The following is a 72,089-nucleotide window of genomic DNA, read 5'->3' as shown; positions in this document are numbered from 1 at the left end:
GAACATGCTGCTGCAGAAAACTCATCCAATAAATCCACAAAAGTCTGACTGGTGTGTGAGTGACCAACCCACAAGTTCCAGTCAATATCTGGGAAGTTAAAATCCCCCATTATAAGACATTCAGATTTACTGGCCCACTCTATTTCTCTGTACAATTGTTCATTGTACTCATTCAAGTCATTAGGCCTATAACACACTCCTACCCTTATTTTTCCTTTCGCAGTGCTTATCTCGCACCAAACTGACTCAACAGAGCACTGTTCATCTATATTAACTGGGTGCACTTCCTTTGATTTTATGTTTTTCTTAATTAACAGCATAACACCCCCTCCCTTTCTGTCCTGTCTATCCTTTCTGTACACATTGTACTCCCCAAATTCCAGTTCTGCATTCCTTATATCTTTGTGACACCACGTCTCTGCTATCCCAACAATATCCGCCTTTGATGTCTTGACCAACACTTCAAATTCATCAAATTTATTTACTATACTTCTAGCATTGGTATACATGCAAGCATACATGCTCCTATGCCTATTCCTGGTTACCCTAACACATCCCATATACCCAACTATTCCATGATGACTGCCATCCGTCCCTGAAACCCCCAACACCCCTCGCTCCAGGTCGCTTCTTATTCTAATAGAAGTTGTGCAAGAATCGCCTTCACCTCTGCCTGCGGTTACTGTTAAACTATTAGTCTTTGTATCCCCCCAAACTAGCAGTTTTCCGACCCACCTAACACTGCCTCGATAGCATCAGCAAATATTCTTGCACCCTTTCTATTTAAGTGTATCCCATCCCTGTAGAAGCAATCTCTCCTGTTAACAAGTACAGTCCAGGCTGAAAAAAATTCTACCCCTTGAGCCTTGCACAATCTTTCCAGGGCCGAATTGATCGACAAGGCTCTCATCATATACTCCCTCCTATCGTGTCTGGGCAGAATTGCAGACACTTTCAAATTCAACCCTATTTCACGGCTTTTTTTCAACAGTGACCTGTACTTGTTGAGTAATTCTGCCGGTCTCCTACTCTTAATATCATTAGTGCCAACGTGTACAACTATATCACCTTTTGTGCCCTTGAAAGATGATATCCGCTCTACAACGTCATCAACCTTTGCCCCTGGCAGACATACCCTGGTCCTGTTCCACCTATCCTTTTTACAAAGGATGTTCCCCGTTTCCCTGACAATAGAGTCACCAACAACAACTAGTTCCTGTGGGACCAGCGCATTCTGCCTTAGGGGTTGCCGCTGTGTTGCGTGATGACCAAGTGCAAGCTCTGGCGTTGATGTGGGCAGCTGAGAGCCTGATGGGCCCCTCAATTTAGTTCCTTCGAGGGCATCCACCCTGTCCTTCAAGCTCTCATATAGGCCCATAAGAACGCTGAGTTGTTGCCTGATTTCGATACACTCCTTGCATCGCGCACACACAAAGACATCCCCCATGGCAATATCGTGTTCCGTTCCAGAGAGTTCGGCAAACATTTCACAAGTTGCACATTTCTTTAGGCTGTGATGCGTTGGAGAATTGCCCCCCTCAGTTCTCCCCCGAGTCACAGCACTCCTGCCACTTTGTGCCCGTTGCTTTGCTGCTCTAGTTTGGGGCATGGTAGTTTAAATTAATAAAATCAATAAATTAAATATCAATAGTATTTGAATAGAAACTATTAAATAGAAACAGTGAAGCGTATTACTATATAATTATGCGTTAGAGCTACCTCAATTAAAAAATTTGAATTCCCTACCACTATATCCAAAAACAATGGCTACAGAAATGGAACGAAATAACGGTTTTACCTATCGTAAGTAAAATCCACAAAAACTCTTTATCTAAATTAAAAATAAAAAATAACCAGCGTAACTATAACTATATGACTACGTATTATATGGTTTTAAGCAGGGCAATTCTACGGAGGATGCCATGCACCACCTACTGACAACAGTTAAAAACACAGAGGGGAAATATATGCTGGCAATCTCCATTGACTTTGCTGGGGCATTTGACTCACTGTGGTGGCCTAGTGTCCTTAGGAGACTCTGCCAGGCAAATGCCCCACAAAACCTCTATAAGGTAATAAACAGCTACCTTACAGACAGAAGTGTCTCAGTACGCACAAGGTTCCAGGAATTGACACGCCCTGTGAATAAAGGCTGCCCGCAGGGATCAATCCTTGGCCCTTTCTTTTGGAACATTGTTCTGGATGAATTTCTGGCCTTGGATCTGGGCCCTGTGGAAAGCCTGGCCTTTGCAGACGACATGATTTTCCTTGTAAAAGGCAACTCACGAGTGGTTGTAGAGCAAAGATCAAATGCCGCTCTCTTGCAGCTGCAGGAGTTGGCACAAATGCACATGCTCAAAATATCGCCTGAAAAAACCAAACAAATACTTCTAAAAGGTAATTTGGACATAAGAAGACGTCCACAAATCAAAATTAACACAATCACTATAAAAATGGTAACAGAACTAAAATATCTTGGAGTGGTCTTTGATTCAAAATTAACTTTTTACCCCCATTTGATCTACTTGGCGAAGAAAGTGAGGAATTATGCAGGTATGATTGCCAGGATCAGTCGAGCAGACTGGGGACTCAAAAGAAAGACCCTGGCAATCATATACCGTGCAATGTTCCTACCTGTTATCACCTATGGAGCCGGTGCGTGGTTCATCCGCTCGGCCATAGTAAGAAATAGGAATAAATTAGAATCGATACAAAGGACAATACTACTCAATATTACCAGAGCATGTCGCACAGTAAGCACACCTGCACTACAGTTGCTGGCCGGAATTCTCCCACTTTACCTGGAAGTAGCCAAAAGAGGCTTATATTATAGATTTAAAAAGGGCATACCCACAGAATTTCTGGGGATAGCCCTTGATACAACCAATACCTTCAATGATGAAAGAAAAAGAATAGCCACAAAGCTCCACGAGCTATGGCAAACAAAGTGGGAGCAGGAAACCAGAGGTTTGGTCACCAAACGGTTTCTGCCACTGGTGTCAATGGTCAGCCCAAAGCCACCTAAGTGGTATGCCCCTGGACTTTTTTACATCATTTATATTGACAGGGCACGGCTCCTTAAAGGCGAAACTAACCTCCTTAGGTCTGACCGATGACCCAAACTGCACCTGTGGCGAAAGTGAAGACTGGGCACACATTCTCTATGAATGTATAATATATGACATCCCCAGAACAGAGCTAATAGCACAGATTGGTCCCCTTCCCAGGGGAGAAGAACATCTCTTCATCATAGAAGAGCAAAATTATAAAGCTTTTACATCTTTCACACAGAAAGTTTTCGAAATGCGCAGAGCAATGCAAAGAATGGCAATTCAGCCCCCCAGCAATTAAACAATAATCAATAGTAAAATTGCCCAAGTTTCCCACCACGCCCAGATGATGACTTAAAAACTGTTAGGACAGCAGTATTCTGCACCCTGACAGAAACCTGACACAACAAAACTCCCCATGACTACCATGCCATGTGTAGGAACCTGGAGCCCCAAACCAATGTAGGGGAGGGGGATGGGAATGCATGCAGAGAAAGTGAATGGGAATGAGCAGAAGAGCAAATGTAATTGGCCGAAAGAATACAAAGTTAAAAATAACTTACATTACTTTATATATACTGTACCAACAAACATTTACAAACCACATAAACACTATCACTGCATTCTCCCCTGGCCTGCAAAAAAAAAAAAAAAAAAAAAAAACCTTGCAGCTAGGCCTGCACCACAACTGAAGAATAACAGTAAGTTGCGGTGCCCAGAGAGTGCAGTGCAGAAAAAAAAGAGTCTAATAAATGAGATGAGAGCTAAAAGAATGAATAAAAGTGCAAGCGTGAGAGAAAAGAACACAAACCACAAATGCTAAGTTAAGTACACACTAACCCTGGTTTTAATTAGTATTTAAATTTACGCTACCCATCATTGCATCCCCTCCTGGTGTGTGAGAAAAAGATGAATGAGTCGAGTGAAAAAAAAAAAAATAATAATAATAAAATAAAAAAAAATATATAAAAAAAATAAGAAAAAAGTATAAAAAAAATAAGATAAAAGTATAAAAAAATAAAATAAAATAAGAAAAAAGTATAAAAAAAATAATAAAGAAAGAAAAATAAAAGAAAAAAAGAATGCAAGTAGAGTGAGAATGCACATTACAAATGAAGTAAATGTGCATGTTCCCCCCCCCCTCACCTGGTAGGTTCCCCACTGCCAGCTAACATATCCCACCCCCAGAGCGGGATGGGCAGCTGGACCTTTATACCGGATTCGACACTCCTTGGACATGACACCGACGAAGACATTCTGCGGCTTTGCTGCCAACACGCCATTGGCGATCCGAACTGGGTACTCTAACCTGGTTCCCTTTAAAACCCCATCCCCAGGCAGGGAATGGAGGAGACGGATCTCTGTCTCCTCTCCTCCCTGCCTACCCCCCATATTTCGCCTGGTGGGGCTCGTCTCCACTGACCTCTTTGGGGATGCCTACTCTATCCGTCCCTATTCTTCTATCTGTTTCCTCCCCAGTCTTCAATCTCCCCCCCCCCCTCTCTCTTTCACTAAATCGACCGAGTACACCCCTTAACAATGCCGCCAAATTATAACCAACGTCTAAATTCTACCGGTTTTGTGCAAATCTCTAAGATATCTAACACTATCAGCTTTTATCTAGCGTTACATGTCTAAATTTAATAACATCAAAATTTTGCCCGACCTATTTGGCCTTTAACACATCTCTTTAGTGTTCAACCCTAACCAGCGATTTCCTAACAGCAATCCCATTAAGCATTAATGTCAAATGCATAAACTTTTTTTTTTTTTTTTTTTTAATAGGCCCTAGCCACTGAAATCCCAGGAAACTAGGTGGCAGGACCTGCCAGAGCAAATTGTTGTGATACTGGATACACCCGGCTAGCCTCCACGTGGCAGGGTATGGGCAACGTCGGGCCCCACTAGGGGCTTGGCGGCCAATTAGCCGGATAAACAATAGGCACAACATATCACACTGCACAGACATGACCCACACACTTTCAAGTCTCTGGCTTGACAGTGTACTGTCCTCGATACAGCGAAACACACGCGGAGATGGGAGAAATCCCAGGTGCCGTCTGACACGAACATACCTTATACCTTATACCTTATGTAGATGAAGGCCTATTGTCACCGTCCTGCCCACACCGGGTGGAAAAGGCCCGGGTTCGAATCCCGTCGATGACGCGAGGAACTTTAATGGGCTTTTTTCACTCCGTGGCTGAGTTAGTCGGTCTCAGGCGTAGATAGCAAAGTTTTTTCCCCAGAATCTGGGGTTTTTCGTTCAGCAAAACAGACAAACCGATCATAGAACACACGCAATTAACAGACATAAGACACACAGCATGGAGATGAATTTAATTATTCAGTGGCCTAAATATAATAGTTTTTTTGTAGATGAAGGCATTCACTAGTTATCAGCGGACATAGTGTGCATAGTGTGCATAGTGTTAGGGTCAGGCGCCACCTGTGATTTCTCACATCTGCGCCATATGTACACTGTGAAGAATACAGAACTACTGTAAATGCCAGAAAAGTGTTGTCTGTTGTATATGACATATTGCGTTAGGTTCTGTTGGGTGTCCTGGCATTTGGCCGCAGGGCCCCTGGTGGGACCTCACGTTGCCCGCACACACCGCTAGGAGGTAGCCAGGCTGCCCATTATTCTCTGGCTAGTCTCCGCCAGGGTCGCCTGAGCGTCCTGGACGAAGACCAAGTTAAAAAAAAAAAAAAAAAAAAAAAGAGAGAAAGAGAAGAGAAGAGAAGGCCTGGGGAACAAGAGGAACGGGGTCTGAATGTGAGGAACAAGCTAAAGTGGACAGATAGAGAAGGCAGTCCACCCGAGTAAGGAGAAATAGGGGATGGGTAGAGGGATCAAAAGTCACAGGGGCAGGCGCCACTGTGCGAGTGCCAAAGGCCAAGCACTCTCTGGGAGTCAGCTTTTCAAGTAGTGCCAACCATGATGATGCCAGCATAGTATTTTAATCTTCAGTCTTACTCTTTTATCAGTTGGGAAAATGCTATCTGACCCCAGTTTGTGTTTGTACATGAGGGTCGTTGTTCTGAGCAGCTCTAAGTTCAGCAAACTTTGCCCGTCTGATGGTAAAGACAGCTTGTGCGTAACTCGTTAAGGCTTTGTATGTTGTTTCATTCTGAAGCAGGTATGTTTCATGGTTACGAGGGTTCTCCTGGATTTCAGTAAAAAATTTGAGCCTACAATCATCGTAAGCAGGGCACTCATACATGAGATGCCCCCATGACTCCTCTTCGCCACAGTGGCAGAATGGATTGCTTTCAATTCCCATTGCTGTCAATTTTTGTTGAAAGGGCCCATGTCCTGTGATCAGGAATGTAACTTGCAGTCCAGGTGAAAACCAGGAAGGAGACTTCGGGAAAGTCATGTCAATGGATGGGAGGAATCTTCTGGTAATTTCTCCTTTGGGCGTGGTTTCCCATGAATGCTGCCAAATTCCTTGAAGGTGTGTGAAGATACGTTTTCTTTCTTGTTTCAGGTCATTGGTAAGCTGCAGTTGAAGATTTAACAACTGTGTCGGAATTCCCTTCTTTAATCGATGGTAAAGTCCCCTTTTAATCACCTCAAGATAGAGTGGCAAGCATCCAGTAATAACCTGTAGGGCAGGGGTGCTGACAGTGCGACATGCCCTGCAGATAGATAACATCATGAATCTTTGTATTGAGTCAAGTTTACGCTTGTTCTTTTCCAGGATAGCCTTTGTACACCAAACTGAGGCTCCATAACACACAATTGGGAGAAACGCCACTTTATAGATGAGAGACAAAGCTTTATGCTTCAAACCCCAGTCCGCTCTGCTGACTCTTCTTATCATAGCCGTATACTTTCGGATTTTTGTGGATAAGTACTTCAGATGAGAGTGAAAGGTAAGACCGGTGTCAATGTAGATTCCCAGGTATTTGACTTCTGTGTAGAGACGTATAGGGATGTTATTTAACTTCATTGTTGGAGGCCTGCGTATTTGTAGCTTTCCTTTGAGGAGAATCGATTTTGTTTTCTCACCAGAAATTGAGAGGTTGTGGAGTGCTGCCCAGTTTTGGAGCTTTTCTAGAGCTGTATTTGCTTTTGCTTCCAGTGCCGCTCTTGTGTCACCTTGCACCACCAGAACAAGATCATCAGCGAAGGCTAAGGGTCTGGCTCCACCCAGGTCAAACCCCAGGAACTCGTCCAGAACAATGGACCAGAGGAATGGCCCAAGCACAGAGCCCTGGGGGCAACCCCGGTGAACGCATCTTGTCATAGTCTGGTATTTGTTTACAACTTGTAATTTTCTATTGCTGAGATAGGATTTTAGACTATTGTATAGGTTTTTGGACGTGTTTGCCTGCCGAAGCCTCCGAAGGACACTGGGCCACCACAGTCGATCGAAGGCACCAGCAAAGTCCACCATGATGGCTAGAGTATACTTTGAAGTTGTATGTGTGGCCTGGGTAATCAAGTTATGTATAGCGTCTTCAGTGCTGGAGCCTGTCTTGAATCCAAACTGACATGGTGAGGTGAGTTGCTTATCGGTATAGCAGATGGAAAGGCGATACAGCAGAAGTCGTTCTAGAAGCTTGGCCAAAACGGAGAGCAGTGCAATTGGTCGGTAGGAAGCAGGAAGTTGGGGCGGTTTATCTGGATTTTTCAGGATCAGCTTGAGAGTAGCAGTCTTCCAGGGTACAGGGAAAGTTCCTTCAGCAAGGCACCTGTTGAGGAGGCTCAAGAGTGTGGTGGGATAGACTTCAGCGAATTTCTTAACTACGTCGACTTCGAGTAAGTCAGCACCTGGCGTTTTGCCATCTTTCATTTTAGCCAGAGCCATATTCATCTCTAACATAGTGAAGGGCGGTTCCGTAGCCACTGGCTGATAAGCTTGATTACTGTCGATGAACTGCTGTTGCTCCAGTGACATCGCTGTAAATTCAGTAGGGTAAATGGAATCAAGAATATTGTTTATTGAGTCAGACCAGGTAAAGGTTGAAGAGCCATCCGGTTTGAGAGTTGTACTAAGAACCTCACCTCTAGGCAGCCTATTGGTGACGATACGGAACACGATGCCCCATGGGTCTTCATTGCCAATAGTAGAGACCAGGGTGTGCCATGATTCCTTCTTACACTTACGAATTTCCTTGGTGTACATGTTTCTAACTACCCGATATGCCTCCCGGGCAGCTTCAACCTCATGTGGGGGAAGATGGGCACGTGCACGTTGGTAAGTTTTCCTGGCTTGTTGTGCCCTCTTTCTTAAGTCCCGAAGGTCTGTATTCCACCAGGGGACAGCATAGCGGTATGGCCTCCTACGCGGAATGGACAGATCACAGGCACTTTTGATGATGGCAGTAATATTGCGTACACAGTGATCTGGGGAGAGTGAAGCCGGTAGAGGAACATCATCCGGTAGCCTTCTGGACAGTTCCACAAAGAAGCGTTGCCAATCTGCTTTTTTGGTGTTATAACGCACAATGTCCTTTGGAATCGATGCGACGCGTTCCACCGAGCGAACAAGGGAGAATGTGATCGCTCTGTGGTCTGAAGTGGTCCAGGACTCCTGGACCGTCCAGCCGGAAAGTTTGTTGGCTAAGTCAGGCGTAGCCATTGTGATATCAATTTCGCTCTCCCAGAGTGGGCCACTGTAAGTGGGTAGATGTCCTGGGCGGTTTAAGATTTGTAAGCCTGATGTGAGGATAAGGTCCTCCAGTCTTGAGCCATTTCCTAGGGCATTCCTATCTGGTGCCTGACTGTGCCAGAGTGGCGAGCGACAGTTTGAGTCCATGCCTATCAGTAGATGCCCACCCGGGAGGAGCTGGAGTGCCATTTCAATCAGAGAGATAGCAGCAGTGATGTCTTCACCTGGATGGCTGTAGAGAGAGAGGATGAACAGTGATCCAAGAGATGTCATGATTTGGGCACAGGCACTGATAGAAGTGCATAGTGGTGTGATCTTGGTTGCTGTGATATCAGGGTTTCTGATGACAATCGCAGCCCATGGTTGGTCATTTGTACAGTGGATAATTTTATATGATGAGGGGTAGCCCATAACCACCCCAGAGCCAACATAGGGCTCCTGGAGCAGGATTAGATCTATTTGTTTTTCCTCAGCCTTTATCTTCAGCTGGTCTGCAACAACTCTTGCTCTCTGTGCATTTAATTGTACAATTCTTATCTCTAGTTGGTAATTGGGAGAAAGAATTCTATCCATAATTTATTCGCATTTGGTAAAGACTCTTTACTTTTAGATAGACAGGGCAGTTGGTATCTCGGATGGAATGTTGGTGTGGAGCCTTTGCAGCCTTGCAATTTGCGCAGCTTGGCGGCTGATCTCTGACAGGACAATCCTTATAGCCGTGTCCCTTTTGGGCACAGTGGCCACATGTGGATTCACGCTGATTGCAAGTATGTGAGGTATGGCCAAAGCGGAGACACCTGTAACATCTGCGGACAGGAATATATTCTTTGAATCTATGGCTGCCCCATCCAATGAATATTCTGTTTTGAGCTCCCAGAATTTGCCATGCTCTGGTTGATAGTTCGATTACCCAGTTTACGTTTGTAGGTGACTTGGTCTTCGTTTTGTATTTCGGAATAATATCATCCACGCTAGCCTCATCTTGCAGGTATATACTCAGATTTTTATTAAAGATCTCGGCTTTGAGCTCCTCTGGTGTTAAGCTCTCGTCCACATCAAAGATCACAACTGAAGGCCCTTTTTTCTTTGGGGCTTCTGCCCTAAGCCCGAAATTTGTCATGTCGGCATTATTCAGGATGGTTTGTGCCTCCTCCCTGGTGTCTGTTTCTATTAAGACTCCTGGATGCCTGGTCTTTCTAATACTCTTTATTTTTACAGTTTTCATCTGCTCCTTGAAGTTTTTTGTGAGTGCTTCCTTGACCGCTTCACTGGTATCTAAATGTGCGTCTTCCACTGGTTTAACCAAAATAACATGTGATTCAGGCTTTCTTACCGCCTTTCGGTTTTGTACTTTTCCTGGTTGGTTAGGCACATATTGAGCTGCATTCCTCAACGCCTCTGAAAAGGAGTGGGGGCGTTGTTGCATTTGTTTTTCCCCCTCCTGTGTGCGGACAGTTGACCCCCACCAGGTGAAAAGGGTGGTGGTGTAAACCCAGGTAGACGGAAGAAAAGCTACCAAAGGAGAGTGCTGGGTGTGGTCGCCTATTGGCATAGGAGTGATTTAAGACCACCCAGTCCTACCAGATCCGAGGACTGAGTTAGCAGCATCCTACCCAGGTTGGACCTAGATTAGTTTGGTCAGGTGAAATCTTAACCAGCCGTGTAGTTGGGTTAGCAAGGGAATACTACCCTGGATGTTCCAGGGTTAGCAGCCCATGTACAACAGGTGGACATAGAAGTGGGTTAAGTCCGGTATGAAGGTCTGTCCAGGGAAATACTTCAACACAAACAAAATGAAAATTCTTCCGGAATATTCCCGGGTTGGCATTGGTTTTGGGAATCCTAACCAGCCATAAGGCTGGTTAGGTTATCAAGTTGAACAAAAGTCGTAGCATATTATCCTATCATGTGCTAGCAGGATATGCATACCCTACCAACAGTTATCAAAGCATGCCCTCCCACTCTGGAATGATGGTCAGCAGGTTCAGTTTCTATTGGGAACAGAACTTCCAAGGTTAGAAGATGTCATTGGAGAATCCTGCCCAGTTGATTTGTTGAGCTTCTGTTTTTTGCCCGGTAATAATAGCAGAGATGCTGTAAGTCCTATTTAGGGATAATAGTAGAGCCACAATCGGTAGAGTCATGTCCAGGTTCAGTTGGAAAGAGTTTTTGGTGAGGATGCCAAGTTTGATCCTCAGGTTGAGAGAAAGGTGCAGAGGGAGACATTATTCACGGTCAGGAGGATTGTGGTTTGCTATGGCCACCATTGTTTTTCTGCGGTCCAAAGCTGCTGTGCGAAGTTGGTAAAAAAGTGGTAGTACGTTATGGAAAGGTGCTCTATATCTTGTGGAAAGTTGTGAATATGTGTGATTAATTGGCTATGAGGGTAATCGAATCGGGGCAGATGTAGACTAGATGATGCCAGTCTTCTATCTGGCAGCAGTGGCTGTAGCGATCTGCAGTAATTCCCAGAGATATTAGTTTTTGATTGATGGGACCATGTCCTGTCAATAGGAAGGTGGTGTATGGTCCTGGGAAGAACCATATTTCGGGCTTAGGGTAGACAGTTGCTTTTTCTGGAATAAACTTTTTGTGATGGGTAGAAAGTTCTGAGTAGATTCTCCATGTAGCTGTGTTCTAGTTTCATTTAGTACATGCGCCGTACATTAGTACATTCTAATGTACACACTAGGATGGTATACATACGTCAACACCGATATTTTATAGATGGAATATATCAACGTTTACTTGAAAGGGAGAGAGAGAAGATGCCAACCCATTATGAAATATTGCAAAAACTAAATCCTTAAAAAAAATAAATAAACAAAATTAACAGCATGACTTTAAACTTAAAAGCAACTGTGAATGTTTATTTATCTATTTTTTTAACAAAATGTTGAGGTTACTCCTCAATTAAAATCAGTCTTTGATATATATATTTATAATTTTGGTATAATGCTCCAATCTTACAACTTTTAGTTAAGGCTAAATATACGTACACTCACTGGCCAAAAAATTATTAACATTTTTCATTGCAGTCAACAGATAATAAACGTACGGTCTGCAAATTGGTCCTTGAAGTTGTCAGAGACATTCTCTCAGATATGCCAGACAAGCTGTACTTGCTATCTGGGAATCTAAAACGCTGATGGAACTGATATTCGGGTGACACTCAAGTCAAGTGGACCCAATTTCGGCGAAGTCCGGACGGTCTGTGACAGCCAAATCCTCTGCTTGCACCTTCACGATGGTGGGACTGTTAGTAATCCTGGGTATAACCCCCAAGCACAAGGTGGTGGGTGACCACCCAGGTGTGAACCAACGTAAGCAGGGGTCGAGGTGTGGCGCCCACAACACATGGAGGAACGACGCCCCTCTATGTTACCAGGCAGTACTAGGTGGTAGATGACTCTCATCAACCGGCGAAATACCACCACTTTGCTTATTGGAGGTTTGAAGAGGTGGAATCCATGTTTAGTCTCTAGAGCTAAGTTACGGTCAATCCTTCCTCATCTCTTCCATCATGCAGTATGATTGATGACTTTTGAGGTTATGATGAGCGTCGTGGCGAGATCCAATCTTCCTTACACTTCGAGGGTACAGCTCTAAAACGGTGTTCGCAGGCCGGCCGCTAGTTAGTACACTGGACCGAACCCATTGTTAACTCTCTAGGAGGCTTCCGGATCAGCTAGTGTATAATCTTGCTACCTCTACTCTGCCAGATAATGACTGGAGGGAGTCCGAGTAGTGTGTATGCGGGGAGCATTGTCGAGGCCACGTTATGTCAAGGATCTGGGTGTATTCTTACCACGTGTACTACGCCATATCCAAAAATTTCATTACTTAATACAGCATGTCCCACCCACTTTTTCTTACTATTGAATACGCCATGAATTGTCAAACTAATAGCTTATCTGCGAAAAGATCTAAACCTCCCAAGCACTTCCTAATTCATTTCACAAATATACGTATTCTCAGTTGTAATCTGAAAGATTATATTTCCACTTGCAGTCTGCCAAACCCCATGTACTTTTCTGACAGAATCTCAGTTATCGGTTGATTCAACTATTGCTCATCTCAGATGCCCAAATTATTCGCTGTATAATTCCTTTCGCCTCAAAAGTGGTACTTGTGCATATGTCCGTTCTGATATTCCCTGTCAGACTTGGCAATTTGGAATCTCCTCTCTTTGATCTTCTCTGGTTTAAAATCTCTCTACCTCATTGTGTCAAATTCACCTGTTGTCTCTACCGTTCTCCCAACTCCACTAATCACTTGGAGCTCTTTGACGTCCTCTCTTTGCAACTTGACTTTCTCCAGTCCAACTTTGCTAACAGTGAAGTAATTTTCCTTGGTGATTTTAATGTTCACAACTCCAGCTGGCTTCCGTTTTCTAGTCACACCGACCCAGCTGGTTGAGATGCTGAGGCTTTTGCAATTACTAATAACCTAGCACAGATTGTTCATTTACCTTCAAGAATTTTGGACAATCCTAACCATACAGCCAACACCCTTGATCGTTTTCTCACAAACAACCCTTCTAAGTACACGGTCGAAGTGAGAGGTCCTTTAGGCACTACAGATCACAACTTGGTGATTGTCTCTTCCCCAATGGAACCTTTATCTCGTGGCTATTCCCAACCTCGTGTTGTTTGGCATTACAAGAATGCAAAATGGGATGACCTGCGAGACTTCTTTTCTTCTTTTCCTTGATCGGATTACTGTTTCAAAACTTCTGATGTCAACGTTTGTTCAGATCGTGTCAGTGAAATTATTCTTGCAGGAATGGAATCCTTTATCCCACGCTCCACTTTAAAAGGTTGTCCTTTATCTAAACCTTGGTTTTCCAATAAATGTGCTAAGGCTGTTCAAGAGAAGAATGTTGGATATCGTAATTGGCTTGTTTCTAATTCATCAGTTTCATTTTCTGCCTACACCAAAGCTCGCAACAATTGTAAAGCAGTTATTAATCAGTCCAAACTAGAGTTTGAACAGGCTAAGAGTAGAAAATTTGCTTCATGCCCTAATGGTAGCCGAGCATTCTGGTCTCTTGCCAAAGCTATTGGCCGCAACTTTTGCCCATCTCTGCTCCCACCTCTGTTCAAACCAGATGGTTCTGTTGTCACTTCAGCCAAGGAGAAAGCTGACCTGCTAGCATCCCATTTTTCTTCCAGCTCATGTATTGATGATCTTGGTAAAATAAAACACCTCCCACGATTCCCAACACATTCCATTCAATGCCTCCTGTGGTCTTCCGTCAAAAGGATATCAGAAGGATTTTGATGAATCTCGATGCTAAGAAAGCTCCAGGTCCTGATGGTCTTTCTCCACTTGTTCTCAAAACCTGTGCTCCTGAACTTACTCCTATTCTTTGCCGCCTTTTTTCACTTTCTTATTCCAAAGGTGTTTTTCCTTCTGCTTGGAAATTTGCTCATATCCAGCCAGTTCCTAAAAAGGGTGACAAATCCCTCCCATCCAATTATCGTCCCATTGCAATTACTTCTACTCTTTCTAAAGTAATGGAGAAATCAATTAACCGCCAACTCTTAAACTACCTAGAAACCTTCCATCTGATCAAGGATCGCCAGTATGGATTCCGTCAATGTCGATCCACTGGTAATATTCTGGCTTATGTTACCCATTTATGGACTAATTCAATGGAAAGGTTGGGTGAAACACAGGTAGTTGCTCTTGACTTCTCAAAGGCTTTTGATCGTGTTTGGCATAAAGGTCTTCTAAACAAGCTTCCATCTTATGGTTTGCCAACTGTTTTTAGTAATTGGTTATCCAGTTTTCTCTCTGATCGCTCACTGAGGGTGATGGTAGATGGCTCTCTGTCTTCTAACTTCTCCACTAATGCCGGTGTGCCCCAAGGTTCAGTTCTTTTTCCCACTCTTTTCCTCTTGTATATTAATGACCTTCTTTCATTGATCAGAAATCCTATCCATAGTTTTGCCGATGATAGCACATTGCATTCCACTTTCCATTTTTAGAAACCTTGTCCTGCTCATTCAGCTTCAACTTCTCGAAACTCTGCTACCTATTCCTTAAATACCGATCTTCAGGTAATTCTCCAGTGGGGCAAAGACAACTTAGTTGATTTCAACCCTTCTAAAACTCAGTCTTGTCTTATATCTCGCAAAAAGGATTCTTCTGCTCCTATGCTTATCTTTAGTGACACTCCGATTTCTAGGCAAGATGATATATCTCTTTTGAGGATTACCCTGACTTCTAATCTCTCTTGGCAAAAGCACATTACAAATATTGCTTGCTCTCGCATCTAAAAAACTTGGTTTTCTCTTTCGCTCTCGGCGTTACTTTTCTTCCAAACAGCTGTTCACTCTATATAAATCTCAAATTCGCCCTGCCATGGAATATTGTTCCCACAACTGGGGTGGTGCCCCCAAAACCTCTCTCAGGCTTCTTGATTCCATTCAGAAGAGGGCAGTTAGGTTAATTAATGACTCCTCTCTAATTTCCGCTCTCTCTTTCAAAACAGTCCAAACACCTGTAGCCACCAGCCAACATCCATTTACTGTCCAACTTCAAACCCACAGAACCAACTTTTCATCTTCCTCCTTTATTCATTCAACTGCTGTTTTCTGGAACAACCTTCCTTCATACGTATTTCCTGAAAATTACAATCTACAGAAGTTCAAGTCCAGTGTCAACAAATATCTTCTTTCGTCTTCTCAACCTCCAACCCAAGCACGGTACTAAGTACTATAGGTTCTAATACCTCTCGTGTTTGGGGTTCACATAAAAAAAAAAAAAAAAAATACAAGCTGTCAAAAGTTCCTTGGTATCAGGTAAATACTTTATGCTCTACTGGGGTTCTTAGTCAATCCAATAATGAGGAGGACATCTTATAGTCTGAGGAGTTCCGAATGCACCAATGGTTGGGTGAAATGTGGTATGAACCGTTATGAATCCGCTCATTCACACTCTCGCTCATACCAACCAAATTGCTGGCAGTGGTATCAGGTACAAATATAATCAATACTTAATAACAATTAAATAATTTTAGATAATGGCGGTGAAGGCGGTGAAAAAGTGGCAAAAAAGTTGAGAAAAAGTCATCACTGAAAAAGTCCAGACTTTGGTACATTCTCATGGTACGGAGAGGGTCCCCTCATACTGTTCGAAGGTCCTGTTATCTCCAATTGACTATCTTTCTAGGGTAGCAGACTAACTTCCTTCTACACTGCTTTATTTTTACCAAGATTACAATGGATTCTTCCAAGACAACAACCCAATCCGCCGTGAAAAAATTATATCCGAATGGTTCGAGAAACATTCCCAATATTTTAAACAACTGCCCTGGCTGTCTGATTCTCGAGACTGAATCCAATCGACAATGTCTGAGATATGTTGGAAAGTGCAGTTTGGCATCGCAGTTCTCTACCGACCACAATACAGCAACTGACAAATATTGTTATGGAAGAATGGTCAAATCTGGAGCTACACTCCTCCACACACCTAGTGGAATCAATGCCACCACGTGAAGGGGTGTAATTCTTACAAACATTGGCCCTACTAGATATTGAATAAAGGTTTCTAATATTTTGGCTAGCGAGTATAAATGCGTTTATAAATGAGACACTCATTCTTTTGAAGATCTTGTTTGGCTCTCAGGCCTTTGAAAGTTAGTTATTTGCGCTCAGCTTTATTAAGTTGGGCCACTTCTGCTATTAAAACTTTACTTAGATTCTCTCTAATAAAAAAGTCATTACTTTGGGACGGGTAACCAAGATTAAAGAATTTTCTTTACGCGCCTCTAAACAAAATCATTAGATATTTTATTGGGAAGATTTAAATAATTAAATGGAATCGCCAGAGATGATGATTTCCTCGTACGTCTTCTACGCAGGAATTCTCTTATAAAACCTTTGTTTCATAAAACAAGAGGCGTGTTTACAACTTCTAATCTTCTCACTGCATTTCCAAATGCACTCCCTCTTCTGTTTAATAGTTACACCAAACATAACGTCAGGAAACTCCAACTCTTTGGAGTATCTCCTAAGTGTCGGATTATTGCAAATAACAGTTGCATCACCGTATAAAACTCATTTCCTTAGTTCTGTTAGCTTCAAACGAAAACACCGATTTGAAAAACAGCTGCAGTATTTCAAAATAAACCGTCTTTGTGATTCTTCGCTGGACCACAGACTGCTGTACAAATCTAGCAGTCAGCAACGTCAGAGACTGTACGATATTGAGAAGAAGGAGGGTCCCAGAAAGGGAAAAAAAAAACATTTTCTGAACTGCACGAAAATCTGGATGTACGTGACAATAGGTCGCATGTTTTGCGATTGTAGTTGCTCAAACACCAAATGCAATTTCAAAGACGAATGCTGAACATAATCTAGGCATGCGCGATTTGAAACACAACACAATGGAGCACATTGTATATATTGGACCATTTTCTTCAGACACACATCACTTCTCTTCTAGGAACTTTGAAGACATCTTGAGCCATGAAAACCTGGGTGGTTGCAGCGTTTCTCGCTACGTGCTTGGTGATCGCAACGGTGGTTGCTGGTAAGAAAATATTCTTTAATATTCTTAAATAACTAAACTTTTTTTATTAAGGTTTGATAAAGAGAATCAACCAGATGGTTTGCGTGCAAGGTTTTTCATCCAAAGAATCAAATAAAATTATTCCTTCTGGCTGGACTGTACGATCAGATTTAAAAAGTTCTTTCTATCTCTGTACAATATTGTATTCGATTCTTGTATTTCTCTGTTTTAAAGATGCTCGAAAGGAGATATTTATATTTGTCGAGTCAAAACTGAAAAATGTAAAATTAGTCTTTGTTAGAAATGAGACTAGAAGGAAATACTTTACAATAAAGAAAAACAGTGTAAGACAGTCTATCTCTTAAAACATTAAATGACAGTACGTGAACAGTACTTTTAATATACTCTATATGTACAGTATTTTATTCCACCAGAAGTCCAACTATCTTAAAAATCAACTTCTTAAAAACTGAGCTCGAATTCATGAACTAAAAATTGAATAATTTCGTCCACAACAACGATTTTTAAAACCGAATCCATTTTTGTATCACAATTTTAATCTTTATCTGCTCGCTTTTCTCTTGAAAAGACCGAAAAGTAACGTAAACTCTGCTACTTTCTTCTAGCATTGGTTAATTGAGTGTTAGAAGGAAAATTATTCCTTCAAGCTATGAGGAGATTCTTCCCCAAGAACGTTTCCATTATTAATTAAACCACGGAGTCTTTTACATTAAGTAGATAACCGTTGTGTAAATTTTTCACTTCTAATCTTTTATTTTGTTTTTTTTTTAACAGCAGAACAAGATGACGATTCCTGGGACCTCATGAGTGCCTTTATGGAGGGGGATAACGATGGACTGGAGTCAGCTGTACGCTTAAGAAGAGCGGATGGAGAGAAAGAGGAAGATGATGGCAAAACAAAAGAGAAAGGCAAAGAAAAGAAGGGAAAGAAAGAAAAAGATGGAAAGAAAAAAGATAAAGAAGAGAAAAGTGCTGGAGAATCATGAGAAATTTGACAAAGGCAAATAGTAAATCATTTCTAAATGCAATGTAATATTTATAAAATATCAAATTGCGATTTGTATCAATGATTCAGTAATAGAATCAATAAAATTATTTAAAGCATCAATCTCCATTCACTCTTTGAAGTATTTGTACCCCTGAGTAAATTGTCCATCACTGTTAAATCCGTTTTTTTTTTTTAAATCTAGTTAATAAATGGAATTAGAAAAAGTCAAAGTCCAATCAACTACACTATTTCCTTTTTTTTCATAAAAACACAAAAATTTTGTTCATAATTTCAACTTTCTTTTTTTTTTTCCACGTTGCTTAATCCTTAATCTACAGAAACGGCAAGATGTTTTATAAAATGTATCTGATCACCAACAGTTTTGAAAGAAAAGATGTTTCTTCATTTATGTTTCGTTAAAATTCCTGTTCCATTTTATACACTGCATGTCAGGAAATTGTGCCACCCAGAAATAATAAGCAGTTTTAAGAGAAAATTTAAGTGCATGTGACCTACATGGACGTAAACGATTAATACGACAAGCTGGTCGGTGCCATGAAGCGTCCAATAATGTGTCTGTTACCATGTCGACGTAAGAAGAAGGTAATTTAAAAAGCATGTGAATGTCACGGGTTAAACGGTGGATACCTGTGTCAGGGAGAACGGTTATCAGTGGACTACGAGAAACCAATCCAATGTCCACCCAATAGGCTCTCACATCCTGACAGTGACTACTTGATGTGGGCATGCTGCCATGACCTGCACATACACTAGATCTGCCACCCATCAAACGCAGTTTGATTATGATGTCACGTGTTGAAGTCACATGGATCAATGTTTATCAAGTTGGTGTTCACTACCTTCTTGATTCCCGAAGACGATGTTAGCATTAGCATTAGTAGAGGCATTTGATGCAAGAAAGCAAGCTTATGCAGCATCAGCCAAAAAAAAAAAAAAAAAAAACCCCACTTCCACTTCACCCCTCTGTTCGTTCAAAATACCTGTCCAGCTGAGCCTTAAACTTATTTAGGCTATCAACTTCCACGACAAGGGATGGAAGTCTGTTCCACCTACCAACCACCCGCTGGCTAAAGGCAAATTTCCGCACATCTATCCTACATCTGTCTTTCCTCAATTTGAATTTATGCTCTCTCAGGTGATTATTCTGAGCGAGAGGACGAATTTCATCAGCATTGAGCATGCTCAAACCATTCAATGCTTTATACACCTCTATCAGATCACCTCGCTGGTGCCTAGTCTCCAGACACTGTAATTTGCAAAACTTAAGCCTTTCTTCGTAAGAGCACCCCTTTGTTCCATTCACTAATCTTGTTGCCCTTCTCTGTACTCGTTCCAGCAGCTCTACATCCTTCTTGAAATGAGGCCTCCAGACCTGTATACAGTACTCTAGGTGTGGCCTGACCATTGCCTTATACAAGGAAATAATCACCTCCTTATCCCTGCTAGAAAAATTCCTATATATCATTGACAATACACCATGAGCTACTCTTGCAGCCCGTCTGCACTGCTCAGAAAACTTCTTATCTGCCTGCACAACCACCCCCAGGTCCCTTTCATTCTCTACCACTGTCAGTGTAGTACCACAGAGTTGATTCGTTGCTCTGGGGTTGCTGTTTCCCATGTGTAGTACTTTACATTTGTCAATGTTAAACTTCATTTGCCGCCTCTCAGCCCATCTGCTCAACCTTTCCAGATCCTGTTGCAGCAGCATAATGTCAGTAGTGTCCTTGACAACCCTGCCTACCTTTGTATCGTCTGCAAACTTCGACATTAAGCTTGATATACCATCATCAATATCATTTATGAATACAGAAAACAATAATGGACCGAACACTGAGCCCTGAGGGACTCCACTAATAACATTAGTCCACGACGAGCAGTGTCCATTGATTACCATTCTCTGTCTTCTCCCCCTCAGCCACCCCTTTATCCACAGCAGCAATTTGCCTCCAATGTCACACTGCTCCAATTTGTGCAGCAGTCTTCCATGTGCAACAGTATCAAAAGCCTTTCTAAGATCCAAGTATATAATATCAAAGTTATTCCCTGCATCCAGTTCTTTTGTGACTGCATCATAGTATCCAATCAAATTGGCCAGGCAAGACTTCCCCTTAACAAAACCATGCTGTGTCCTAGCTTTAACTGAAGTCTTGTCTAAATGATCCTGCAGTGCTTCTTTAACCAGTGCCTCCATTAATTTTCCTGGAACAGAAGTTAAGCTCACAGGTCTATAATTACTTGTGTCAGCCTTTGATCCTCCTTTGTGAATTGGGGTCACATTTGCACATCTCCAGTCCATGGGTACCTCCCCTGAGTCCAAGGAAGCTCTCATAATTATGGCTAGGGGTTTGCATACTTCCTTTGCTGCCTCTTTTAATATAACTGGATAGATCCCATCCACCCCGAGTGCCTATCTTGTGTTTATCTTCAACAGTTTCTCCTCCACTTTACTCCCAGTTATTTCAAGATTCTGTAGCTTACTGCCAGAGTTTAACTCACTTCTGGCATTCTCCTTGCTGAATAACTCCTCATGTGTGAATGTCGATGCAAAATATTCATTTAGTTTGTTAGCTACCTGAGCAGGATCATCAACAGTTGACCCATCGATCTCAAGTGGACCAATCTGATTCATCCCCTTCCTTCTAGAGTTTACATAAGTAAAGAACTCTTTGCTGTTTTTCTTCGCATCCCTTGCCAAGGATCTCTCGTAATCTGCCTTCGCCTGCCTAACCTCCTTTGTAACTTGGTTACAGATCAACTTGTATCTATCATAGGCTTCTGTGTCACGTGTTAATTTATATGTATCCCATGCATTTTTCTTCTCTGCCATATGCCTCATTAGTTCATCTGACATCCATTTAGACCTTGAACAATATTTCTTAGTTTGTATGTAAAGCCTAGTAGCTTCCAAGATAAGTTCTTTGAATGCAACCCATTTTGAGTTTGCTGTTTGTTGGTCCCACTGTATAGAATTTAAATACTGTCTCAGTCCATCGTAGTCGCCTTTACGAAAGCAATAACCCTTCCCTTTACCCCTAATGGTAGTTACCTCTTTGAGTAAATCCCACTTCAGCACACTGTGATCACTGCCACCTAGTGGTTCCTCTATCTGCAGATTCTTAATGCATGAAGAATCACTGCTGATAATCAGATCAAGAGTATTGCTCCCTCTTGTTGCCTCCCAAACATGCTGATGTAGAAAACAATCATCCAATAAATCCACAAAAGTCCTGCTAGTGACTCCTCAAATAGGCCTCTGAGGTTGGGTATATTCATACTACGTTCTTAGCGTTTTTTCACCAACCTTTCATGAAGTAAAATAAAATTAAAATAAAATAAAACAAAACAAATCTTGATAACTATATTTACAATAACCTGTATTTACAAAATTAATATACGTATTACAATATTAAAAGTATTAAAACACAAGATTAAAATGCATTAAAATATACTAAGTTAAAAGCGATAAAATCCCGTAGCTTTCAAAGGCTCCAGCCTTCTTCTTCAGCAGTACTCTCTATTATTCAGTACACCTTTAAATATCAGCAGGGTAATGGTAGGCATCACATGTTTCCATTCTCACGTGTTCCGCTCTCTTGCATTGTGGAACCGGAAGTGGCTCGAACGGAAGTCGTACGGAACCGCTCATCCTTTTTTAGGATAATAGTCTCTAAAAGGGGGTGAATCCGTACACCCCTATCCCTATTAATGTTGGTTGTAGAGCTGATCCGCAAACTCTCGAGCCACTTACGGTCCCAGAACCTATGCGCCCGATCGGTGATAGTGGCATCGTCTGGGGAGATCTGGTGCTGCGTCTCCCAAAAATGTTCGGCCACGGCGGACTTGTCATATTCCGCATTTCTTATTGCTTTTTTGTGTTCCCCCAGACGATCTTTGAGACGACGTTTTGTCTCCCCTACATAACATTCCCCACATTTAGTAAGATCCGCCGTGACACGTTCATACTCTGCTTTCCTATCATCGGAGTTACTGCAATGTGATTTCGCTCTATTAATTAGCGTTCTTATCACACTGTTCCTGTGATGGCTGGTCAGGGCTGAATTATAATGCGTATATTGCCCTTTACACATCGTTTTTCTAAAGACTTTTGTCTTTAACTGCTGGTCTTCCCTACAGACCAACACATCCAGGAACGGCAGAACTCCTCCATCTTCAACTTCCGATGTAAATTGTATGAATTGGGAGAAGCCATTTAAGAAGAACAATATTGGACACTACATGCTACAGGTAGCCAAATGCCAAGGTTTTATGGCTTACCCAAAATCCACAAAGTAGACGTGCCACTCAGATCCATAGTCTCATTTATAGGTAGTCCGACGTATGCACTTTCGGGTTTCCTAGCCAAACTATTGTCTCCACAAGTAGGACTCTCTGAATATAGTATCAAGGATAGTAAAGAATTTGTGCACTTTATTAGGAGCCAGCGTATAGAAGAGGATGAAATTATGATATCATTTGATGTAAAATTGTTATTCACTTGTATTCCTATTGACCATGGAGTGTGGTGTGCAAACATAGTTTTACAGAGGGATACTACCCTAAATACTAGGACGCAACTTAATCCAGAAGATATTAGGAAGGGTATAGAATTGTGCCTCTCAAGTAACACTATGGTTTTTGATAACATTATATATAAGCAGGTTAATGGTACAGCTATGGGCTCCCCCATTAGCGCAATTATAGCAAATCTAGCTATGGAGGAGCTCGAGACCAGAATATTTAATGCTAGTGTTCTCCCTATGCACCCCTGAAAAAGGTATGTGAATGATACGTTTACATTTGTTCGGAAGGGGAGTGAAGATCACGTGTTGAATATCTTAAATGGCTTCTCCCAATTCATACAATTTACATCGGAAGTTGAAGATGGAGGAGTTCTGCCGTTCCTGGATGTGTTGGTCTGTAGGGAAGACCAGCAGTTAAAGACAAAAGTCTTTAGAAAAACGATGTGTAAAGGGCAATATACGCATTATAATTCAGCCCTGACCAGCCATCACAGGAACAGTGTGATAAGAACGCTAATTAATAGAGCGAAATCACATTGCAGTAACTCCGATGATAGGAAAGCAGAGTATGAACGTGTCACGGCGGATCTTACTAAATGTGGGGAATGTTATGTAGGGGAGACAAAACGTCGTCTCAAAGATCGTCTGGGGGAACACAAAAAAGCAATAAGAAATGCGGAATATGACAAGTCCGCCGTGGCCGAACATTTTTGGGAGACGCAGCACCAGATCTCCCCAGACGATGCCACTATCACCGATCGGGCGCATAGGTTCTGGGACCGTAAGTGGCTCGAGAGTTTGCGGATCAGCTCTACAACCAACATTAATAGGGATAGGGGTGTACGGATTCACCCCCTTTTAGAGACTATTATCCTAAAAAAGGATGAACGGTTCCGTACGACTTCCGTTCGAGCCACTTCCGGTTCCACAATGCAAGAGAGCGGAACACGTGAGAATGGAAACATGTGATGCCTACCATTACCCTGCTGATATTTAAAGGTGTACTGAATAATAGAGAGTACTGCTGAAGAAGAAGGCTGGAGCCTTTGAAAGCTACGGGATTTTATCGCTTTTAACTTAGTATATTTTAATGCATTTTAATCTTGTGTTTTAATACTTTTAATATTGTAATACGTATATTAATTTTGTAAATACAGGTTATTGTAAATATAGTTATCAAGATTTGTTTTGTTTTATTTTATTTTAATTTTATTTTACTCCATGAAAGGTTGGTGAAAAAACGCTAAGAACGTAATATGTCCTGCTAGTGTGTGAGTAACCAGCCCCCAAATTCCAGTCAATATCTGGGAAATTAAAATCCCCCATTATAAGACTCTCTGATTTACTGGCCCACTCTATTTCCCTGTACAGTTCCTTATTATACTCATCAGAGTCGTTAGGCCTATAGCACACTCCTACTCTCAATTTTGATCTCCCAATGCTTATGTCACACCAAACTGACTCGATACTGCACTGTCCAGCGATGTTGACTGGCTTCACTTCCTTGGATTTTGTGTTTCTTAACTAATAGCATAACCCCTCCTCCCTTCCTATCCTGTCTATCCTTTCTGTAGACGTTGTACTCCCCAAATTGCAGTTCCGCATCCCTTATATCTGTGTGACACCACGTCTCTGATATCCCAACAATATCTGCCTTCGATGTTTTGAGCAAAACCTCAAATTCATCAAATTTATTTACTAAACTCCTAGCATTGGTGTACACGCAAGTATACCTGCAGCTGTTTCTATTCTTAGCTACCCTAACACAACCCATGTGTTTACTTGTACCGCAATGGCTCCCAGCAGTCTCTGAAATACCATGCATCTTGTTTTTCAGGCTTCTGCTCATTCTAATAGAAGCAGTGCAAGAATCTCTTTCACCTCTGCCAGTGGCTACTGTCAATCTATTGGTCTTTGTCTCCCCCCAAGCTAGCAGTTTTCCGACCCACCTAACACTGCCTCGATAGCATCAGCAAACATTCTTGCACCCTTTCTATTTAAGTGTATCCCATCCCTGTAGAAGCAGTCTCTCCTGTTAACAAGCACAGACCAGGCTGAGAAAAATTCTACCCCTTGAGCCTTGCACAATCTTTCCAGGGCTGAATTGATCGACTAGGCTCTCATCATATACTCCCTCCTATCGTGTCTGGGCAGAATTGCAGACACTTTCAAATTAAATGTTTTCCCCTTGTGTCGCTATTCGGATCATAATTTGTACTGATGTACACTGCATTGTCACAAGTAAACGTAGCTGAACATAGTTATCGATTTTTTTAGACAATTATACATTTCGATGATGGCAACCATGTAAATTTACACTGAGTCTTCATTGAATTATGACCACTTCATCCATAATGCACTATGCCGCGTACAGAACAAAAACCCAAAAAGTTTGGTACACAAGAGCAGTGGAAATTTGCATCCGTCGTGCAAGTAAAAGTGATAAAGTAGCAGTTATGGGATGTAGAAAAGGTATTACGGAATTTCAAAAGGGTATGACCGTGGGAGCTCGTGCATCGGGTGCTTCCATACCGGAAACGGCACGTCTTGTCGGTTGCTCACCGTCCACTGTGGTTAAACTATACAAAGAATGGCATGGTATAACGGGCCAAACCATCTCCCACCGACAGAACTCTAAAAGATTACGCAAGGTGGATATTTGTGGTGAGCGAATGGTGCAGCGTGTTGTACTGGCTCAACGGTCGGTCACTGTGCAACAGCTGGCATCGCAATACAATATGAATAATGCAAGCACAACATCCCAAATGACAACGCCTGGTAGGACACTGGAGGATTGTGAACGGCTGTGCTAGTCAGATGCGTCCAAATATCTGATGGAACGTGCCAAGGGATGTTTTCGTTTGTGGCGCAAGCAACACGAGTTCATGTTGACAGGTGTCGGTGGTTGCGTAATATGGGGCACGTTTTGCCGACAAGAACTAGGACAATTGATGCATATGAACGTTTCATTGGTGAGATCCAATGGCAGCTCCTAGGAGACCATGTGCACCTTGCCATGTTGCATTTTTTTTTCCTAGACAGAAACAGGATCTTCTAAGGTGATAATGCGCCGTGTCATCGGGTCCTCACTGTGCACGATGGTTCGAGAAACACAATGAAGATATCACTCACCTTGATTGACTTCCAACTTAGTCGAGTCAATGCCTAGGTGAACAGAGACTATTATCCGTGCGAACGGTGACCCAACACAGTATTAGGTAGGTGTTCATAATTCAGTGATCACTGAGTGTATGCAATGATAATCTGAAGACCTTGTGACGTAAGCATGCATTTCTGGGAGGTATGATTTAAGATGGTATTTTTTTTTCTCTCATTTATGAAAGGAATCCTCACATTTTAGAACATTTTTCCTTGCAGTACTGTAAAATGGTGCTGCGTATGTCAGTCTGTGGTGTACCATAGTCCAACATGAACTCAGAAAAATAATTTTGCACCAAATATCATACGGAAAATACTACCCCAAAAGATGCTTAAAGCCTTTAGGAAGGTGGCCCAGTTATTAAAAAACAAACAAACAAACAAATAAACAAAAAACTGCCATATTAGGGCACCCTAGAGTTACCTCACCTACCCGTATTTATTATGTCTGTAAATTGAACGTGTTTTGTGATCGATTTGCCTGTTTTGCTAGACTAAAAACCTAGTTCCCAGGTGGAAAAATCGTCTCCTGGCATCGACTAACTCAGCCACGTAGCGAAATTTCCAGTTATTAAGTCTCAGTAGAGTGTTCCATGATTTTTCCAGCAGAAACTCTGGTTTTTTATCCCTAACAACAAAGAAACTGACCTTAGGATACCGGCAATTTATAGACGCAGTATATTGACAAATCTCCTTGACAAATCTAAAATAACCAAACCGAAAAATATGGAAACTGCTCAAGAAGACCATGATCAACTGTCCTGATTTTTGGTTCATATTGTACACGTATTCAGAGTTAGAGCTGTTAGAAATCACAGTTTTTCCTACAGGCACCAGTTCCAACTAGTGAGTCACAGTCCTAAGAGAATTTCGAAAACTTTAGAAAATAACAGTTTTTGGGTTTAATCGTTTTTATCGAGGGGATGATGAAGCCAGGCAGCTGTACCCCTCCCTTCTAATTAGGTGACACTTATCTAATTATTTTTTTTCACTTATAGTTCCGAATAGTCAGTTTTTGTCACGGTGCTCGATCACGAGGAGGATATCCGTGTTTTGGACACGTACCTTCGTTTTTCTTTCTTTCAAAAGACAGCTGCATAAATTGACGTCATCGGTTTGCAGGTTTTGAGAAGAAAGAACCTTGAAAAAAGTTATTATTATTATTATTTTATCCAACGGTTTCGAAAGCACTGAGGGAATCGTTGATTCAACTCTGGATGCAGGTGAATTCACAAATGGTAAAATCGTGTCAAAACAGCTAAGGCTATGAGGTGTTAGTGTATTGTCATCCAAATTGCGCGTGTTGTGCCATGTTGTGAAAAAAAGGAAAGACAGAAAACCCATAAATTCCTCCTGTCACTGACCTCTTATACATTATATCGCTAAAAGTGTCAAAAGTGGCTTTGCTTGAAAGCGTGGACGTGCGAAAGCTTCACTGGTCTGCCCACAGGTTCCATCTTAACCTTACTAAACGCGATTCTTTAAAATATTCTGCTGTCCGGTTACTTTTGGCAAATAGTGTGGTCATTTTAATGCATGTGAAGGAAGTTTAACAGTAAAATCGCCAATAAACATTTTGTTAACATTATGAAATATGGTATGGGATGACGCATGAATTTTATGCACAGTTCTCAGAAGCCGGCGTGTTGCCTTCGTGGGTAGCACAGTTGGTAGGATCGCTGTCCTCCCCACACCAGGTGGAAAAGACCTCATTTCGAGTTCTGTCCATAATGGGAAGAATTTTTATGGGTCTTTTTAACAACGTGGCCAAGTTAGTCGGTCTCTCGAGAGAGTAGATAGTCTTTCTCCCAAAAACTGGGGATTTTCGTCCAGCAAACAGAAAATCGGCCACAGAACACATGCAATTTAAGACAGTATACACGGAACAATACGGCCTTAGTTGCTGATGCTCCTAAATCCCTACACCAACAACTATTGTAATACAGAAAAGTTAGCTAAAGTAGAAAGTAAAGGTTTATGCATTTCCAGTTCTTTAACTTACCTTAATTTTTTGGTTGTCTTTGTTTTGTTTTCCTCCTAAGGTAACTAAGACTATGAGGTGTCCAGTGTATTATGTAAATTGTGCGTGTTGCATGCTTGGCTGTTTTGCTAGATGAAAACTTGTGTTCCTAAAGGAAGAAAAACAATGGATTTTCACGATACCGACTAACTGGGCCACTGTAAAAAAATCAGTCAAAATCTCTATCTGCCCTGATGGGATTCGAACCCCCGGTCAGCTTGCAGTAAATGAGATCTGGTTAGCGTTAAATGTACTGTGTGTTCGTAATCTCAATGAGCAGTCCTGATGTTTAAAATGATTTTATTTCTGTTTTTACACTATGACCGGCGGACATCATTTGACGTTTAGAATAAATCTGAATTCCAAATGACATTTACAATCCATCACCTACTTTGTAGGTTAGTCCTCTTCCGAAATTTCTTCGCTCGACTCTTCCCAGTGTTTTTTTGAACCCTTTACACCTTTCGTATTCCAGGTTCCGCGATACCGACCTTTACCACCACTCATTTCGCGTTTTTTTCCGATCCCTTTCCCTGTGCCTTTCTTTGTCGCTTTCTGCCCTTGACCTTCGTCTTCTCTTCTTATCCGCACCAGAGAATCTAAGCCATCAACATCTGTATTCAGAGACACACTTACGAGGTCCAAAGAAGAATCTCGATCGTCTGGTAAAAATAAACAGCAAGAAATTAATCGTCCGTTGTGGTGTCTGACAAACGCCACTTTTTTAATTTGTAAATAAAATCAAATCTTCCCGACTACCAATATTCTCTAAACTGATTATACAGAATTTTCTGTTTTCATTTAGACAGTACAGTACTATGAATTATGAGACATTTAATTTCTATTTGGCGTTTAATAGATGCCAGATGAGCAACAGCGTCTGCCTGTCTTCTAGGCAACTGCCATTCTCACGTGGTGTCTATGAGACGCAGAAAACAATTGTCTAATCGGCTGCAGTACTTTGATCAGGCGGCTAAACGTTGTTGTTGTTGAGTTTTAGAAGCATTGGAGTCTAAGACCATGTTGCAACGTGTATATTGTCTGTAAATTGCGTGTGGTCTGAGGCCGATTTTCTGTTTGCTGGATGAAAAACCAAGATTCCGGGAGAGAAAAAACCATCCTGCCCTCGCCTGAGACTAACTCAGCCACGTTATGAAAAAGGCCCATAAAAATTCCTCCTAGACGTAAATTCATTTGGAGACAACGAGTAATGTGGTACAATCCCTCCAACATCAGAGAAAGGGACACGGTGGAGGGGGTGTTCTATCATTAGTTGGATAATGATCAACGTCGCATCCTTCTTCATGTTTTTGATAGGGTACAGTAACTGCGCAGAGATACCAAGAACAGATCCTGGAACCCTATGTGCGACTTTTTAGGGGTGCGGTTGACCCAGATTTTCTTTTCATGCAGCACAACGCCACTGCACATCGAGCTCAAGTGGTGGAGGAATATCTTGAAACTGAAGATATCCAAAGACTGCTGTGGCCAGCACCATCACTAGACTTAACTCCAATAGAACGTGCGTGTCCTTGCGCATTGCATTGCCCGTCGACTGCCAAATCCTTGGTCACTTGTGAGTTAAGGTCTGCGCTGGTGGAAGAATGGGATTTGTTGCCAAAATCTTATAGACACCCTTATATCGAGCATAGTACACTGCTGTCAGGCCTGTTTATTCGTTGGAGGGGATCATAAGTTTACAACACGTTTTCTAGGTGTTCTGTTACTTTTGTTGAGCAGTGTATTTATATTGTGATATTGCTTTCACATAGTTCAATTATTAGAGAATATAAAATAAATTTCTAGTACCTGTACTGCTTTTCTTGTAAAATAAAGCTTTCACTTGTATTCTTCACATTAACGTTTTTTAAAAAAAATCATCTTTTTCTTTACGCATTCTTGCCTAAATATATGCAATCATTTTTAATTTTCCTTTAATTTTCAAAGTTTTTATTAAAATAGAACCAATTTTCTTACTAATTTTCATTTAAAATGTTTTATATTATGAATAAAAATCAAAAAAAGTTAAATAATACTTAAGAAAAATTCTAGAATATTCCAAAAAGGTGTAGAAGGGTTCTAAATGTGGTAGAACATTGTGGATGATTCCTGAACGTTGCAGATGATTCTAGAAAGTGGGAGTATTGTTCCACTATTATAGAAGATTGTAGATGATTCTTCTAGAGTGTTTTGCAATAATATAAATTGAGGAGTAGGAGCTTAAACTTATAAATTCAAACACCTATCACTCAGAAAGAGGGTTGGTGTAACTTTTGTGAGTATCTGATAAACATGGCAAGAAATAAGGAACTGAGTGTTGAACCAAGAAGTGTTATTATAACTCTGTATAAAGAAATTTATTCCATGAGAATTATTGGCAAAAAAACAGGTGCTTCAATTTAAGGAGTACAAACTACCATTCCAAGATTCAAGGAGACTGTCAGTTTAAAGGACAAACCACGATCAGGATGACCTTGCGTAACAATGGAAGCACAAGAGAAGACCATAACACTGATTTCTAAATGCAATCCACGACTTACTGCACCTGAAATCCGAGCTCAGTTCAATAGGAACAGAGAAACTCCCGTGTCAACGTCCATTGTAAAACTTCGTCTTAAGCAATCAGGACCTCGTGGATTTGTTGCAATCTGAAAACCCTTATTAAAACCGGAATATCAAAGTAGACGGTAGATTTGGGCTAAGAGCTATCGATATTGGACCACTTGAAAGGAGGAAAACATACTGTGGATGGATGAATCCATCCACAGTATGTTTTTGAAATTTGAAATTTTTTGATTGAGGTGTAGAGTTTATGTGAGACGATCAATCAAGGTGGTGGTTCCATCATGAACTGGGGTTGCTTCTGCTTTTCTGGAGTGGGTGACATCGTCAAAATTGAAGGAATTTTAAGAAAATAAGTCTATAAAACATTCTTGAACATAATGTAATATCCTCTGGACTTCGACTTTGTGGAAGAAATCTTATATTACAACAAGATGGCGATCAGAAGCACAGCTCTAAGCTGTCTGGAACTTTCTAGCAACTAAACAACAGGATGGGGTATTGCAAATTACGGCATAGCCATCCGAATGGCCCCAATTAAACCCGATAGAGCTTTGATGGGATCATCTAGACCGTCTGTGTTTTGTGCAATGTAAAGATGAAATCTCGTGGAGGATATTTTGATGAAAAATCAGGCACACTTCTTAATAATAATCATTTCAATATTTTTTGCTGTCAATTAAAAAATCTTAAAACAATACGTGGAACTGTTTATCTTATCGCTCCCCTTAAAATTAATTTTCAATTCAAAGAATTCAAAAAGCTGTTTTCTTACCAGCAGCGACCAACAAGCAAACTGTAAGACACGCTGCTACCAACGGTGTTTTCATCGCAATACGTCAAGTGTTCTAAAGGAAAAGACAGAATGGGGGTTCTCTAAAAAGGGGGCCTTATTTATAATCCTCGTGATGGATTGTGTTTCGTTTTGCGTGATTAGAAATTGAAATTAGTGTTTGAGCAGCTACGAGTGAATGTGTCACTTAACACCACGTAAGACTTCGAAAACAGAAAAAACAGAAGGTGTTTATCACATCTGTGGGTTCACCTGCATCCGGAATGTACCAATTCTTATTCTTCGATTTGTTACTCCACTCGGGACAAAAGATCTATTCTATTTTGTTTTTCAATTACAAACCTAAAAGGTGACTTTGAATTATGTTTTTTTTTTCTTGTTTTGTGGCACAAAAATTGCATTATTAGCGAAGAGAAGGCATACCAGCATTATTGCATCAGTGTACGCCATTTATTTTTATTCTCACTGCTCTTCAACAATACATGTATCGCCCTCTACCGGTGTTTTTAGGAATTTCTACGCTGATCAGACACCGAGAATGTTTTTATTCTCTCTATTTTAGTAAATGGGTTGGAACGAAGGCATTATAGTAAATTGATTTATTATAAAACTATAAATGTACACTGGTTCTCAAAAATTAGGGAACACTCACGTTAATAAATTCCGAAATAACTTTTGAACACTTTTTGGGAAAATCTTCAGAACTTAACTACCTGGTGGTGTAATGAACTGGCCCGTTGCCAGAGCAACACTACACGTCACGTTTCTTCTCCTGAGATTACTTTCACATAACGGGTGTGTTCATCACACATTTATTACGTTATCATATGACAACAACAAGAAGGATAAGTTGTAAAGGATAAGTTCTTGTTTTCAACCTCAAACTCTTTCGAATTGTTCAGTAAGTTCAGTATGAATTTCAAACAGTTTTGAACCTCAAATTTAAACTTTCTTAAATTCTTTTGAGCTTCAAATTCTTTTCAGTTGTCTTAACATATAATTTTTAGTATTTTTAAAATTGCTGGTGAAATCTGGAGAGTTCACGATAAGATATTATTTCTTCAGTTCTTCTGAAACGTTTTTCTAGCATGATGTACTTTATGTCTTGAGTTCTGACCACCATGGGGTAATTTAGCAGTCAGGAAGTTCTTCTTCTCTCTGGAGAGGAGTTTCTCAATTGTTTTTTGAATAAAAAGAGCGAATTCCACACGATTATAGTGAGACACAGGTCTGGTGTCAGCTGAATTATGGACGATGGATTTTTCGGCGTTGTCCCAATTCTTCTAGAGTGTTAAGAAGCGAATACCTTCTCAAAATCCCTTGATGGCTGCAAAGAAACTTTAGATGTTTCTAAAAGGAAAGAGCCGAACTTATCATCAGATGTGTTGGGGCTTATCTCTCAATTATGAATAAATGACAGAAGGTTCGTTTGATTGATCTAAGGAGTTCCAAAAGGCTGGAGGGTTCGTGTTATTAAGTTGACGAGTTAAATTGAAATCTAAAAGGCGACCTATTCGATCCGTAGGTTTTCTGGACCATAGAGAAGATTTTGAATTTGCATCCATTAAGTCAATAAAGATTCTGGATTAATAACACGAAGAGCTGATTCTGGTTGGTTGTAGGGTTTTAGGCGAATCACAACTAAAGCCATATTGCGCCATATGTCTGTAATTTACGTGTGTTCCATGGTCGGTTTGCTGTTTGCTGGACGAAAAACCCGAATTTCCGGGAGAAAACAGCGTGCTACCCTCTCCTGAAACTGAATAACTCAATCACGTTGTAAAAAAATACCCATAAAAATTCCTCGCAACACAGAAGGGATTCGAACTCAGGTCTTTTCTACCCGTTGTAGGGAGGACAGTGATTATACCAACTGTGCTACCCACGAGCGTTAAGTGGGATGACAGAGTCCTACACATAACGACCGAAGCCAAAGAGCCCTAAAGAATGCCCTGTAACTGACCAAGGTCCTATTTTTATCTGAGGAGATATTGTCCCCTATTTCCTTCGTGTCCGTCTGATTCAGAGAAGCTTCAGCAACAGTGGTGAGCTCTGTTTCCGAATCATTGTCCCAAGAAATGTCTAGGTGCTGTCAAGAAAGAACTAAACTCCGACTTTAGAGAAAATCATTGTCTGTTGCTCAGCCTGGCATAATATCTTTAATAGTCACCAGATGGAGCCACATCCCAGGTTAATCAGCTCTGCGCAAATCAAGGTCAGTGACCAGAAATCGGTGTTCCAAGAAAATATTCCATCAATATAGTACGATAAGTTTGATGAATCAAGTGATTATTTTTGAACAAAACTATCGATATGACAAGTTGAAGTTTGGACTAATAGAGACCGGAAGTGGTTTAATGATCAGGAGAATTTGTTGCAGGGCGATCAGAGGGGAATCAAGGGCATGGAAAACATGTTTAGCGAGGAAAATCCTAACGAGAACAACAGGCCCTTCTTTCGTCGAATGGTTTCCCCATCATACACTCCGTCCAAAAAAATATACGAACATCCTTGTTTTCATAGTTCATTGGATCCTTCCAGATAAAAAGCTACTCAGACCTGTTTATAAGGAAGGCATATGAGCTGTGGGCATTATAATTAAAGATAGAGACCTCCTTTCATTACTTCCCTCATCTTATTGTCTGACTAAGAGCCTTAAAGTCCTCAATATTCGATCAGATCCAGCTAGCCTAGTTCTGTAACCAGACATTAGAAGTATTTCCTCGAACGTGCTCTTTTCCAGGTCTCACCAAGCAGACTGTCCGCCTTCGGACCATTTCACCAAGCACCAAGCTTTTAGGTGCGGTCTCCATAGTTCGAATCTTCATACTCCAAATTGTCTACTGCCATGTAGGGGAATTCAATATAAAATGAACCTGTTGTCCTACCTTGTGTAATATTTTTGAAGACGAACTCAAAGCAAAGATCGCGATGAAAAACCTGGCCCCAACTACAGTATTATTCTGTACAAACACCACCAGTTGATTCTGGTTGCCACCCTAAGTTGATGTACCCTTCCGGGGCCTTGGAAAGGAGGCCCATGGACAAAGTCGTTGCTTTCTGACACCACCATGGAGAATTATCTGACGCACAACCCATTGTAATTGGCCCCCATAGAGCATTGTAATTCAGCGTTGGTAAATGCTCCATTGAGCGCAGTCTGGCCTGCATAATCACGAGACTTAAACATTACTGAGCCACAACTGGAATATTTGGAGAGGAGAGTGAGAATTCATCCACTTTTATCATTCAAGGAACTTGAAACGTTCCATAATGAAAAATGGTCCAATATTCCTCCCAAGACATTTAAAGAATTATTTGAATATATTCCTCGTAGAATAAAAGTTGTTTTAAAAGCAAACGGTGGCCCAACACCATATTAGTGCATACCATAAGTCTTATCACAAGTGTTACCATTTTTTTGTCCATCCTTGTACTTTAAAAAAATGTATTATTTTCTTGTGGATTGCTGAATAGGAGAGTTTCACCATCGTTTCGTGGTTGAGGGGATCTTGCCTTACTCATCTGGTAAATTATAATGAAGGGTTTAAAAATCAATAAACGAATGTCGACTGTGTTCTATATGTGGTTCTTTCTTTTGGTTGTATTTACCGGAAAGTGGTTCTGGCCCTCAAATAATTTAGATGCTGGGCCGATTAACTGCTTGTGAGACACAATTAAAAAAGTATCAAATTTTGACTCTAAACAGATTTAAAATTCGCTCCACTTACTCTCAAGCAGTATTTTTAATCTTTAGTTTATTTACAGAGAGAAGGTAATTTTATTCGTTCTTTTGAGAAGCTAACTTATTCACTTTTTTTTTTATTTTATTCAAAACTCAAGTAAGATACATTTTCGCTATTTTGTCTAACAGTTAAAAATGTACCAATTTAATTAAATACGCAGTTCTAATTCTAATTAGAATCTTGATATGAATACCATGACGTACTACCATTTAAATGTCAACTCATGCCGATGTACTAATTTAATTAAATAAGAAATTCTAATTCGTATTTAAATTGGTACATCGGTTATAATTCTATCGGTACCAAACCAACCTGATTTAGAACATTGCGAGTATCATTACCAGTTACATCTTTAGAAATGAATACCATGACGTATTACCATTTAAATGTTAATTTGTGCTTTCAGGGTAGAATTATGAGGAAAGGGTGTGGTTAAATTCCTCACTTCAGATATGAATACCATGACGTATTTGTCAACTCGCGCCTTTAGGGTAGAATCAGAATCAGATATAGATACCATGACGTATTTGTCAACTCATGGTTTTAGGGTACAATTTCGATTTGGATACCATGACGTTTTACCATTTAAATGTCAACTGGTACATTTTAGGGTAGAATTACGATATCAGAAAAAGGTGTAATTTATTTCCAATTTGTAACTTAATAATTTAAGAGATATAATTTATAATTTTGGAGAAGAAAACTCAGCTATTTACTTTACAAACATTTTTTATAAAATATATTGCAGTAACTTTTTTTTATGAATTTTTAAATGAGCCTGAGTCAATGAATCATTAGAGCCAAATGACGTAGTGACGTATTTTTAAATTTATTTTTATTGTCCACCATCTAAACGTTTCTTAAATTTTCCTACGCTATTCAACTATAGCGTCTTATTTCTTACACTTTAAAATGTCTGTTTAGGTTAAAATATGATTGAGCTATTCATTTTTTCTTATAATTTTTGTTTATTATAAAAATAATTTAAAATTTAAATATAAAATGAATGCATTAGATGTATTTATTAGTGCGGTGCGAAATATGGATTTTTCCTCTAGAAAAACATCGCAATGAGAACAACCACTTTTACCAACCTCTAAATATCTCACTGGCTATCCGATGACGTCATATGTACTGTTTCTATAGTTACCTCGATAAAGACAATGTCACAAATAAAATTTTATTGGTTTCTCTGAGCACCATAGTGAAGACTTTTTATCTTCAACTATCTTAAGTTAACTGCTTGCTAAGAATACAATAGGTTCATTTGACACACGTCATCTGAGGGGTTGCATGGTAACTACCGTTTATTAAAAAGTGTTTTTCATCATCTCATTAACTTAAATTGTATTCTGTAATCTTAATCTTTAAATGAAGAGTCCCTGCAACCAACAATTGTTTAAATCATTTTATTGGTGCTCATCAATCTCATCAGTTTACACCGCCATCTTACATTGTAAATGCAGTTTTATTACCTACATAGAAGGTTCCTCCTCAACTCAAACTTTCATTTTTTCTTTTCCTTATTTTCCCCCTTTCCTTCCCCGTTCTGTTGTCCACCCTTTCCTCTACCCTTCTGTTCTCCACCACTGCCTTCTGCACCCTTTTCTTTACTGTTTTTTTCCTTTCCCTATCCCTTCTTCCTCTTACCTTCTTACACGTACCAAGGAGTCTAGTGCATTCCTGTCTGTCTCCATAAAAGCACCCCTGAGATCAAAGGAATCACCTTAGTTGTCTGGAAAAGAAAAACAGTAAAAATTTGAAAATATCTCGATGTACGAAATTTGGAAGGCTTTTTTCTAAATTAGTCTCCATTTTTTTTTTTCAAATTCATTTTTTTAAGGGAGTTTGGGGTTATGCAGCTTCAGATAGACGTACATTTGAGTCTCGATAATCCGCAGTTCCTTTAACTGCTGATTATCGAGACTCGTGGCTTTTAGGGCAGAGTTCTCTTGATACTACAGCAATGGCATTGTTGAACAGGTCACTGCAATAGCTGGAGTTTTGTACATGGTTAACAGCAAACTAGTTTTTCTGCTCCAATCTCCTATTGTGGTGGATTTAACCACGTGTTGACTCGGTATTGCACTGCGCAATTTAAATAAAATGCACCGTTCCATTGGAGAAGTACGTTGATATTAATTAAGATGTGTGCAGTTCCTCTAAAGGTTTTGACCTTAAGATCTCTTCGACGGATAAATAGGCTTGGTGTTTAAATTGAGTAGTGCAATACCGAGGAAACCCTTGATGAAGTGCTTCCCTAAAATGACATTGATCCGTTCTTATCAAATCTAGTGTACAGAACTTGGCTATTGCCCTGATCTGTACAATGATTTTAAAACAAACTAATTTACTTCATTTTACATATTTTCTAATTTACATATAATAATCCTATTTAATATTAATTTACATATTTACTAAAGGGTTTCTGAAGTGTGAACTCTGGCGAGGGTTCTCTCACATTCTAAAGGTGTTTCTCGTGGTTTGGAATTTGGAATTGGGCAGTTCCGTCCCTCCTGCAACGTGGCAGCAAAATAGGAAGGGTTCTTTTCCGTTTCTGCATGACAATGCACCATGATATACTACATGCCCATAATAACTTAATTTAAAGACATGGGCTCCTCAGAATTCGACCTGAATCAACTGAACAACCTTTTGGACAACTAAAATGTCCACTTCAGGACACGCCAACATCTCCGCATCATTCAGGGAGAAATACTGTCTGGAAATTGCGTGTGTTCTGTGGTCGATTTTCTGTTTGCTGGATGAAAAACATGCTACCCTCACCTGAGACCACTAACTCAGCGAGGATGTGAAAAAGGCCCATAAGAATACCTCACATCATCGACGCGAACTCAGGTCTTTTCCACCCGGTTTGTGGAGGACTGCGATTCTACCAACTGTGCTACCCACGAGGGCCCCTGATGCATGTGTGAGAATAGGTAAGAACACTGCTTTCTAATATAAAAATTTTTCTAGAAAGATCGTCTTGAAATTCTAATTATCATTCCTGAGAACTTTTTAATTTTCTACGCAAGGTACATCAAATGAGGATAAAAGCTCAACTTGTTGTCCATCATAATTTCTAGATATTTATTTTCTTTTACTAATGGCAGCTGTTTTTCCATTAATTTTATTTTCTGGTGGTCTTCTATGATCTAGTTGAGATCATTAAGGATGTAGTTAGCAGTTTCCTCTATGTCTACCCTTGATCTACCTCAAACGAGCCCTGGTGTGTAGCACAATTGCCAGGATCGCAGTCCTCCCCACACCGGGTGGAAAAGACCTGAGTTCGAATACATTTGTGTCCTCTCCAATGATATGATGTAGTGTCCATGGTTCTCGAAGATTAGCCAGATTTTGAAGTATTGAAGCTCGATGTTGTTGATAGTGTGGACAGTCAATCAGAATATGTTTGACTGTTAGATGTTCTAAGCAATGTGGACACTGAGGAGGATCATCGCTCATTAGTAGATGGAAGTGAGTTAGATGGGTGTGTCCTATTCAAATTCGTGTGAGTACCATTTCTTCCCGCCGTAATGTCCGATTGCTTGAGTACCAGAGCTTTGGGTCTTGTTTCAACTGGAAAAGTTTGTTATTCGTTTGGTTATGCCATAACTCTGTCCACTGTGCATGGCATGCCGCTTGAATTAAGATATTATAATCAGGCGCTGGAACAGGGACAGAGGTTAGGTCTAAAGTAGATGGACTTTGGCAGATATATCAGCCACTTCATTCCCTTTTATGCCTGAATGTTCTGGAATCCAGCAAAACTCCACTAGTTGTTGACGATGATAAATTTGCAACAGCAGACTCCTGATTTTCATTAAAATATGGTGATTCTTTTGTGAGGGACTCTGCATTGCTCTAATTGAGCTGAGAGATTCAGTGTAAACTATACATTTTGCAGATGGGTGTGGAGTCAAATTTTCTAGAGATAATTGTATTGTATACAATTCTGCTGAAAAATTGCTATACTCAGGTGGAAGAGAAGCTGATATGATAGCAGAGGGAAACACTGCTGCTGCTCCAACAGTTGAAAGAGATTTGGAACCACCCGTATATATTGGCAAGAAGTCAGCACAGGTTTGAAAATGGCTAGAATGGAGTTGTTGTACAGTCAGTGCCGGTAGACGATGATTCTTTCCCCATTGAAGAAAATAAGTATCACAGGTCAGTTGAGGAACGGTGGTCCATTGTGGATGAGAGTAATTCTTTATCTGTTGCCTAATGTAGAGAGGAACATTCCAATTCTGTGATATTTCAAGGAGTCGTAGGCCAGCTGGTCATATTATACTTGGTTTATTTCTGTAGAGGTTGAGAAGTGGTTGATTAAAAAGATATGGCTGAACAGGATGCGAAGAGTAAGTTTGTATTTTGGCTGTATATTTAAGTAATTGCATTTTTCTGCGCAGATGCAGAGGGGGCTCATCAGCTTCAATGCATAGACTCTGAGCTGGAGATGTCCTATATGCACCAATTGCAATCCGCAGTGCATTATGTTGAATAGGATCCAGCCAGCGTAGTACACTCCTTCGGGTAGAATCATAAACTGGAGCACCATAATCTAAACGGGATCTAATCAGTGCTTTATATAAGAGCAGCAAAGTTGTACGATCTGCTCCCCAAGACAGGGCAGATAAAGCTCTTAGCATGTCGGTCTTTTTAAGACAGGTAGTACGTATTAATTTAACATGCTCAAAGAAGTTTATCTTACTGTCCAGGATTAGTCCCAAGAATTTGATATTGCTGGCAATCGGAATGGTGCAATTTGAAATCCGAAGTTCAGGATCTGTATTCAATTTGCGTTGATTGCAAATTTTTTTCTGTTTGGGAAAGACGATATCCATTGAGCTCAGCCCAGGTTTGTACTTTATTGAGGGACATCTGTAATTGCCATTCGATAGATCTCATGTTCTGAGAATGGCAAGAAATAGAGAGATCGTCAGCGTAAAAGTACGTCTCTACAGTATTTGGGAGTTCTTTTGTAATGGAATCAATTCTAAGGGCAAACAGGGTTGCACTCAATACTGATCCTTGCGGTACTCCTTCTTCCTGCGAGAATGTAACAGAAAGGGAATCTTGATATCTGACCTGGAAAGATCGGCTCTTGAGGAAGTTCCTAATAAATATGGGCTGGTTACCTCGTAGACCAAGAGTATGAAGGTCGCTGAGAATGCCATAACGCCAGGTAGTGTCAAATGCCTTCTCTATATCGATGGAAACCATAACAAGGTGTTCGTTTTTCACAAAGGCATTGCGAATTTCAGATTCAGCCTTGATCATCAGATCCAAGGAGGAACTGTTTCTGCGAAATCCATGTTGACAATTACTCAATAGATGTTGAGTTTCAATGATCCAAGTGAGTCGACTGTGGATCATTTTTTCAAGAATTTTACCAAGGCAACTTGACAGAGAGATTGGCCTGTACATATCAGGACTGGGGGGGGGGATATTTTCCAGGTTTCAAAAACGCCAAAACTGTAGCATGGTGATGAGGCGGATAGTGTTTAATTTCTAATATCGATAAAACTCACCCGTTTCAGAAACCACTGTAGAATCCCTTAAGATAATCACCATGAACGGAGGACAGTGTACAAACCCTCTCTGTCGATGATGCAGGCCGAAGCTTGCTATTGAATGAAGAAAGTACCTAGTATCCTCTTGGGGAACATTCCTCCATGTCCAAAGAGTAGTTAATATCATCTCTAATCCTTTCTTGTCAAAGGAAATCTGTCAGTTGTGGCCGGGGCCAAAGATTAAAAAAAAAAAAACTATTATATTAGGGTCACCTGGAAAGTTACTTTCAATTACCGATGTGTATTGTGACTGTAAATTGCGTGAGTTCCCTGGTCGATTTGCTTGTTTTTCGGGACGAAAAACCCCAGTTTGCAGGGGGGAAAATTGCTATCTACTCTTGAGACCGACTAACTCAGCCACGGAATGAAAAAGTCTATTAAAGTTTCTTGCGTCATCGATGGGAATCGAACCCGGACCTTTCCCACCCAGTGCGGTGAGTAGGGTGACAATACCACTGCGCAACCCGCGAAGACGGGACGAGGTTCTTTTGCTAAACTAGTTCACCATCCTGATCCACCCCCTTGAAGTTATTCGAACTTGTGCATTAAATCACTTTATTTTTTCTCTTACACTCTCACCAATACAAACGGTCATTTGGTCTTTAAAATCTAACTTCCGAATCGAAATCTACTCAGGAGTGCTGCCCTCTTCTGTGTCTTCTTTCTCTTTCTTTTCATTACGTATCCCACCCCTTTGTAGCATATATTGACGACGACGCTCTCCCATCTCTTCCCTTTTCTTTGTTGCATATACTTTTACTCTACTTTCGTCTTCGTCGTCTTGTCTTCTTTCACGTACCAACATGTCCAGTTCATCACTCCCCGTCTCCAGAAGCACGTCCAAGAGTTCAAGATAATCACCTTGGTCATCTGGAAGAGAAAAACAAATTAAAATAATTCGATATACGAGTGAATATCTTTTTAAATATATGAAATTTCGAAACCACACCAATAATGGCAGAAATGTTTTCCACTTATTTTAAAACGGTGCTGTTAATCAATTTAATCTCACATTGGGAAGGACTTAACCACGATTTTCCCTGGTATTGCACTGCACAATTTAAATAAAATGCACTGTCCAATGGAGGAGTATGTTGCAATTTATTTAAACTTTATACAATTCCTCATCCTTGTACAGAGGGCAGTGACAGAGCAGGTGGTTCCATTCCACCAGTTGGAGTCAAAGGTAAGAATCAATATTACTTCTTTTGAACTGAGTTTGGTGTTAAGAGTCATGTCCAGTTATGATAGATGTTGTGTTAAGGTTTGGAGAGAACCATGGGGAATTTTTCTTGTTGGCAGTAAAGGAGACACCCGCTATAAATTTGTGTGTAGTTCTGCCTTCAGAGGTTGCGTCCTCCCAACGATCTTGCCAAATTTTTATTAATCCTGACAAAATCCGGGTTTTTTCAGCTTTGGTGTCTGCAAGAATGTCATTCTGTAATCCCTAGAATTCCATGGAGATTTGATGTACTTGGAGGTAACAGAAGGCACGATGTAGAATATGCCAGAACAGAATATGCACTACTCCAGCAATGACCTGCAGGACATCAGTTGAGACAGTTCTGCAGGCGCGGAGCATTGTAAGAATCATGGAGCTTTGCAAGGAGAGTAATTTTGATTTCACTTGGACGTTCTTAATTCTGTCATACCAGACCCGAGCAGTGTAATTGAAATAGGGATGAATACTGCCTTCTAATATAAGAGAACTCTGCGTCCAAGCCCACAGTCAGTTCTCGTTATCTGTACAATAACCATGGTAAATTTCTTGAGTTTATCGATTAGGTAGTTTACGTGGAGAGTAAAATTGAGTCTGTCATCAATGGGCACTCCTAAATGTTTTTAGTGCATGAATCACGGAACACCGTTTCCTATCTCATCACGGTAATTGAACGGCAAGTGCCAAGAGAGCATTACGAGAAGGTGTCGCCCCAAATCTTAAGTTGTCTAAGATGCCATCACCGTCTAGAGTTTCTTGTGTTTTGGGTTTGGATCACTGACCATCGTTTCAGGAACAATGAATGCCATCAGGTAGTACATCGACATTTTGGGCAATTCACCTTCCTACAGCAGTATGGGACAGCCCTTTCTGTTTCACCATGACGTCCTCAATTAGTCACTGTATGGACTGCTATGTTGAAATGGAAATATGAATCCATAATATCCCACCTGTTGTCAGAAATTCGGTTGGAGCTTATCCAACGATTATGCAGTGTTTATGAAGTCAAAAGCAATACGTTCTCAAATATTGTATCAATAAAAGGTTTTTTGAGACGTAAGGTTGCTTACTTTTGGCTGCATAGTGTACATAAAACTCCATTTCTCACACACAACACGCATACATATGCACGGTCCAAGAGCTTAAGCAACGAAATTGGGTTAGGAAAGTAAAAGTAAATTTTCTTACCAGCAAAGGCCATTGAGACCACCAAGCTGACTGCAAGAAGTGATGCTGCCACCCACGTTTGCATCTTAGAAGTAGCCTTCAGGTGTCCCGAAAGAAAAGAGATGGGGTAATAGACGAGGGGCCCTATTTATGTTCTTCCTCCTCGACTGCGTTCTGCTTTGCGTGCTTCGAAACTACGTTCAGTGTTTGAACAGCTGATAGCCGTCGACATGCTCCTTAGCACCACGAGGGGCTTCTCACAATGAAAATCCGAAAGTTATCATGGAAACTGTGGTTTCACCTGCATCTGGAAGGGGCTCAAGCGTTCTCCCTTAAGTTTCTGCTTTGTTTCTTCTCACGTTCAAATTTCTTTCGTGCAGCGAGATGTACAGCTTTCTATACCAAAGGAATTTGTTTTCAAGTTGCAAATCTAAAAGGTGTTGACATCAAATTATGCTTCTTTCTTCTTCCATTTTTTGTATTTTAAGAACCAAATGGGTTAAGTTTAAATAATTGCTGGTATTCTGATCTGTCTGAGAATTATGAGAATTTTATGGCCAGAAGGTTGAATAATTGGCAAAATCTAATGAAGAATTAAGTCTTTCATCTATTGTTTCATCCATTTTGGCATATCTTCTGTTGCTGTATTTCTCAAGTGGAACGAATGCGTTTGTCAACCCCAGGATAGATCTCTTAAAAACACAACCAATAGAGCAATAATATCAAACGGCATCTAGTAATAACTATCAATAGAACTCAAGAAGTATCTGAGTCCACCGAAGCGCACCTTCCTGCAATTAAAGATCTTACTTTCCATTGAAAGTCGAAATATCGGTGGACACTCTATTTTTGAAGACATTATGATGTCTCTCCACTATCGGTTCCTGACCTGTTATATTTTCATACTGCTTACATCCTTGGTGTAAACAAGGTCATGGACATTTGTCCCCTTGTGTTTTCCCAAACATGTTGAAGTAAAAAGCAGTCTAGTTTTTCCATTCCGTGGCTAAGTCGATCTGAAGAGAGGATAGCAAAGATCACCTCTCCTGAATACTTCAGTTTTTCTTCTGGAAAACGAAGAAAACCTACCAAAGAACGTACGTAATCTATGGACAATGCACATGAACAGATGAGATTGTTCTTAGGTGGCCGTAATGTGACAGTTTTTCTTTTTTTTTTTTTTTTATCCCATCCCAATTCTCCAATTATCTGTATCACTGAATCCTGAGAGATCAGCAAAGGCCCTTAGACCTTTCATCTGGATCAGCGGTTCCCAACCGGTGGTTCGCGAACCCCTGGGGGTTCGCAATAAAAATCCTGTAATGGCGTCTGCTTAGATTTACATATTATTGTAAACTACAAAATATAACTAATAATAAACAACAAAGTAAAATAAAATTAAATAAAAAATAAAAATTGCCAAAAAAAGAAACCACATCTCCCATAATTCCGTATAATTAGTTTACTCTCTTACAGTATATCGTGTTAAATGAATATGTTTTCCATACTAATTTTTTTTTCATTCTGAAGGATCATTGTAATGTATAGGTATCTTTTTTTTAAACCTATAGTACTTAGTGTCGTGAATGGGTTGAAGGTTGAAAAGTGAAAGAAGATACTTGTTGACATTAGATTTGAACTTCTCCAGACTGCAATTTTCATGAAATATATGTGAAGGATGTTTCTTCCAGAAAACTGAAATTGAATGAATAAATGAAGAAGAAGAAAAGTTCGTTCTCTGGGATTGGACTTGGACAGTAAAAGGATGTTGACTGGTTGCAGCACGTGTTCGGACTGTTTTGAAAGAAAGAGCGGGAATTATAGAAGCCAATTCAGAAGAACAGTGCCCATGGAAGTATCTGTAGAAGAGGCATGCAGCAGAAACAGTACGTCTATGAGAAAGCGAGTGGAGAGACTCTGTTAGAGATGAATCCTTAATTAACCTAACTGCCCTCTTCCGAGTGGAATCAAGAAGCCTGAGAGAGGTTTTGGGGGCACCACCCCAGATGTGGGAACAATATTCCATGACAGGGCGGATTTGCGATTTGTACAGAGGGAACAGCTGTTTGAAAGAAAAGTAACGCCGAGAGCGAAAGAGAAAACCAAGTTTTTTAGATGCAGAGGAAGCAATATTTGTAATGTGCTTGTGCCAAGAGAGATTAGAAGTCATGATAATCCTCAAAAGAGATATATCATTTTGCCTAGAAATCGGAGTGTCACTAAAGATAAGCATAGGAGCAGAAGAATCCTTTTTGCGAGATAGTTGTAGTAGTAGTAGTAGTAGTGGCACATCATGCAAGAAAGCAAGTGTAGGAGCTTATGCAGCATCAGCCAAAAAATCACACCATTACCTCCAAATGCCTGTCCAGTTCCTCCTTAAATTTATTCAACCTATCAACTTCCACAACGACAGATGGAAGTTTGTTCCAGCAATTAACCACCCGCTGGCTAAAGGCAAATTTCCGCACATCTATTCTACATCTGTCCTTTCTTAATTTGAATTTATGCCTCCTTAGGTTGGTAATCTGAACAAGTGGAAGGATCCCATCAGAATTCAGCGTGCTCAACCCATTCAAGGCCTTATACACCCCAATCAGATCACCGCGCAAGTGCCTAGTCTCCAGCCACTGCAATTTGCAGAATTTAAGCCTCTCTTGGTAAGAGAATCCCTTCATTCCCCTCACCAATCGTGTTGCTCTTCTCTGTACACGCTCAAGCAAATCTACATCCTTCCTAAAATGAGGCCTCCAGACCTGTACGCAGTACTCAAGGCGTGGCCTGACCATTGCCTTATACAGAGGGACAATCACCTCCTTTTCCCTGCTAGCAAAATTCCTATATATCATTGACAAAACCCCATGACCCGCCCTAGCTGCCTGTCTGCACTGCTCAGAAAACTTCATATCTGACCGCACAATTACTCCCAGGTCTTTTTCATTTTCTACCACCTTAAGTGTAGTACCACACAGTTGGTACGTTTCTCTGGGGTTACTTCTACCCATATGCAGTACTTTGCATTTGTCAAGGTTGAACTTCAGTTGCCACTTCTTAGCCCATCTGCCCAAATTATCTAGATCCTGTTGCAGTAGCACACTGCCATTACTGTCATTAACAATTCTGCCAACCTTTGTGTCATCTGCAAACTTCGACATTAAGCCTGATATACCTTCATCAATATCATTGATAAATACACAAAACAACAGTGGGCCCAACACCGAACCCTGTGGGACTCCACTAATAACATTTGTCCACGAAGAGCAGCACCCATTGATTACCACCCTCTGTCTTCTCCCACTTAACCATCCTTTTATCCATTGTAGCAACTTACCGTTAATACCATTCTGCTCCAATTTGTACAATAGTCTTCCATGCGCAACAGTGTCAAAAGCTTTCCTGAAATCCAAATATATGATATCAAAATTATTTTTTGCATCCAGTTCCTTTGTAACCACATCATAATGTCCTATCAAATTTGTCAGACAAGACTTTCCCTTAACAAACCCATGCTGTGTCTGAATTATTGTTGCAGTCTTGTCTAGATGATCGTGCAATGCATCTTTAACCAGTGACTCCATTATTTTACCCGGAACAGAAGTTAAACTAAGTGGTCTGTAATTACTCGTGTCGCCTTTCGATCCACCTTTGTGAATTGGGGACACATTTGCACATCTCCAGTCCGTGGGAACCTCCCCTGAGTCCAAGGATGCTCTCATAATTATGGCTAAGGGTTTGCTTAGTTGCTTTGCCGCCTCCTTTAAAATAACTGGATAGATCCCATCCACCCCAGGTGCCTTTCTTATGTTTAACTTCAACAATTTCTCCTCCACTTTGCTCTCAGTTATTACAAAATCATTAAGTATCTTGCTACAATTTGATAACCTTCTTCCATTTTCAAATTGTAATAATTCCTCACGTGTGAATGTAGATGCAAAATACTCATTCAGTTTGTTTGCTATCTGAGCAGGATCATCAACAGTCGAACCATCGATGTCAAGTGGACCAATCATATTCATCCCCTTCCTTTTAGAGTTTATATAAGTAAAGAAATCCTTGCTGTTTTTCTTAGCATCTTTTGCCAAAGATTTCTCGTAATCTACCTTCGCCTGCCTAATCTCCTTTGTCACCTGATTACAGACTAGCTTATATCTGCCACAGGCTTCTGCGTCACCTGATAATTTATATGCATCCCATGCATTTTTCTTCTCTGTCACGAGTCTCATTAGTTCATTTGATAACCATTTAGGCCTAAACCTTGAACGATATTTCTTAATCGGTATATAAAGTCTAGTAGCTTCCACGATTAATTCCTTGAATGCTTCCCACTTAGAATTTACTGTTTGTAACATCGTCAGTTGATCCCACTGTACAGAACTTAAAAACTGTCTGAGACCACTGTACTCCCCTTTACGGAAGCAAAAACCCTTTCCTTTACCCCTGACGGTAGTTACCTCTTTGAGTAAATCCCACTTCAGCACACTGTGATCACTGCCACCCAGTGGTTCCTTTATCTGCAGATTCTTAATGCATGAAGAATCACTGCTGATAACCAGATCAAGAGTGTTACTTTCTCTGGTTGCCTCTCGAACATGCTGCTGCAGAAAACAATCTTCCAATAAATCCACAAAAGTCTGACTAGTGTGTGAGTGACCAACCCACAAGTTCCAGTCAATATCTGGGAAGTTAAAATCCCCCATTATAAGACATTCTGATTTAGTGGCCCACTCTATTTCTCTGTACAATTGTTCATTGTACTCATTCGAGTCATTAGGCCTATAACACACTCCTACTCTTATTTTTGCTTTCGCAGTGCTTATCTCACACCAAACTTACTCAACAGAGCACTGTTCATCTATATTAACTGGGTGCACTTCCTTTGATTTTATGTTTTTCTTAATTAACAGCATAACACCCCCTCCCTTTCTGTCCTGTCTATCCTTTCTGTACACATTGTACTCCCCAAATTCCAGTTCTGCATTCCTTATATCTTTGTGACACCACGTCTCTGCTATCCCAACAATATCTGCCTTTGATGTCTTGACCAACACTTCAAATTCATCAAATTTATTTACTATACTTCTAGCATTGGTATACATGCAAGCATACATGCTCCTATGCCTATTCCTTGGTACCCTAACACATCCCAGATATAAGACAAGATTGAGTTTTAGAAGGATTGAAATCAACTAAGTTGTCTTTGCCCCACTGAAGAATTACCTGAAGATCGGCATTTAAGGAATTGGTAGCAGATTTTCGAGAACTTGAAGCTGATTGAACAGGACAAGGTTTCTCAAAATGGAAAGTGAAATGCAATGTGCTATCATCGGCAAAACTATGGATAGGATTTCCAGTCAATCGAAGAAGGTCATTAATATACAAGAGGAAAAGAGTGGGGGAAAGAACTGAACCTTGGGGGACACCGGCATTAGTGGAGAAGTTAGAAGACAGAGAGCCATCTACCATCACCCTCAGTGAGCGATCAGAGAGAAAACTGGATAACCAATTACAAAGAACAGCTGGCAAACCATAAGATGGAAGCTTGTTTAGAAGACCTTTATGCCAAACACGATCGAAAGCCTTTGAAATGTCAAGAGAAATGGCTTGTGTTTCACCAAATGTTTCCATTGAATTTGTCCATAGATGGGTAAGTAAAACCAGAATATCACCAGTGGATCGACACTGACGGAATCGATACTGGCGATCGTTGATCAGATGAAAGGTTTCCAGATAGTTTTAAAAGTTGGCGGTTAAATCGATTTCTCCATTACTTTGGAAAGAGTAGAAATAATCGCAATGGGACGATAATTGGATGGGAGGGATTTGTCACCCTTTTTAGGAACTGGCTGTCTGCGTGGGTAGCACAGTGGTATCGTCACCGTTCTCCCCACACCGGGTGGAAAAGGCCCGGGTTCGAATCCCGTCGATGACGCGAGGAACTTTAGTGGGCTTTTTTCACTCCGTGGCTGAATTAGTCGGTCTCAGGCGTAGATAGCAAGGTTTTTTCCCTCAAAAACTGGGGTTTTTTCGTCCAGCAAAACAGGCAAATCGACCAGAGAACACACGCAATTTACAGACACGAATACTGGTTAATATAATCATTTACGGGTAACCCTAATATAGTAATTTGATTTTTTTTTTTTTTTTAGGAACTGGCTGGATATGAGCAAATTTCCTAGCAGAAGAAAAAACACCTTTGGAATAAGAAAGTGAAGAAAGGCGGCAAAGAAAAGGAGTAAGTTCAGGAGCGCAGATTTAGAGAACAAGTGGAGAAATACCATCAGGACCTGTAGCTTTCTTAGCATCAAGATTCATCAAAATCCTTCTGACATCCTTTTTACGGAAACCCACAGAAGGCATTGAATGGAACGTGTTGGGAATGGTGGGAGGTGATTTGCCAAGATCATCAATACATGAGTTGGAAGAAAAATAGGATGCTAGAAGGTCAGCTTTGTCTTTGGCTGATGTGGCAACAGAACCATCTTGTTCTGTCAGAGGCCAATAGCTTTTGCAAGAGACCAGAATGCTCAGCTACCATCTGGACTAAAATCAAATTTTCTACTCTTAGCCTGCTCGAAATCTAGTTTGGATTTATTAATAACTGCTTTACAAAGTACAAATAATAGTTAATAATAATTTTTATTATTATGCAATGTCGCTTATAAAAAGTAGTACTGGAAATATTTTATAATAAAAATTCAGAAATATTATACGATTTCAGAGAATACAGGTTTAGGGGTTTGCATTAAAAATATTACATTTAAAGGGGTTCGTGAGTCAAAAATGGTTGGAAACCGCTGATCTAGATGAAATCCCTAATTACAAAATAAATTCCTTTGAATAATTAGCTGAAACAACTTCTTTCATCCCCATTAAGCCTCGAAGGGTTCTTCCAGTGTCGAGGTTCACAAAGGTCTAACCACGTAACAAAGCAGACTCTCCTGCCATGCCTGGACAGAATTGCAAACACAATTACAGCTTAATGTATCTTGCACCATTTTTCTGCCATCACCTTATACAGACACTGGCCAAAAAAAAAAAAAAAAAAAATCCAAATAGATGCAAAGAAACTGTGAGATGGGTGATGATATGTTGCTTCCTTCAGTTTAAAGACCGCACTGGCTGCCCGATTGCAGAAATCTAAAGCCAGAATGGAGAGACGCATGATCTTTCAGACGTTGAATTAAGTCTTTTAAGTCCACGTTTAGCAGGAGCTGCGATTCAAGCAACAAAAAACACAACTGGTTTCTCAAAAGCATCCAATTCAAGGATTTTTAATGAGTGGAAAGCAAGCGATTCTTCCACATCTCAAAGGCGTAAATGTGGAAAGAAAACAATACTCCAAGAGTGAAAAGCAGGACATCCAGTGTGCAGTAAAAAACATCTGAATTTAACCAAGCCAGAACTGCACTATTTAAGCCAGGATGTGCATGGAATTGAAGGCATTGGGAATTGGCGGGATGGAGTTCAATCTTGCCAAACGATGGCCAGTCGAATCACGATACACTTTATTTTGCTCTGATGGTAGGCAGAGGATGTGGCGAGAACCTCACGAAGCAATGAACCCTGCTCGCCTCCTTAAGAAAACTCAAGCGTGTGGAGGTGTATCATGGTTTGAGGCATGTTTTGTTGGTACGGACACGGTCCATTGATACCGGTGGAAGATCGAATGCCATCCAGGGAGTACCTGAATTTTGTATACTGCACCCTGCAATGTTACCCTTTTATCCTGAAGGTGACGGCCACTTTGTGGATGACAATACAAAATCGCATCGTGCCAGAATGGTGGAAGAATGCTTCGGAGACTATGACGGATTTTCACCATGTTTCCTGGCCCCACATTCACCTGGTCTCAATCCTATTGAGAATGTGTAGAGAGAGCTTTTAGGTAATGAAGTCCTCTTCCTTCAACTTTGTCGCAGCACGCGATGTTTTGCTGGGAGAATGGTTACAATTAGACCATTGCTTTTATTCGAAACAAAGGCAGCCCGATTCGATATTGATTAAAGGTACCTATTTTTTGTGGCCAGTGTGTATGTATTTCTTCGCCAGTTCGTTACTTCCTTTTGGTTTTAAGCTTTTAGTTCCAGCATGTATAACCATGCTTCCTTCAGTTCCGTTAGAAACAACTCTTTAAATTAAGTTACACCATGAATTTTAGCATATGGAAGACATACTTGTCCGACTGGAACAACTTTCTTTCATACGTATTTCCAGAAAATTACAATATTCAGAAATTCAAGCGCAATGTCAACAAGTATGTTCTGACTATGGTATTAGGTGTCAATATGTTGTGTCTGTAACAACTTGTATCAATTGATTTCCGGGTGGCTGATCAGGACCCTTAGGTCCTGAAAGGAAAAAAAATATCCGAGACCGAATAACACGGCCACATTGTGAAAAAAGCCCATAAAAACTTCCTTGCCTCGTTGATGAGATTTGAACCCAGGACTTTTCCACCTGGTGTGGGGGAAACAGCGATTATATCCACGTGAAAAAAAAAAGGAAATAATAATCGTCTGATTACTATTTGTCCGATTTTAATGAAATTTGGCTGGGCAAAACAAATTTTCTACCATAAAATTTCACGAAAATCCACCAACTTAATCGAGTTATTACATGCGGACAGACGAACGGAAGGGCATGGTAATTTATGTATACTGCATATGCTAACACTCCTAAAATTACATAAAAATGTTAAATTTAGGAAAGTATAAATCATTCATACAGTTTAATGCCAAAAATTATTTTTAAAAAAAGACATTTATTTATAACCCAAATAAAATATATTAAACATACTGTAAGTTAATTATGGAGATTTCCACAACCAAAATGGCAGCTCTCGCCAAAAAGAAAATAATGAATTACATCCTTTAAGATTCTGATTAGATTCTCGAAGTTTTTTAAATACGCACTCATCATTTTCCTTCATCTTTCTTTTCAGTACCAAGACACCATAGAAATACAGAAGTGGGGAAGGAATAAAGATGAGGCTCGCGAGGAAAGGCTTCCGTCTGTTTCAGATGCAGTTGTAATTCAGTTGCTATTAAGAACTGCTTCTGATCTTCCGAAGCCCCACGTGCTGCTAACTAGCATGTCGACAACTTGTAGCTGTTCAAACACTGAATACAGTTTAGACGCACGCAAGGCGAGACCAGTGGAGGACGAGGAATATAAATAGGGGCCTCTTCTTCAGATACACCATCCTGTTTTCTGTAGGACACCTCAAGGCGAACTGAAAGATGCAAACGTGTGTGGTAGTAACACTTCTTACTGTCTGCTTATTGGTGGCAACAGTCGTAGCAGGTAAGAAAACAGACTTTTCTATTCCCAACTAAATTTCTTTGCTTTAAGCTCTTGGTAGCGACAGTAGTTCATCAGCCAAACTTTTCTAGTTGAGATTGTCCCTGCAGCATATCAGAAACACCAGTGGACTCCTGATATCGAATTGGACTGGACGTTTAGCAATGGCTGATGGCTGGAAACTTATGATTATCTGTTCATTGCAATTTTCATTAGCTGTAATATTCCTCCAGCCTTTATCCCACACTCCACTTTAAAATCTCGTCCTTTATCTAAACCTTGGTTTTCCAATAAATGTGCTAAGGCTGTTCAAGAGAAGAATGTTGCATATCGTAATTGGCTTGTTTCTAATTCTTCAGTTTCATTTTCTGCCTACACCAAAGCTCGCAACAATTGTAAAGCAGTTATTAATCAGTCCAAACTAGATTTTGAACAGGCTAAGAGTAGAAAACTTGCCTCCTGCCCTAATGGTAGCCGAGCATTCTGGTCTCTTGCCAAAGCTATTGGCCGCAACTTTTGCCCATCTCTGCTCCCACCTCTGTTTAAAACAGATGGTTCTGTTGTCACTTCAGCCAAGGATAAAGCTGACCTGCTAGCATCCCATTTTTCTTCCAACTCATGTATTAATGATCTTGGTAAAACACCTCCCACCATTCCTAACACGCTCCATTCAATGCCTCCTGTGGTGTTCCATCAAAAGGATGTCAGAAAGGTTTTGACGAATCTTGATGCTAAGAAAGCTCCAGGTCCCGATAGTATTTCTCTTCTAGTTCTTAAAACCGGTGCTCTTGAATTTACTCCTGTTTTGTGTAGCCTTTTTTCACTTTCTTATTTCAAAGGTATTTTCCTTTCTGCTTGGACATTTGCTCATATCCAGCAGTTCCTAAAAAGGGGTACAAATTCCTTCCATCTAATGAACGTCCTATTACACCCGTATGTCTAATATTTCTAAAGTAATGGAGAAATCAATTAACCACCAACTCTTAAACTATCTAGAACCCTTCCACCTGACCAACGATCGCCAGTATGAATGCGACCAGTTTCGATCCACTTGCGATATTCTGATATATGTTACCAATCTGTGGACGAAAATGGAAAGGTTTGGTGAAACTCAAGCAGTTGCACTTGACATTTGAAAGGCCGATGATGGTGTTTGCCATAAGGGTTTTTCTCAATAAGCTCCCATCTTATGGCTTGCCAACTGTTTTTTTTTTTTTTTTTTTTTTTTTGTAATTGGGTATCCAGTTTTCTCTCTGATCGCTCACTGCTGGTGATGGTAGATGGTTCTCGGTCTTCTAACATTTTTACTAATGCTGGTGTTCCCCAAGGTTCAGTTCTTTCTCCAACGCTTTTCCTCTTGTTTATTAATGACCTTCTTCCACTGATCGGAAATCATATCTACAGTCTTGCTGATGACAGCGCACTGTATTCCACCTTCAAGTTTGAGAAACCTTGCTCTGCGCAAACAGCTTCCACTTCTCAAAATATCCTCTACCAATTCCCTAAACGCTGATCCACAAATAATTCTCCCGTGGGGCAAAGATAACTTAGTTGATTCCCGCTAGAACTCAGTCTGTCTTACATCTTACAAAGGGGATTCTTGTGCTCCTATTCTTACCTTCCGTGAAACTTAGGTTTCTAGACAAGCTTACATAATCCTTGTTAGGAATTACTTTAACTTCTATTCTCTTTTGGCATAAGCATATCACAAATGATTCTTCTTCTGCATCTAGAAATCTGGGGTTTCTCTTTATCTCTCGGCGTTGCTTTTCTTCCAAACAGCTGTTCACTCTCTTCAAATCCACTCTACCAGGGAATATTGTTCCCACATCTGGGGTGGTGCCCCCAAAACCTCTCTCAGGCTTCTTGATTCCATTCAGAAGAGGGCAGTTAAGTAATTAATGACTCATCTCTAACAGAGTCTCCACTCTCTGTCTCATAGATGTTCTATTTCTGCAGCTTGCCTTTTCTATGGGCAATATGTGCTCTTATGGGCCCTTTTTTCTGAATTACGTTCTATAATCCCTGCTCTCTCTCTTCCCAGGCAGTCCGAAAACATGCTCAATCCAGTCAACGTCCTTTTACAGTCCAACTTCAAACTCACAGAACCAACTTTTCATCTTCCTCGTTTATTCATTCAACTGCCGTTTCCTGGAACAACCTTCCTTCATACGTATTTCCTGAAAATTACAGTCTTCAGAAGCTCAAGTCCAATGTAAACAAATACCTTCTTTCATCTTCTCAACCTTCAACCCATGCACGGTACTAAGTACTGTAGGTTCTAAAAAAACCCCTCAGATTATCGATATTCCAATGTGTTTCCACCTGAAGATGACTAACTGACTGCTCGCCTTGTTTTTAAAATAATTTAAAATAAATTAAATTAAAAAATTAAAGAAAATCGAAATAATCCTTTCCATTATAAGTCTAAGCCATGCGCATATGTGTTTTCCTTAAACGTCAAAGCTACTAAGGCTTTGAGGCGTCAATATATTGGGTTGTAAACTGTGAATATTTTGTGGTCGATTGGCTTGCACTGTGAGCGTGAAAACAATCGCACACAAACCTTTTCACACAGTGTGGGGAGGACGCTGATTATATCCACTGAGCTACCCGCGAGGGTGTGCCACATATTGCGTTCAAAAGATACTTCTTTCGTACGTCAAGTTATTTTATTTCTTTTTTCTTTTTCAGAGGACCAGGATGATTCTTTTGACCTCATGAGTGCTTTTCTGGAGCAAGACAGTAACGCACTGGACTCCTTGGTACGAGTAAGAAGGCAAGAAGAAGTAGGAGGAGAAGATGAAAATGAGAAAGGGAAAGGGAAAGGAAAGGGTAAAGGTAAAGGAAAAGGGAAAGGTAAAGGGAAAGGAAAAGGGAAAGGTAAAGGGAAAGGGAAAAAGGACGCAGGTGAACGTGGGGACAAAATTCCTGAGTAGGTCACGCATCGAAAGTTTCATTTAAAAGGCCAAATAACCAATGTATTTGTACGCCAAGGCCACCAATAAAATGATTTGAAACATTTATGTTGTTTGAGCTTTTTATTGAGATTAATAATACAGAATACAGTTTACATTAATCAGCCGACAAAAAAGCACTTTAATAAACCACAACAACAACAACAACAACAGCAAGCATGCTCATGTGTTCTCATTGAACCTCTTTTATCCTCAGGACGCAGCCAATAGTCCACTGAGGACGCATTCGGTAACTATGGAAACAATACCCATGATTTGAACGATAAGCGGCGAGGTATTTATAGAAGGTTGTAGTGATTTATTTCAATATTTTAATAAAATTTTATTAAAAAGAAATAACGCGGTATTTGTCTCTAAAAAAATCCATGTTACGCACCGCAGTAATAATTGCAGCTAAACCATTCACATTGAGAATTGCGTGAGCTGTATTGGTGAACATTTTCTTCGTAAGATGACATTAAACACGCCATCAAGAGTGCATTCATAGTTAAACGAGCAACGCTGGCACTTCCAGCATGTTCTGTGATTCAATTCTGCAATTGTTATTCTAATTTAACAACGTGTAACTGATAGAGACAACAGGGGAAATTCGTACACCTAATCAGTCAACCACAAAATATTAGAGCACCTAATACACAAACTAGAATTGATTTTCATCTTCGACTAAATGGTATGATCAATGCAGCCCTGAATGCGTCGTGCACTGGGCGTTAGAAAAATTTCCCGACCCTAAATGTATAAACTGATTCATTGGAACTTGGTATTTAAGGTAGCTATGGCAAGGATAGGTAACGATGAAGGCAGGAAAATACATAACCCTCCAAAAAGTTTTAAGACACGCTTGAGTTTCCCTTAACATCACTGCCAGTTACCTCAACAGCGTGTTAATCCCCTTTTGGAGGCTAGGACGGCTATCCTCTTTGGTGAGCTTTCCAAAGCTAACGAAAAACAAATTATTGCGAGTGTAGTCCTCCATTTCAGCTGCAGAAAAGTGACCAGTTGAGCTACCAGAGTGAGACTTGTTGGTGTGAACCTTAACCAATGCTCTAATTCATCGCGTAGGACTCAATTTAGGATTCTGGACTGGCCATGCATACTTTGGTAGATGAATCATCCTGGAGGAGTTACGATGGTACGGAATGCAGTCTTATCCTGTTGAAACAGAGAATTCACGTCGTAGGAAGCGCGCGGAATGGTCCAAAATATTAAGGTAAGGGTCGACGCTTATGGTTTCTCGTGGGTCCATATTAATTTATCGCAAGGTATTCCTTGAAGAAGTTCTCGTGATCTTTTGTGACGGTGATATTGCAAAGACAGCTGTCACTGAAGAAGTGGTAAGAAAATACCACGAAATGTTCGACCCCCGTTATGTACATATTTCCAATTTGGAAATAAAAATAATAATACAAATTCAGTTTCTGAGTCCTTTATTATCTTCACAAAAAATGAATAATTTTAATACTATCAGTTTGTCATTATCCATCTCAGAAGTAAGTGTATTAGCGAGAAAAGTCCACAGAAAGATTACATCTTGTAAGCCTGAGGAATGTAGCTAACAAAGGTGGCGAGTTCCTCCATTAGAGCATGTAGAATATGATGCATGACTCTTCTAATTGCACCTGCCCAACACCACTGCTGGAAAACTGCCAGCATACGTCTGTATGAGATGGCTAACAGAGGCTGCGTTGAACAGCTGGCCTAATATATTTTCTGATCAATTCTGCATTCCAATATACTATGTACAGAAAGGATAGACAGGACAGAAAGGGAGGGGGTGTTATGCTGTTAATTAAGAAAAACATAAAATCAAAGGAAGTGCACCCAGTTAATATAGATGAACAGTACTCTGTTGAGTCAGTTTGGTGTGAGATAAGCACTGCGAAAGGAAAAATAAGAGTAGGAGTGTGTTATAGGCCTAATGACTTGAATGAGTACAATGAACAATTGTACAGAGAAATAGAGTGGGCCAGTAAATCAGAATGTCTTATAATGGGGGATTTTAACTTCCCAGATATTGACTGGAACTTGTGGGTTGGTCACTCACACACTGGTCAGACTTTTGTGGATTTATTGGATGATTGTTTTCTGCAGCAGCATGTTCGAGAGGCAACCAGAGAAAGTAATACTCTTGATCTGGTTATCAGCAGTCATCATTCGTGTATTAAGAATTTGCAGATAAAGGAACCACTAGGTGGCAGTGATCACAGTGTACTGACGTGAGATTTACTTAAAGATTTAACTACTATCAGGGGTAAATGAAAGGGTTTTTGCTTCCGTAAAGGCGAGTACAGTGGTCTCAGACAGTTTTTAAATTCTGTACAGTGGGATCAACTGACGATGTTACAAACAGAAAATTCTAAGTGGGAAGCATTCAAAGAACTTATCTTGGAAGCTACGAGGCTTTTCATACCAACTAAGAAATATCGTTCAAGGTTTAGGCCTAAATGGTTATCAAATGAACTAATGAGACTCGTGACAGAGAAGAAAAATGCATGGGATGCATATAAATTATCAGGCGACGCAGAAGCCTGTGGCAGATATAAGCTAGTCTGTAATCAGGTGACAAAGGAGGTTAGGCAGGCGAAGGCAGATTACGAGAAATCTTTGGCAAAAGATGCTAAGAAAACAGCAAGGATTTTTTTACTTATATAAACTCTAAAAGGAAGGGGGTGAATCTGATTGGTCCACTTGACATCGATGGTTCGACGGTTGATGATCCTGCTCAGATAGCAAACAAACTGAATGAGTATTTTGCATCTACATTCACACATGAGGAATTATTACAATTTGAAAATGGCAGAAGGTTATCAAATTGTAGCAGTGTGCTTAATGATTTCGTAATAACTGAGAGCAAAGTGCAGGAGAAATTGTTGAAGTTAAACATAAGAAAAGCACCTGGGGTGGATGGGATCTATCCAGTTATTTTAAAGGAGGCGGCAAAGCAACTAAGCAAACCGTTAGCCATAATTATGAGAGCATCCTTGGACTCAGGGGAGGTTCCCACGGACTGGAGATGTGCAAATGTATCCCCCAATTCACAAAGGGGGATCAAAGGGTAACACGAGTAATTACAGACCAGTTAGTTTAACTTCTGTTCCGGGTAAAATAATGGAGTCACTGGTTAAAGATGCATTGCAGGATCATCTAGACAAGACTGCAGCAATAATTCAGACACAGCATGGGTTTGTTAAGGGAAAGTCTTGTCTGACAAATTTGATTGGTTATTATGATGTGGTCACAAAGGAACTGGATGCAAAAAATAATTTTGATATCATATACTTGGATTTCAGGAAAGCTTTTGACACTGTTGCGCATGGAAGACTACTGTACAAATTGGAGCAGAATGGTATTAAGGGTAAGTTGCTACAATGGATAAAAGGATGGTTAAGTGGGAGAAGACAGAGGGTGGTAATCAATGGATGCTGCTCTTCGTGGACTAATGTTATTAGTGGAGTCCCACAGGGTTCGGTGTTGGGTCCACTGTTGTTTTGTATATTTATCAATGATATTGATGAAGGTATATCAGGCTTAGTGTCGAAGTTTGCAGATGACACGAAGGTTGGCAGGGTTGTTAATGACAGTAATGGCAGTGTGCTACTGCAACAGGATCTAGATAATTTGGGCAGATGGGCTAAGAAGTGGCAACTGAAGTTTAACCTTGACAAATGCAAAGTACTGCATATGGGTAGAAGTAACCCCAGAGAAACGTACCAACTGTGTGGTACTACGCTTAAGGTGGTAGAGAATGAAAAAGACCTGGGAGTAATTGTGCAGGCAGATATGAAGTATTCTGAGCAGTGCAGACGGGCTGCTAGGGGGGGTCATGGGGTTTTGTCAATGATATATAGGAATTTTGCTAGCAGGGAGAAGGAGGTGATTGTCCCTCTGTATAAGGCAATGGTCAGGCCACGTCTTGAGTACTGCGTACAGGTCTGGAGGCCTCATTTTAGGAAGGATGTAGATTTGCTTGAGCGTGTACAGAGAAGGGCAACAAGATTGGTGAGGTGAATGAAGGGATTCTCTTACCAAGAGAGGCTTAAGTTCTGCAAATTGCAGTGGCTGGAGACTAGGCACCTGCGCGGTGATCTGATTGAGGTGTATAAGGCCTTGAATGGGTTGAGCACGCTGAATTCTGATGGGATCCTTCCACTTGTTCAGATTACGAACCTACGGGGACATAAGTTCAAATTAAGAAAGGACAGATGTAGAATAGATGTGCGGAAATTTGCCTTTAGCCAGCGGGTGGTTAATTGCTGGAACAAACTTCCATCTGTCGTTGTGGAAGTTGATAGGTTAAATAAATTTAAGGAGGAACTGGACAGGTATTTGGAGGGAATGGTGTGATTTTTTTTTTTTTTTTTTTTGGCTGATGCTGCATAAGCTCATGTACTTGCTTTCTTGCATCATGTGCCACTACTACTACTACTACTACAATTTTTCAGATTTTTCTATAATACTATTCTTCTGTTGAGCAGAGGGCATTACACGTAAAAATGATAACTTAAATATCAGATACAAAAAAAAAAGAAACTTATAATAATGGTTTTTATATATTTATTTTCAGTGCGAGCCATGATAGCATGGTTCACGTGGCTGCATCATCATCACTAGCTGCATACAAACTTGGTAATAATCTACGCTTATTTTTTAGATGTATTGTTACTACCGAAAACGGTTGTAACAATACATTGGGTATTGGGTTTTTGGTAGTAAAAATACATATCTGAACTAAGAAATATTGTTCAAGATTTAGGCCTAAATGGATGTCAGATGAACTAATGAGGCATATGGCAGAGAAAAAAAAATGCATGGGATACTTACAAATTAACACATGACACAGAAGTCTATAGCAGATATAAGCTAGTCTGTAATCAAGTCACAAAGGAGGTTAGGCAGGCAAAGGCAGATTATGAGGAATCCTTGGCAAAGAATGCAAAGAAAAACAGCAAAGAGTTCTTTACTTATGTAAACTCTAGAAGGAAGGGGATGAATCAGATTGGTCCACTGGATATCGATGGTTCAACTGTTCATGATCCTGCTCAGGTGGCTAACAAACTAAAGAAGTATTTTGCATCTACATTCACACGTGAGGAGTTATTCAGGGAGGGGAATGCCAGAGGTGAAGTAAATTCTGGCAGTCAGCTAAAATGATTTTGTAATAACTGAGAGGAAAGTTGAGGATAAACATAAAAAAAGGCACCTGGAGTGGACGGGATCTATCCAGTTATATTAAAGGAGGCAGCAAAGGAAGTAAGCAAACCCTTAGCCATAATTATGAGAGCTTCCTTGGACTCAGGGGAGGTACCCATGGACTGGAGATGTGCAAATGTGACCCCAATTCACAAAGGAGGATCAAAAGCTGACACAAGTAATTATAGATCTGTGAGCTTAACTTCTGTTCCAGGAAAATTAATGGAGGCACTGGTTAAAGAAGCACTGCAGGATCATCTAGACAAGACTTCAGTTATAGCTAGGACACAGCATGGTTTTGTTAAGGGAAGTCTTGCCTGACCAACTTGATTGGATACTATGATGCAGTCACAAAAGAACTGGATGCAGGGAATAACTTTGATATTATATATTTGGATCTTAGAAAGGCTTTTGATACTGTTGCACATGGAAGACTGCTGCACAAATTGGAGCAGTATGGCATTGGAGGCAAATTGCTGCTATGGATAAAGGGGTGGTTGAGGAGGAGAAGACAGAGAGTGGTAATCAATGGACACTGCTCAACGTGGACTAATGTTATTAGTGGAGTCCCTCAGGGTTCAATGTTGGGTCCATTGTTGTTCTCGGTATTTATATATGATATTGATGATGGTATATCAAGCTTAATGTCGAAGTTTGCAGACGATACAAAGGTTGGCAGGGTTGTTAAAGACACTAATGACAGTACGCTGCTGCAACAGGATCTGGAAAGGTTGAGCAGATGGGCTGAGAGGTGGCAACTGAAGTTTAACATTGACAAATGTAAAGTACTACATATGGGGAAACAGCAACCCCAGAGCAACGTATCAACTCTGTGGTACTACACTGACAGTGGTGGAGAATGAAAGGGACCTGGGGGTGGTTGTGCAGGCAGATATGAAATTCTCTGAGCAGTGCAAACGGGCTGCAGGAGTAGCTCATGGTGTCTTGTCAATGATATACAGGAATTTTTCTAGCATGGATAAGGGGGTGATTTACCCCTTGTATAAGGCAGTGGTTAAGCCACACCTTGAGTAGTGTATACAGGTCTGGAGGCTTCATTTCAAGAAGGATGTAGAGCTGCTGGAACGAGTACAGAGAAGGGCAACAAGATTAGTGAATGGAACAAAGGGGTGCTCTTACGAAGAAAGACTTAACTTTTGCAAATGACAGTGTCTGGAGACTAGGCACCAGCGAGGTGATCTGATAGAGGTGTATAAAGCCTTGAATGGTTTGAGCATGCTCGATGCCGATGGGATTCTTCCTCTCGCTCAAAATAATCACCTGAGGGGGCATAAATTCAAATTGAGGAAAGGCAGATGTAGGATAGATGTGCGGAAGTTTGCGTTTAGCCAGCGGGTGGTTGACTGCGGGAACAAACGTTCATGTGCCATTCTAGAAGTTGAATAAATATAAGGCTGAAGTAGACAAACATTTGGAGCGATTGGATGGATGAAATGAGAATGATGTGTTTTTTTTTTTTTTTTGGCTGATGCTATAGAAGCTTGATTTCTTGCATTACGTGCCTTTGCTAATTTCAATGAAATTCGGTGTATCACACTGAGATTAGATCAAAATCAGTGAAGTGAAAGGTTCGGGAAACAAGAGAAATATTGGCGACTTAGAAAGGAGGAATGCAGAAATTAAAAAAAGAGAAAATAATGCATTGTTTATCCATTCACTTTGTATAAAAGGATTCATGTCGATCCTGTTCTCTTAGGCAGGTTGGAAAGTTAGTATTTGTCTATTTCAACATGACTATGTTCATATTGTACGATTGATAATTGAAAAATGAAAAGAATTCAAATTTTCTAGTCGTTTTGTGTTTTATAGATTATGCAAAAGCATTTGATTGTGTTCATGAGAAACTATGGTAAACGATGACTATTATGGGTTTTCCAATCCACGTAATTCAGCTGATTAAGCTACTGCACCAGGAACAGGAAGGACATGTAAGAACCAACGTGGAAAACACAGACTTTTTCAAAATTGGTTGGGGTGTCAAGCTGTCACCTCACCTTTTTAATCTTTATGCCGAAGAAGTCATGCTTGAAGCTTTGGAAGATTTAGAGACTGGCATCACAATTAGAGGACTGAAGATAAACAACCTTCGTTATGCAGATGATACTGCGCTAATTTGTAATTCTAAGGATCATCTTAAAGAAACACTGAGGAGAGTATGTGAAGCAAGTAAGAAAAGAGGATTGGTTCTGAATGTGTGCAAAACTAAAATTATGATGATCATCTCGATTCCAGTAAAGTGAAGGTTAATGGGCAAGATATCGAAGAAGTTGATGAATTTGATTACTTAGGGTCAAGAATAAATAAAAATAGTGACTGCTCAAAACAATGTAAAGAGACGACAGGCAATTGCTAAAATGTTGGTTGCTGATCTGATAAAATTATGGAGAGATCATGATCTGCCCCTAAAGACGAAACTAAGAATCATTGATTCGTTAATTTTTCCAGTTGCCACTTATGGATGTGAAGGATGGAATCTGAAAAGAGTTGAGAGGAAGAAAATTAAGGCATTTGAAATGTGGTGTTACAGGAGAATACTGCGTATTTCTTTCTTGGATCGAAGAACAAATGAGTGGGTATTGAATAAAATTGGCAGGCATAAAATTATTCTTCGTAGCATCAACAAAAGAAAACTCAAGTTTTTTGGTCATATAGTAAGAAGGGAAAACTTTCTGTTGAAGAATATAATGGAAGGAAAAACCGAGGGGAAGTAGTGCAGAGGAAGTTCCCCATCCTTCCACCTAGTTCCACCTGCAACTAGGTGGAAGGATGGGGTCAGTGAACTTCTGGACCACTTTGCGATGCTGCTCGTATAGCACACGATCGATGCAATTGGAGCAGTTGGTGGCAGTTGGTGGCCAGAGTCTGCGCGTGTAGCACAGTGGTATCGTTACCGTTCACCCCACACCGGGTGGAAAAGGCCCGGGTTCGAATCCCGTCGATGACGCGAGGAACTTTAGTGGGATTTTTCACTCCGCGGCTCAATTAGTCGATCTCAGGCGTAGATAGCAAGGTTTCCCCAACTAGAAACTTGGGTTTTTTCGTCCAGCAAACAGGAAAATCGACCAGAGAACACACAATTTACAGGGGGACCCTAATATCATAATTTGGTGGGGTTTGTTTTGTTGGTGGCCACAGCTCCTCATGGAGCTATGTGACTGGAAGAAGAAGAAGATGTCCATATTGTAATACCTTTAATCCAGATATTTATTTTTTTTTGAGATTTTTTTTAAGATACTTGCTCAGATGAATCCTATGCTTTTCCAGGACTTTGAATTCGTTGAGGATTGGGAAGTTAGAAAAAAATTACTGGTGCAGAAACCAGGTGAAAGGAACAAAAATGAAGATTATCATTTTGAAAGTTGGCCAGTGCAATCTAGGGCCCTTTATGTCACCAAGTGTTAGAACACGCTTCATAATAGAATCAACTTTCAAAGTGATCATCTTCATTTCTGTTCCTGGTTTCTGCACCAGTAATTTTTTTCGAACGTCCCAATCCTCAACGAATTCAAGGTCCTGGAAAAGAATAAGATTCATCTGAGCAAGTATCTTAAAAAAATCCTAATGAATAAATATCTGGATTAAAGGCGTTACAATGTGGCCAATGTCACGCTGAAACACTCACTTTCCAAATTGGCTAGGAGAACAAGATCGACCTGAATCCTTTTATACAAAATAAATGGATAAAAAATATATATTATTTTATTTTTTATAAATTTCTGCATTCATCCTTTCCTATCGCAAAAATTTCTCTTTTTTCTCGAACCTTTTATTTCATTTTTTTGTTCATTTCTGACCTCATCTCTGTGTGATACACCGAATTGTATCAACCACCAATTGTCTTTCACCAACGAATTGCAACAAATGGACGTGGACCCATGGGAAACTATGAACGACGCCTACCTTAATATTTTGAACCATTCCACGTTTCCAACGACGCGCAATTCTTCGTTTCAGCAAGATACTACACTGCTGGACAAAAATAACAGAACACGTAGAAAACAACGTGGTATAACTCGTGCAGTTTGTGCTAAAGGTGGGCAAAATCTGGTATGGTGGTGGTGGTGTACCATAGAATAACAGTGAAATGAGGAGACAGCGAGAAACTTCGGAGAGGTATAAGGGACATTTATAGGGGTTGCACAAGAATTATCATAAAGGTCACATTACGGATCAGTACGGCGAATGGATCCCTCCAACGAATAAGCAGACCTCACAACTGTGAACCATGCTCGACATAAGGGTGCATATAAGATTCTGTGGCAACAAATCCCATTCTTCCACCAGGGCAAACCTTAGCTCACCTAGGAGTTGGCTGTCGGCGTTCAGTACGACACCCAAGGGCGTCCCACACATGTTCGATCGGATTTAAGTCTGCTGATCTGATTGTGCTGGCCACGGCAGTCATTAGATATCTAGTTGCACGATATTCCTCCACCACCTCTATGTGCAGTGCCATTTTCGTGCACTAAAAGAAAATCTGGGCCAACGCCACTCCTAAAAAGTCGCACAACATAGGGTTCAAGCATCGGTTCTCAGTACCTCTGCACAGTTAAGGTACCCCTGTCAAAAACATAAAGAGGGGTGTGGCCGTAGATCATTATTCTGCATTGCACGAGAACCCCGCCTCCACTGTAAGTGTCCCTTTCTCTGACATTGGAGGGATGGTACCGCATTCTTCGTTTCCAGATGAAATAATGGCTAGCGCTGGTTTGTAGGCTAAAACGGGACTCATCAGAGAACAGAACTGTACCACATTTTTCAGGACTTCAAGTCACATGTTCATGGTACCAGTTTGGACGAGCTCCGCGGTGGTAATGGGATTTTAAATTAAATTATTATATTGAGGTCGTTCGTAATTTCTTACATATATTTATTTGTCTGTAAATTGCGTGTGTTCTCTGGTCGATTTGCTTCTTTGGTGGACTAAAATCCCCAGTTTCAGAAGGGGGGAGCCTTGTTATCTACGCTCGAGACCGATTAACTCAGCCACGGAGTGAGAAAAAGCACCCTAACGTTCCTCACGTCATCGACGGGATTCAAACCAAGGCCTTTTCCACCCGATGTGGGGAGGACGGTGACGATACTACTGTGCAACCACGTAGAAGTGGTTAATGGGGTATAAACCACCAAACCACTGGCTTCCTTGCGAAGAGTCCACTTAAATTGAGCCTTCTTAACACAGTCCGGTTGAAAATGTTTCAACTGGACTGTGGCCGCAGAAACCTCAAGATCCAGTTGATGACAGGACATCATAGGGTTCCATCTTGCTGTTATGGTCAGACAGGGGTCTGTTCTGGTTGACGTAGCCCTTGGGCTACCTTGGCCAGCTCTTCTTGTAATGGTTCCTGTCTCTTCAAACTGCTTCCATAGTGCCGAGACGAAACTGCGTGGCACATTAAGCCACCGTTCCACCTCTGACTGCGACTGCCCGGCTTCAAATCGTTCAACGGCCCACTATCTCAAAAAATCATCTAAACGACGATGACTTGGCATCGTAAGTACTGGTGATATGGCTATCCCGCTGAGCAAGCCAAAAAAACAGGGGGAATGAAGTGATGTGATCTCAATCCGCGTTTTTATAGTCATGAATAATTTGCATATTGTGGAGCTCTGTAAGGCGGTAGATGGATTTCTATTGGATACTCGGAAATTTTCATCCAGGATAATTCAGGTACCAAATTTGGCATGACCAGCGCAGAATCCTAAATTGAGCCTTATGCGATGAACTGAAGCATCCGATAAGGTCCACACCAACAAGTCTCACTCCGGTAGCTCAACTGGTCACTTTTCTGCAACTGAAAGGGAGGACTACATTCGCAATAATTTGTTATTCGTTAGTGGAAAGTTACCAAAGAGGATAAGTCGTCCTCTTTGGATCAACACGCTTTGGAGGTAACTGGCAGTGACGTTAAAGAAAACTGACGCGTGTCCTGAAACTTTTAGAAGGTTATGTAATTCATTCTGGTGTTTTGAGAGTTTCCTGCCTTTATCGTTACCTATCCTTGCCATAGCTACCCTGAATACCAAGTTCCAATGAATCAGTTTATACTTTTAGGGCTGAGAAACTTCAACGCTGGCACTTCCAGCATCTTCACAGAAGATGCTGGAAGTGCCAGCGTTGCTCGTTTAGATATGAATGCACTCTTGATGGTGTGTCTAATGCCAACCTCCGAAGAAAATATTCACCAATGCACTGCACGCAATTCTCAATGTGAATGATGTAGCTGCAATTGTTACTGCGGTGCGAAACGTGGAATTTTCTAGAGATAAACACCGCATTATTTCTTTTTAATAAAATTTTGTTAAAAGATTTAAATAAACCACTTCACTGTTTCTTTAGTTAACGAACGCGTTCTTAGTGGACAGTTGAATGTCCACTAACAGCTAATTCGATAACTATGTTCTGCAAATGTATTCTGTACTATTAATCTCAATCAAAAGCCCAAACAACACTAATGCTTTAAATCATTTTATTGGCGGTCTTGGTGTACCAGTACACATGATTAGTTGACATTTACAATGAAACTTCCGATTGGTGACCTACTTAGAAGTTTTGGCCCCTTCGTTGGCGTCTTCCTTTTTCTTTCCTTTCCCTTCCCTTTTCTTATTCTTCTTTACTTTATTCTTTTTCGGCTTTTCGACCTCTCCTTCTGTTTCTTGCCTTCTTTCTCGTACCAAGGAGTCCAGTGCGTTACTGTCTTGCTCCAGAAAAGCACTCATGAGGTCAAAAGAATCATCCTGGTCCTCTGAAAAAGAAAAAAAATTAAAATAACTCGATGTGCGAAAGGAGTATGTTTAAAATACGCTAAATTACGTGGCATACCCTAGCGGGTGGCACAGTGGATATAATCACCGTCCTCCTCACACCTTAAGAAAAAGTTTTTCTTCAATTCCCTTTTCATTCACAATGAAAGCCAATTGACAACAAAATATACAGAGTTTGCAACCCAATATATTGACGCTCCAAAGCCTTAGTAGCTTTGACGTTTAAGAAACACACATATCCCCATGGCTTAGACTTATATTGGAAAGAATTATTTAGATTTTTCTTTAATTTTTTAATTTAATTTATTTTAAATTATTTTAAAAACAAGGAGCGCAGTTAGTCATCTTCAGATGCAAACACACTGGAATATCGATAATCCGAGGGGTTTTTTTTAGAACCTACAGTACTTAGTACCGTGCATGGGTTGGAGGTTGAGAAGATGAAAGAAGATATTTGTTCACATTGGACTTGAACTTCTGTAGACTGTAATTTTCAGGAAATACGTACGAAGGAAGGTTGTTCCAGGAAACGGCAGTTGAATGAATAAACGAGGAAGAAGAAAAGTTGGTTCTGTGGGTTTGAAGTTGGACAGTAAAAGGACGTTGACTGGATTCAGCATGTTTTCGGACTGCTTGGGAAGAGAGAGAGAGAGAGAGAGAGAGAGAGAGCAGGAATTATAGAACCTAATTCAGAAAAAAAGGGCCCATAAGAGCACATATTGCCCATAGAAAAGGCAGGCTGCAGAAATAGAACATCTATGAGACAGAGAGTGGAGACTCTGTTAGAGACGAGTCATTAATTAACCTAACTGCCCTCTTCTGAATGGAATCAAGAAGCCTGAGAGAGGTTTTGGGGGCACCACCCCAGATGTGGAAACAATATTCCCTAGTAGAGTGGATTTGAAGAGAGTGAACAGCTGTTTGGAAGAAAAGCAACGCCGAGAAATAAAGAGAAACCCCAGATTTCTAGATGCAGAAGAAGAATCATTTGTGATGTGCTTATGCCAAAAGAGATTAGAAGTTAAAGTAATTCCTAACAAGGATTATGTAAGCTTGTCTAGAAACCTAAGTTTCACGGAAGGTAAGAATAGGAGCACAAGAATCCCCTTTGTAAGATGTAAGACAGACTGAGTTCTAGCGAGAATCAACTAAGTTATCTTTGCCCCTCGGGAGAATTATTTGTGGATCAGCGTTTAGGGAATTGGTAGAGGATATTTGAGAAGTCGAAGCTGTTTGCGCAGAGCAAGGTTTCTCAAACTTGAAGGTGGAATACAGTGCGCTGTCATCAGCAAGACTGTAGATATGATTTCTGATCAGTGGAAGAAGGTCATTACTAAACAAGAGGAAAAGCGTTGGAGAAAGAACTGAACCTTGGGGAACACCAGCATTAGTAAAGAAGTTAGAACACCGAGAACCATCTACCATCACCAGCAGTGAGCGATCAGAGAGAAAACTAGATACCCAATTACAAAAAAAACAGTTGGTATACCATAAGATGGGAGCTTATTGAGAAGACCCTTATACGAAACACGATCAACAACCTTTGAAATGTCAAGAGCAACTGCTTGTGTTTCACAAAACGTTTACATTTTCGTCCACAGATTGGTAACATATGTCAGAATATCGCAAGTGAATCGAAACTGGTCGCATTCATACTGGCGATCGTTGATCAACTGGAAGGGTTCTAGATGGTTTAAGAGTTGGTGGTTAATTGATTTCTCCATTACTTTAGAAATATTAGAAATACGGGTGTAATAGGAGGTTCATTAAATAGAAGAATTTGTACCCATTTTTAGGAACTCCTGGATATGAGCAAATTTCCAAGCAGAAGGGAAAATAGCTTTGAATTAAGAAAGTGAAAAAAGGCTAAACAAAACATGAGTAAATTCAAGAGCACAGATGTAGAGAAATACCATCAAGACCTGGAGCTTTCTTAGCATCAAGATTAATCAAAATCCTTCTGATATCGTTCTGACATCATCGAAGACCACAGGAGGTATTGAATGGAGTGTGCTGGAAAAGGTGGGAAATGGTTTTCCAAGATCATCGAAACACGAGTTGGAAAAAAAATAGGATGCTAGCAGGTCAGCTTTTATCTTTAGTTGAAGTGACAACAGAACCATCTGGTTTGGGCAGAGGTGCGAGCAGAGATGGGCAAAAGTTGCGGCCAATAGCTTTGGCAAGAGACCACAATGCTCGGCTACCATTAGGGCAAGAAGCAAGTTTCCTACTCTTAGCCTGTTCAAACTCTAGTTTGGACTGATTAATAACTGCTTTACAATTGTTGCGAGCTTTGGTGTAGGCAGAAAATGAAACTGAAGAATTAGAAACAAGCCAATTACGATATGCAACGTTCTTCTCTTGAATAGCCTTAGAACATTTATTGGAAAACCAAGGTTTAGATAAGGGACGAGATTTTAAAGTGGAGTGTGGGATAAAGGCTGGAGGAATATTACAGCTAATGAAAATTGCAATGAACAGATAATCATAAGTTTCCAGCCATCATCCATTGCTAAACGTTCAGTCCAATTCGATATCAGGAGTCCACTGGTGTTTCTGATATGCTGCAGGGACAATCACAACTAGAAAAGTTTGGCTGATGAACTACTGTCGCTACCAAGAGCTTAAAGCAAAGAAATGTAGTTGGGAATAGAAAAGTCTGTTTTCTTACCTGCTACGACTGTTGCCACCAGTAAGCAGACAGTAAGAAGTGCTACTACCACCAACGTTTGCATCTTTCAGTTCGCCTTGAGGTGTCCTACAGAAAACAGGATGGTGTATCCGAAGAAGAGGCCCCTATTTATATTCCTCGTCCTCCACTGGTCTCGCCTTGCGTGCGTCTAAACTGTATCCAGTGTTTAAACAGCTACAAGTTGTCGACATGCTAGTTAGCAGCACGTGGGGCTTCGGGAGATCAGAAGCAGTTCTTAATAGCAACTGTAGTTTCAACTGCATCTGGAAAAGACGGAAGCCTTTCCTCGCGAGCCTCATCTTTGTTCCTTCCTCACTTTTATATTTTTATGTTGTCTTGGTTCTAAACAGCGAATTTGTCTGTGAACGAAAGATGAAGGAAAACGACGCATGCGTATTTAAAAAAATTTAAAAGAACTAATCGGAATCTAAAGGATGTAATTTATTACTTTTTTATTTTTGGAGGGCTGCCATTTTGGTTATGGAAATCTTCACAGTAAACTTATGAAATTGTTTGTGTTTAATATTTTATTCGGTGTATAAATAAATATATATATATTTTTTAATTAATTTTCGCATTAAACTGTATCAATGATTTTTATTTTCCTAATTTTAGCATTTTTATGGAATTTTGGGTGAGTTAGCGCATACAATATGCGTAAATCACCATTCCCTTCCGTTCGTCTGTCCGCATGTAATAACTGCATTCTTTCGGTGGATTTTCATAAAATTTATGTTAGAAAATTTGTTTAGCCAAGCCAAATTTCACTAAAATCGGACAAATAGTAATTCGAGAATTATTATTTCCTTTTATTTTATTTGTTTAATATATAAAAATTCTGCACATCTATTCTACAACTGTGTTTCCTCAATTTCAGTTTATGACCCGGCGATTAATCTGGGCAAGAGGAAGAATTCCATCAGCATTGAGCTTGCTTAAACCATTCAAGACCTTGATCATTTCGCAGATGCCTAGTCTCCAGACACTGCAATTTGCAGAACTTAAGCCTTTCTTAATAAAAGCAACCCTTTCTTCCCTTCATTTGCATAAATTCTTAATCCAACTGCTACATTTGGAGGAGGATCTGTAAAATGTATATTTAAACACTTCAGATGGAGTAATATTTTCTTTAATATAAATTTGAAGTACTCTTAAGTTCTTCAGATAATGCTAAACCACCAACATCAGACTCATTAAGATCAATGTCACTTAACTTAATATGCAAATCTTTGCAATGATTTAATAAATAGCTTCCTCTTCTTCCTCTTCCTTCTTCTTCATAATCGAAATGGCGTCTTTTTAATCTTTTCCTGGAAACGAAGAGTCAATGCCAATGATGGTAGCCATGTCATTAGTCGAATCGGGAATTTTTGGAATGCTTCCTCTGTTCCATTTTCTTGAAAATATTGCGTGATTTTCCATTGGTAGGGGTGTAAGGCAAAGATGTTCCATGTTCTTTAATTCATACCCAGAAACATTGATGGAAGAGTTCAAAGAAGAACAGAAAGGAGGTGTAAAAGTAGGAGGGAGAGAAGATAAAGACAATGAGATTTGCAGATGACTAATAATGAGGATGAATTACAGAGGTCCTTGGACATCTTGAACAGCACTATAAAGGAGTACAATATGAAGATTTGCAGCAATAAAATCAAGGTAATGTTAATTTCAAAGAGGCCAAGAAGAAGAATCAATACATTAGATGGAATAATATTGGAACAGGTTGACAGACACAGAGACTTGGGAAGCAAAATGACAGAAAATGTAAAAGCCTGGAAGAAATAAAAACAAAAATTGCAATGGTCAAAGAGGCATTTAGTAATAGAAAAGTTGAGAAGACATTTCAAGAAGGAATTAAGAAAGCAAATGGTGGAAACATTATATGGTTCCGAGACATGGACACTGGGAAAGAGGTGATTAGACACCTAGAACCTTTCGGGATGTGGGTGTGGAGGAGAATGGAAAGGGTGAAATGGGTGGACAGAGTAGAAGAGAGAAGGTTAGTAAAGAACAAAGAAGAAGACAAAGTAACTTTATAGGACATATATTGAAAAGATAAAGCACGTTGAGGAAAGGGATTGAGGGGAATATGCGTGGGAAGGGAACTGTTGGGAGAAGGAGATTTTGGAATGGATTGGATGGAAAGAGCAAATTATG

The 72,089-nt window shown here is 40.4% G+C and overlaps 3 protein-coding genes and 2 long non-coding RNA genes across 5 annotated transcripts; 2 read left to right on the top strand and 3 right to left on the bottom strand.

Annotated features, from left to right (window-relative positions):
* Positions 1–17,112: 17,112 nt before the first annotated feature.
* On the top strand, positions 17,113–18,242 carry LOC150083567 (uncharacterized). The gene is made up of 2 exons (XR_016547178.1): positions 17,113–17,215; positions 17,990–18,242. It is a non-coding gene; the product is annotated as an uncharacterized LOC150083567 (long non-coding RNA).
* Positions 18,243–28,261: 10,019 nt separating this feature from the next.
* On the bottom strand, positions 28,262–31,355 carry LOC150083566 (uncharacterized). Its single transcript, XM_090377365.1, has 2 exons — positions 31,264–31,355; positions 28,262–28,588 (listed from the first exon to the last, which is right to left on the bottom strand). Exons 1-2 carry the CDS (start codon positions 31,316–31,318, stop codon positions 28,326–28,328), a joined length of 318 nt encoding a protein of 105 aa, XP_090233491.1. The 5' UTR covers positions 31,319–31,355; the 3' UTR covers positions 28,262–28,325.
* A 9,770-nt stretch (positions 31,356–41,125) lies between these two features.
* On the bottom strand, positions 41,126–43,110 carry LOC150083565 (uncharacterized). The gene is made up of 2 exons (XM_090377364.1): positions 43,014–43,110; positions 41,126–41,476 (listed from the first exon to the last, which is right to left on the bottom strand). Exons 1-2 carry the CDS (start codon positions 43,075–43,077, stop codon positions 41,235–41,237), a joined length of 306 nt encoding a protein of 101 aa, XP_090233490.1. The 5' UTR covers positions 43,078–43,110; the 3' UTR covers positions 41,126–41,234.
* Positions 43,111–52,172: 9,062 nt separating this feature from the next.
* On the top strand, positions 52,173–55,297 carry LOC150083564 (uncharacterized). The gene is made up of 2 exons (XM_090377363.1): positions 52,173–52,292; positions 54,984–55,297. Exons 1-2 carry the CDS (start codon positions 52,229–52,231, stop codon positions 55,226–55,228), a joined length of 309 nt encoding a protein of 102 aa, XP_090233489.1. The 5' UTR covers positions 52,173–52,228; the 3' UTR covers positions 55,229–55,297.
* An 11,654-nt stretch (positions 55,298–66,951) lies between these two features.
* LOC150083563 (uncharacterized) lies at positions 66,952–70,031 on the bottom strand. Its single transcript, XR_016547177.1, has 2 exons — positions 69,915–70,031; positions 66,952–67,224 (listed from the first exon to the last, which is right to left on the bottom strand). It is a non-coding gene; the product is annotated as an uncharacterized LOC150083563 (long non-coding RNA).
* Positions 70,032–72,089: the final 2,058 nt, after the last annotated feature.

This window comes from Mastigoproctus giganteus, chromosome 7, assembly GCF_048544385.1.
Source record: "Mastigoproctus giganteus isolate SK-2022 chromosome 7, ASM4854438v1, whole genome shotgun sequence".
NCBI classification, from domain to species: Eukaryota; Metazoa; Arthropoda; class Arachnida; order Uropygi; family Thelyphonidae; genus Mastigoproctus; species Mastigoproctus giganteus.
The sequence above is the reverse complement of the archived record's forward strand: the minus strand, read 5'-3'. Positions and strand labels throughout refer to the sequence as shown.

Excerpts from the sequence above, each read along its gene's own strand:
- LOC150083566 (XM_090377365.1), bottom strand. The coding sequence starts at position 31,318 with ATGAAAACACCGTTGGTAGCAGCGTGTCTTACAGTTTGCTTGTTGGTC. Across the intron at positions 28,589-31,263 it reads TTGCTTGTTGGTCGCTGCTG|ACGATCGAGATTCTTCTTTG; the intron begins GTAAGAAAACAG and ends TATTTTTACCAG.
- LOC150083565 (XM_090377364.1), bottom strand. The coding sequence starts at position 43,077 with ATGCAAACGTGGGTGGCAGCATCACTTCTTGCAGTCAGCTTGGTGGTC. Across the intron at positions 41,477-43,013 it reads GGTCTCAATGGCCTTTGCTG|ATGACCAAGGTGATTATCTT; the intron begins GTAAGAAAATTT and ends TTTCTCTTCCAG.
- LOC150083564 (XM_090377363.1), top strand. The coding sequence starts at position 52,229 with ATGCAAACGTGTGTGGTAGTAACACTTCTTACTGTCTGCTTATTGGTG. Across the intron at positions 52,293-54,983 it reads GGTGGCAACAGTCGTAGCAG|AGGACCAGGATGATTCTTTT; the intron begins GTAAGAAAACAG and ends TTTCTTTTTCAG.